Here is a 72,089-nt window from a genome sequence, read left to right on the forward strand (position 1 = left end):
GCAGCTGCTTAGCTGGATTTTCACTGTGCGGAGGTGCGCCATCTTGCGTAAAAGTGATTCCATCCGAACATCCACACCGTTGGAGAGCTGGAATGACATGGTTGCGCGAAGGACTCTCATAGCTCTTAGCAGTGACGATTCTGGTAACAGGACTGGAAGCACCTCTCTCTTCGAAAAAATATGGTGCTGTACACCCGCACTACACAGTGACCTTTGCAGGATGAAGTGGTACTGTTTGATTTGTGTCTGGATTATCCGTTGCCCATATTCGACAATTCTGTGTATTGACATATCCTGTCATATGGGCTTCGTCTGTCCACAAAATCTTCCACGGCCAATCAATGTCCACTTCTATGCGAGCAAGGAATCTTAAAGCAAAGATCTCTCTTACTGGCAGGTCAACAGGAAGCAATTCATGCACATGGGCAATTTTGAATGGATAGTAAAGACGGATGTTTCGTAGAATTTCACACATCATGTTCACGGGTATGTCCAATGTTCGGCAATTCTCTGTGCACTACACCAAGAGAACCCGTCTTTTCGAATTTCCGAATCATTTTCTCCAGACCCACATCAGGCATCGGACTAACGTCTTTTTCCAAACCCTTCAGTGTCCGGAACTTCTGCAGAGCGACGTGCGCACAGTCATAATTCTTGTAATACAGCTTTACAGGCAGAGCTCGATCCTGCATTGTGACAGTCGTGAGCGTCGCAGACACGAAAGGTGGAAAAGCGGTGCACCCGACATGTTTATACCAACTTCAATGGGTCGTGCGCATGCAGGTGTTTTCATTTACGTATTCTGACACATACTGTGCCATCTATTGATAAATTTTCACAGTATTTTTTTTCTGGTGTGTGTTTTCCCCATTCTCCGATAATATTCCGTTTCAGTTTGATGTCATTCTGACCAGTGGTGTTATTTCTACAGCGTTTTGAAAGTTTTACTTTAATTATAATCACCCTGTATATTTTACTTAAAATATCGACAGAAGTGAATTATTAGTATTAGTCTTGACGTACCTCCTTTTCTCCACCTCAGAAAGAACTTTTTTTTCCAAAAATAATTTCTGTGAAAGTTTGTTTAGTATAAGAATTTTCACATTCTGGAATCTGCTTTTGTAAAACTGAATAATGCTTGAATAACTAATATTATATCTTGTAATTGCAATTCTTAGGTTTCTAAAAATGTATTAATTTTTCAAAAACAATGTGTTAATTATAAAGTAACTTACATTACAAAGTCTGTTTTTCGAGAAAATTCTCGCAGGAAATTCGTGTCCATATATATGGACCAACCCAACCACAGACAATAAGGAAGAAGCAGGAGAGAAAGGTAAGAAAATTATATTTTGTTATTTAATTATCTCATCATAATGACAAGTAGTGCAAGAATGGTGATACCTGTACTTAAAATGCACTGTAGCTGTTTTATGTTCCACTTTGTTTCATACTGATTGTACAGGTACAGTTAAATGACAGCCTGTGGTAATCATGTACATTGCTCACGTTCCCTTAAAAAATATGTAGACAAACGATTGATTTCTCATTAAAATTAACATTTAATTTAAATGACAATCTGAAGCTGCCTGAATCAGGGAAAACGCAGCATTAGTAAATAAATAATAATTACAACCCTGAAATCAAGAGAGTTTATTTCTTGCTGTATCATCCCCTCTGTAAGTTGGAAAAAGTTCTTAAGAAAGAATAACTTTCCATAATTTAATAAAGGATGACTCACCGTCGGAGAAGGCTGCCAAATGTATTTTGACACCCGCGATATACACAGAGCACCATTCGAGAGTGGAAGGAAAAGGGTAAAAATGCTACTGGTACTTACACACTCTCCACTACACTGAAAACAGTCTTTGTAGATGTAGAGGCATTTGTGGAATGCTCCTCTATCAAATCTGAATTACGCTAATCTTAATGAAAATTTCACAGCCCAGCAAGGAGGATGAACCAGCAACTAAGAGTTTCAGATGTCAGCGAGAAATGCGATTTCATGCTTGTGTAGGTTGAAAGGTTAGTGTCATGTCAATCAAACTTAATGAAGTACTGTTAGGAGAATTGTAAATACGAAAGCTACTGTCAGGATGCCTTACCTGCGTCAGAAAAGTAATGTTTTTAAAGTAAATTGCCGTGAATTTGCATCTAACGACTGAGGGAAGTCACGGGAAACCTAAATATGGCTGGCGGGAGAGACATTTGAATGACTCGTCTCCCAAATAGTAGTTCAGTGTCTTGTCACTGCGCCAACTCACTTGTCAAAGTATGCAATATTCATACAGCTGTGAAATCTAACGTGGCCTGAATAATCTGCCTATGGCAAATGATTTGTCATACCATGACATTTCCAGTTGCATTAGGCATGGTTTTACCACAGAGATGGGCTTGTGGAATCAATGAGTCGTATGCAGCATAGGGCCTGTATGGACAATGTACTGTGACCACTGCACAAGGTCAACTATGTTTTGTTCGGCCACTATAAAAGGCTGCACAGCTTCGCCCTGCTCATAGTAGATGCTGGAGCACAGCAGCAGGTGGGTTTTAAAATAAAGATGTCAAACACATGATCCTTCCACGAAAGTAAAATTTTTTATCGAGTAAATAAAAATGTTAGGTGGTCACAGTTCGATCTTTGTATCACTAATAACATATCCTCCGTTGAAGCTACATTTGAAATGCTAACTTTCTTTATGTATTTTGACCGTTATTATAGATGTTGGGATACATTTTATCACTTTATATAAATATTGTGTCTGTATATTTCTGACATAATTTTCAAACATATTTTAGGCACAGAACTATTGTATGTTATACTGTTTATGTATTTTAATCGACATTTGAAATGTGAAAATATCCATGTTACACATAAACATTGTGTGCATTTGTGTTTGATATCTTCACCTCTAAAATGCTGTTTGCCCAGGTTTGTTTCATTTATGCCCACGATGGATTGTTAATTTTCTGCCCAGTACGTAGTTTAATGGACATTTTAAATGTGAAAATAACACTGTGATACATAATCATTGTTAGCAGGTATGCTTTGTTATCTTCTTCTCCCCTAAACTAGTGCTAGCTCAGATCTGTTTCATTTAGGCCCAGGATGGAATGTCAACTGTCTGCGTAGCATCTTATTTTAGTGGAGCATATGTGCTTTGTACAGTTACAGAAGTAAGAAGACGTTAGCTACACCCTTTGTGTGTTTTGGCATGAAAGTAACACTGACAAATCTGCATATGTGCACTGACACTATGTGAACATGTGAACTGAAATTTTACACACATAAATTGACAGAAGCTTTTTGTGAAATGATTCAGATGTGAAAAAGCTCTATCAAAATTTTTTGGAACAGGGCGCTAAAAATTCAGATGCTCTTGAACTTGGCAGTTACATTGTGATTGTGTGTTTTTAATGACTGGTATAACTCTGTGCAGTGGTCAGCTGTTTTGATTTGATGAGAGGTGAAATATTAGGCTGTGGTTGGATGTTGATAGGAGAGGAGGGGGAGTTCAAGAGGTGAGCCATATGACGACATCTGTTGGCCCCTGTCACTGTATAACCTTCAGCAGACAGTTGAAAGTCATACTAAAATAGAGTGCCTATAGTTATACGACTCGTATACACCTTCTTTTTATATATTCAGCACTTTTGTAGTTTCTCAAATAGCCTAATTACAGAACTACATTTTGCGTCTTTTTCCGTATGTAAAATCCTCCTGCTCTCTCCAAATAATAACCTGATTTAATTACATTATTGTTCATTTATCTAGTTCTAGTTTTCTCTTATAATGAGAAACCAATGGGATTTTCCCCATTGTCTCTTCTGCCAGTTATTCCCTGCATCTGTAGATAAGTCAGATTAGTCGTTATTAAAATCAGAAGATATTTCGTATGTGTCATACATCCAGCTTATAGTGTTTACAGCTTTGTCACAGTTCGTTCTCCTAATGAAATTAATAGACTGCCGTCTGCTAAACGCCTTTTATCGACCTAAGTTTTCCACAATGGTGTGTTCAAGTCTTCCCTTTATGTAGTCCTTATATATGCTCTTCTTTGCTTAATATTGGCTTGACATTTGCCCTCTTAACGCTCATACAGGTGCTTCCTTTTTTTCCAAAAGTTTCATTAATTTACCAGTTATCTGAATTTATCTGACCTACAGACATGCATGGTTCTATGGCTTATATAACGTTACACGTAGATGAGTTATTCAGTCACCTGGAACTGGTATCAGTTGAGGTGAGCATACTTGTGATGCTGAACGCTGGAGAACGACAGCCGGGCCTCCAATGTCCTGTGGCCCGTTTAGCCGCAGCGACAGTTGCTGGTGAGCCCGTTGGGTACAGATGCTTGACAGGAAATGGATAAACTAAAAAGCTGGAAATCTGGACAGCATTCGGTCGCTTAGAAAAATGCCAAATGCGCCTGCTTTGGCTGACTTTCAGACAAGCTGAAAGACGGCTTCTTGCACCCCTTAGAAATTCTAAGATAATTCGCTGTCAAATGATAAAGCAAATCTGAATACATCTGCGGCCTCAGTAAAATGAGGCACATCCACCGATAGATCAAAACCTTTACAATCAATAAAACAACAAAAGTTGAAATTTTCACAATGACCCTCTGAATTAACAACTTTCAAACGTTTCGTAAGATTTCAATTAACGATATCTGAGATTATGGGGTTGCGATATTGCCATCATCCCTGACTGCTATGTACCTTTATGTATATTATTTCTTGTTTTTTGTATGTTTGCGTCATGAAACGTTTGTCGGAACATTGTATTTTGCAGAATATCGCAGAGAATGAAAGCAGCATGAGCAACTTATAGTTTGTCGTAATTGTGTACTTACTTAGTGAACATGTTACAATTATTGTCAGATATTTAACTATTGGTTACAATTGCTAATGCAAAATCATGATAATTTAAGAAGTGCTCAGTTGCACGTGTTAGTAGGCACCACCTTCGAAAACAGAGCGAAATGATGCTCCTTCCAAGCAGACCTAAATATTTATTTATACAATATTTAACAAGAAACTGTTGTCATTTGACATGAGCTAACTTCCGCAAAAATACTGGCTTATTTATTTATAAACAAACCTTTACTTGTATTTGTTGTGTATAGTCTGAATGCGACAAAATGTTTATAATATTCCGTTATTTAAATATTGCTGAAAAACATTAGTTTAGCCCAGGAAGTAGTCAAGTTGCGTCTGTAGAACACAACGATGATGTATTTTGGTGGGGATGGCCTTTAGCCAATGGCGGAACACCAGAGGAGACAAGTGGGGACAGATATTTTTTTGCTCAAGAGATCGATGCTAGGCATTTTTCATTGAGATCTTGAGAAAGATACTTTTACATTCGTTCTTGAAGAAGGGAGACCTTCTGGTGATACAGTGCGTTTCTCGGTCTAGTGGGTCAGATTCTGGGCGGTGAATGGCCGCTTCGCTACTTTAAAATTTTAGGACACTTTAGTTAAGTTCTCGAAAAAGGCAAATCTGCAAGTGGTAACGACGTGATTCGGTCATATGGGTGACTGGTTCTGGGCCGTGAACGACCACTACGACAGCATAAGTTTTCCCGACAGCATTACAGAATTGATAATCGAGTATGAGGTTCGTTATCTCGCGTTTGTTAATTTGGAACTCGGAACCCGTTTGAGCTGGTGAATATTTCGTGCGTTGTGATCATGAAATTGAATTACTTTTCACGCTTCTTGGGTGACGACTGAGCTTGGGTACTCTGCTGTCAGTCTCGTAACGCTCTCAATACGACGTTACTGCATTTGATAAGGTTATTTTCTATTTTAACTGGATATCGCAGAACTCCTTTCCGTTTCGTTGAGATAAATATTATTCACTACACTTTTCTGTTGTCAACATCAATTACAGACGTCAGAATAGAACCTTTTTTAATTAAACTATTCATTTATCGTTTATTTAATATTTCTCTTCATTTAGTTAATTCGGAATTCGTCAGTGCATAGACTGACTGTAGCATCACAGCTACAGATTACTATGTGCCGCACGTTAGCTGCTGGGCATGACAGCTGGCGTGCGCGGCTTGACCTTGTAACTGCATCCAGCTATTCCTTTTAAACAGAGACGTTCATAGCCCTTTTACCTAAAGTAGAGCAACATCAGGCAAAGACGCGATTGGTTTGCTCGTATGGACAGCTAGTTATAGAGCTAATAGTCAAGTGATAACCGTTAGGTGACGTCGCACTTAGCTTTTCGCCTTTAGGTAATCTCAGTTTTCCACTTTTTGGCTTCTGTCAAACTCATTTCTTCTTTTAAGATTCTCTGTATATTTTTGCTTAAGCTGCTGTGTTTTGTACATTCTTCTTCAGCCATTCCAATTTCATATCTCATGCGTCATCCAATGTACCATGTCTTTTTGCTTAGTTTTTCCTCTTCTACCTTAGAGAGTTTGGTTTGTTACAACCAAAAATTAATAATGCATTGTATTTAGTTTTCCTTGTGACACTTTGTTGCTCTGCACACTCTGTATGTCTGAAAATATTGAAATCCTAACCCATCAATTCTCCACGTTTTAGCAATTTCTTAAGCTTTTATCTACATTTTACAAGCAATAAAATGTAGTCATATTGTATGTCAGCACCTACAAACGTTCTACCTTCTTTTGAATTAATGATAATTAATTAAAACGCTCAGCTGCCCACAGGTGTTGTTGATATACCTCGATGGGGACAGTTGAAAATGTGTGCTCCGACCGGGACTCGAACCCGGGATCTTACATGGCAGACGCTCTATCCATCTGAGCCACCGAGGACACAGATGAATAGCGCTACTACAGGGACTTATCGCGTGTACGCCTCCCGTGAAACCCACATTCCCAACTGCCCACAATCTACATACCTGATGTACTTAATAGATATTTGCCCATCCTCTCATTACTTCCGCACACTTTGGTGACGATTCCCGTATACGAGGTATATCAACAACACCTGTCGGCAGCTGAGGGATTCAATTAATTATCATTTATTCTAGAGAAGCTGCGCGGTCATCAATGGTATCTGTTCATTCTAGGTTACTATCTTCATATATTCTTTTGAATTATTGTACTACCATTATCTGAGACGTTACGGTGCCACCATGTCCTCTTTGCGCATTCAGTCGCCTTTCATGATAATTAAAGTACTTGAGTTACATTGTTCTCTCTTCAAAACTGGTAGAGTACGTGACTGACAGTTACATGCCTGTGAGGAATTTTACCGGAGTTTATCCTTGCTTTCATCCGTGAAGCGGTACCAACATAGTGAGGCCACATTGACTAACGTTATTAGTACCAGTGAGCCAGTTACCAGAATTTCTGTCGCTGTAACTACCAAAAAGGTGGCTGACGCTTTTCATAAAACATATAGCATTAGTGTGGCCACTCTACACGTAAACTTCGTTCCTGGTTACACCTATGATTCGTCACTCTTTATGGGTGCCTCACGTATACACGGTGTATCGCTAAATCAAAATGCTTACCTCCTGGAACACAGCTGTCCCTTTCCCTCAGACCGCCCTCATCTGCTGTGATATCTGCCAACGCCGTTACCCACGGTTAGTTCGCATAGCAGCGCCGACCTAAGGAAAACAGAACAATGAAATTAACATCCACATAAGAGTGTCGAATTACCGAGATCGTTCAACGTTTGCAAGTTTCCATGTTCAAGTAACAAAACAGGCTTCTAGACCTGGAGAGATTTGCTACTTTTATTTCAAATTCGGATATATTTCTGACCATAAACAACCGGTTTCATACTATTATTGTAAAGAATAGATGCTGTGGTCTTCAGTCCAGAGACTGGTTTGATGCAGCTCTCCGTGCTACTCCATCCTGTGCAAGCTTCTTCATCTCCCAGTACCTACTGGAACCTACATCCTTCTGAATCTGTTTAGTGTATTCATCTCTTGGCCTCCCTCTATGATTTTTACCCTCCACGCTGCCCTCCCATACTAAATTTGTGATCCCTTGATGCCTCAGAATATGTCCTACCAACCGATCCCTTCTTCTAGTCGAGTTATGCCCCAAATTTCTCTTCTCCCCAGTTCTATTCAATACCTCCTCATTAGTTATGTGATCTACCCATCTAATCCTCAGTATTATTCTATAGCACCACATTTCGAAAGCTTCTATTTTCTTGTTGTCTAAACTATTTATCGTCCACGTTTCACTTCCAGACATGACTGCACTCCATACAAATACTTTCAAAAATGACTTCCTGACACTTAAATCTATACTCGATGTTAACAAATTTCTCTTCTTCAGAAACACTTTCCTTGCCATCGCCAGTCTACATTTTATATCCTCTCTACTTTGACCATCCTCAGTTATTTTGCTCCCCAATTAGCAAAACTCCTTTACTACTTTCTCATTTCCTAATCTAATTCCCTCAGCATCACCCGATTTAATTCGACTATATTCCATTATCCTTGTTTTGCTTTTGTTGATGTTCATCTTATATCCTCCTTCCAAGACCCTGTCCATTCCGTTCAACTGCTCTTCCTGGTCCTTTGCAGTCTCTGACAGAATTACAATGTCATCGGCGAACCTCAAAGTTTTTATCTCTTATCCTTGGATTTTAATTCCTACTCCGAGTATTTCATTTGTTTACTTTATTGCTTGCTCAATATACACATTGAATAACACCGGGGAGAGGCTACAACTCTGTCTCACTCCCTTCCCAACCACTGCTTCCCTTTCATGTCCCTCGACTCTTATAACTGCCATCTGGTTTATGTACAAATTGTAAATAGCCTTTCACTCCCGTATTTTACCCCTGCCACCTTTAGAATTTGAAAGAGAGTATTCCAGTCACCATTGTCAAAAGCTTTCTCTAAGTCTACAAATGCTAGAAACGTAGGTTTGCCTTCCCTTAATCTATTTTCTAAGATACATCGTAGGGTCAGTATTCCCTCACGTGTTCGTACTTTTCTACGGAATCAAAACTGATCTTCTCCGAGGTCGACGTCTACCAGTTTTCCATTCGTCTATAATGAATTCGTGTTAGTATTTTGCATCCGTGACTTATTAAACTGATAGTTCGGTAATTTCCACATCTGTCAACACCTGCTTTCTTAGGGATTGGAATTATTATATTCTTCTTGAAGTCTGAGGGTATTTCGCCTGTCTCATACATCTCGCTCAGCAGATGGTATTGTCAGGGCTGGCTCTCCAAAGGCTATTAGTAGTTCTAAGGGAATGTTGTCTACCCCTGGGACCTTGTTTCGACTTAGGTCTTTCAGTGCTCTGTCCAACTCTTCACGCAGTATTATATCTCCCATTTCATCTTCTTCTACATCCACTTCCATTTCCAAAATATTGTCCTCCAGAACATCGCCCTTGTATAGACCATCCGTACACTCTTTCCACCTTTCTGCTTCCCCTTCTTTGCTTAGAACTAGGTTTCCATCTGAGCTCTTGATATTCATACAAGTGGTTCTTTATCTCCAAAGATCTCTTTAATTTTCCTGTAGGCAGTATCTATCTTACCCCTAGTGATACATGATTCTACAACCATACTTTTGTCCTCTAGCCAACCCTGCTTAACAATTTTGCGCTTCCTGTCGATCTCATTTTTGAGACGTTTATATTTTTTTTTGCCTGCATCATTTACTGAATTTTTGTATTTTCTCCTTTCATCAATTAAATTTAATATCTCTTCTTTTACCCAAGGATTTCTATTAGACCTCGTCTTTTTACCTACTTGATCCTCTGCTGCTTTCACTATTTCATCTCTCAAAGCTATCCATTCTTCTTCTACTGAATTTCTTTCCTCCATTCTTGTAAATCGTTCCCTAATGCTCTCCCTGAAACTCTTTAAAACCTCTGGTTCTTTCAATTTATCAAGGTCCCATCTCCTTAAAGTCCCACCTTTGTGTAGTTTCTTCAGTTTTAATCTACAGTTCATAACCAATAGATTGTGGTCAGAATCCACATCTGCCCCTGGAAATGTCTTAAAATTTTAAACCTGGTTCCTAAATATCTGTCTTATCATTATTAATCTATCTGGCACCTTCCAGAATAGATATAGCTCCCCAAAAAAGTTCCTTGTCGTAATAATAATTGCTTCGTCACTAAAAATACGTTTCACCGTGCGAAGTGGCGCACCGGTGGGCACAATGGACACACATTCGGTAGGACGACGGTTCAGATACCCGTTCTGCCATCCAGATTAATGTTTTCCTGGATCGCTCTAGGTAAAAATTGGGATAGTCCGTTTGAAAAGGGCACTTTCGAATTCCTTCCTCATCCTTTCGTCATCCAAGCTTGTGCTCCGTCTCAAAGGTCACGCTGTTGACGAGACGTTAAACTCTATCTCTCATCTTCCTGTTAGATACACATTTTCCACTCAGCTGATCAGTGTGAGTTATAGCAATGCCTGCACGTTATTTGATATTTAGTCATTGAACCGATTATGAACACAGTATTTTTCAAATGTGAACGAAATCAAAATCAGAAAATTAAATTTAAGAGTAAATCCACTGTAAAATTTTATACCAAGACGATAGCAAGCTGAAGGAATTAAAAGATTCGACATGAAAGATGTACAAGATCAACTCTGCTAATGGTTGAGGACTCTGCTACTCACTTGGGCTTTTGGCGGTGATGGTGTATAGCAACGCTGTTATCCCATGTCTGAATATACAGATTGAGCTGACATGTAAGAAAACTTCTGCATTTGCTGCGATCGCTAGTATTGGTGCAAGATGCTTGTGACAAACTATTTATTTCGTATGCTGTTACTTGGAGATCAACTCATGTTTGACGTGACGTTGTCTGTGTAGCTTTCTCATGATTATCATGCATGTCTTCAGGAAATCGTTGCATCACACTACACCTTCTTAACTGCATCTAATATAAAGATAACGTCTTGTTGAAATTGTTTAATGCCTCAATGTAGTTTTCTGTTTCCATGCTTGTATTCAAATGATTTTTAATATTAACATTGTTCAACGGAGACATATACTTACTTTCAAATATTAACTTTCAACTGCCCATGCTTTCTTCGTTATAATATAGAAAGTAAATTAAAATAGGGTTTGATTTACGTTACGTATGCCCGTTTAATTATTGAAAGCATACTTACCATGAACTTTCCGACGCTCATTGCATAGTCCCGTGATTAGTTTCTTAAACAATTACTCACGCATTACACTCAGCGTGATTATTTAATAAGTACTGCATAGCAGCACATTGAAAAAAGCATTGTGATTTAGTTTAGGTCAAAATGCAGCAAAGTGATATGTAGTTCTGCAGAGCAGAGCAAATATTCCGTTGCACAAGTTAGCAAAAATTTTTAGGCCGATAAATCATTCTTTGGTGTGTTTAGGGAACACAAAACATTTATCTATTTCTATGAAACTTCGTTGTAACATCAGTAATTGCAGATGGTTGCTCCATACGATAGTGAAATTTACCCAGTCTTACTAGTGTTATTCAGGTAACTGCTTTTCATGTTGAATCCATCAATTGTTCAAGTAAGGGAACAGACTGCAAATTACCGATTTCAATTTATAGTGATGATGTTTCACAGAAGAGACAGACAATTACTAAGTTATGCAGAGTTCGTTTCAGAGTATGAATTTCGTGTGTTACAGTAAGTTTTTGTATGAACAATTAACATCCACTAAGTTTCCATGCACAATTTCTACGTCACATTCCATATTCCATTTAGAATATTGCTTTTAACAAAAGTTCCCCGTTACTTTCACAGAGTTTCATTGTCACATAGGATTTAAGGACGTTGCAACATACATCGTTCCACAGTAGGTGCAGTCTAGATACTGCTTTAAGATCATAATTAGATCATCACACATGAACGTTTCACATTTAGAAACATTAGACTAAGAAGGTTACATATCGATCCCTATCGGCGTAAGTAATTTAACAGTGGTGGAAGAAACATAAGTGGGTACTTAAGCTCACTGTTGCTTCTGTTCAAAGGAAACATAACATTACAACTCTTAGAAAAACTAATACTGACCAAGGAGAGAGAACAATGCCCACTAAAAGTTCGTCATGTGTCCAAAAGTGGAGGGCTATGCACTACATGCAGTCACCTTCCACGATATCTGACTTGTATTTGCAAACAATTATCCAATTACTTCCACGTCTCCTCTATCATGGTAAGCATCACGGAGTAACCAGTTCCGCCAACTTATTTCCTGATCTTTTAAATAGGAACAGATTCTTAGTTCCAGGTGATTGAATTTAAACTGACGGTGTTACAAGTGCTGCACTGTGGGCTGTATACATCGCAAGGCACTGGAGCATAATAGGTACGTGCACTCACGGAGCTTGCTGACGAAATAAAATAACATTTTCTGCCACCAGGTGAAAATGTGGCGCTGTAGGCATCATAATGTTTCCCGTTTTGACGTCAGCATGCCGTTCATCACTTGGCAACAACTGTTCATTTCTTTTTTGGTGTGAGGAGTTAAGAAAGCTCAAATTTTCCGTATGAATGCAATAGCTGTTGATCAGAAAGACCGTTCACGGTTGGTAAAATTGTTTTATGAAATTGACAGCAATAGCAGCATTACTTTGCGGGAACATCGCCAACAGAAACAGTTGCAAGGAGTCCCCATGTCAGTAACTGGGCTAAAATATAAGATCAAGAAATGTGAAGAAACAAGTAATTTAGGTGTTGCAGCAAGGAGAGGGAGGCAGCCCGTTCCCACGGCCATTGCTGAGAAGCTGCTGTGGCTGTAGCCGACCATTCAGCACGTGATTCAAATCTTGCAGTCAGTGCTTGAGCTGTGTACAGGAATATTTTCGTCGTGGTTAACAGTTTAAAAGATTTTGTGGCGAATTTTATACTGATATCTGCGCAAGATTCAGAATATGCACAAAACGAAGCCCCAAGATGGGATACAAGGCTTCATTTTTCGGTAAGAGTAGGTGACATTTGGCAGAGAAATATTCTTTGGATGGACGAAACACATTTTATTCTGTACGGTACTGTGAATTCACAGAACCGTCGTATATGGGGCTCCACTCCGCCACATGTTTTGGAGCAACATCCACTGCACTCTAAACCGTGTGCTGTGGTTTCATAAGTTCCTTCACTCTCAGTTCGTTTCTCTTCAAGAATATGATACCTGATGGGCCTGTTGGGTGTACAGTGGCGTCTGCATGTCGTAAGGACCTCCTTGTGCAACAAGTGATTCCAGCTTAGCAAGTACACAACTGTGTCCACACCACTATTTTCATGCAAAATGGAGTGACACCACATGTCGGTTGACAGCTGAAGGTTTTGCTTCAAGAAACCTTCGGTAATGACCGCATTATCTCTTGACAATTTTAAGGTGTGTAGCATTCCAGACCCCCTGACGTAAATCTGTGTGACTTTTGGTTCTGAAGAAATGTGAAAGGTCCTGTCTATCTGGGACAGGGGAGAGGGGGAAGGTGGGAGAGGCTGGGAGGGGGGTGAGAGGCGGGGAACGGGGGCAGAGGGGGGAGGAGGAGTATTCACGATGCTTCTTAATTGTCTCTGTAACTAATCGTAGGGGGAGACCAAGAGATGCATACACTAAGCAGATTCAGAAGGATGTAGGTTGCAGTAGGTACTGGGAGATGAAGAAGCTTGCACAGGATAGAGTAGCATGGAGAGCTGCATCAAACCAGTCTCAGGACTGAAGACCACAACAACAACATCTGTAACTAACATCTCGACTGGCTCTTCATCTCCGACTTTAACCAAGGATGTCTGATTAGTCTAAGTGCATGACACCATCAAGATCTGACACAAGCGCGCATCGCCTTGGATGAAGATCTGAGCGCGTCGCATGCGGAGAAAATGTAATCAAGCGAGCACCGTGACTAAGAGCAAACAAATGTGGTTCATTATCTGGAGCGAGTGCGGGAAATGAGATCTTATACGGCAGCAGCTCTGTTGCATACTGAAGACGTCCACAATTAGTTCCATTCCCTCTGAGCACCCAGAGACTATCAGGCACTTACCATTACAATCGAAATGTAAGAAGCGACGTGTAGAAAATTTATGTCTAGGAATAAATAAAAACAGGCCAAGTGCAAGTACATTCGCGCCCTGAGGGTTTCGTGATTACACATTTTATCCACCTCGGGAATGGAAAATATGACAGCTTTAGCCCGTTATCGATATCGATACTGGCACGATTGTGGTCCCGGGAATTCCAATACTTTCGATAATATTTTAAATGAAACTTTTTGTGTAATTTCAGATTCGCTATTGTACTTCCTGAGAGAAGGATAACAAATGACGAATACATATTTTTTCGTGTGATATAATTACATATTGCTTGTTGGCAAATTTTACGATTCTAGGTCAACGAGAAGCACCACATACGTTCTGCTGAGTGAGTCTGCGAGTATCAAAACACGTGAGCAAAATAACTGATTTCATTCACCTAGAAGCTTAAATTTTTTGCAACGCCAAGGGACCCTAGACGTTAGCAGGTAACATAAATTTGAACTTCGTACAACTACCTGTTCCTGAGACAAAGCGGTCTTAAGAGACGAACAAACAGACCGACGTATAACAAATTAACAATTCTCGGATTTTCTCCTTTGCTTGTACTTTGAAACCTTGCTCCTTGTCAAATTTCCTGGTTCTAGGTGAACGGGAAGTATCTCATAGGTTTTGATGAGTGTGTTTATGAGTATCAAAATATGTGACATAACTGGTCGCATCTTTTGATTGCACTTAGATGCTCACGTTTTGACAGTTCCGAGGGACGGTAGAGCTTAGTATGTGGCATAAATTTCAGCTTGATGCGTCTACCCGTGTCTGAGCAGCAGGTATCTCAACACTGCGACAGACAGACAGACGGGCAGGCGGACAATAAATTGATTCTATAGGACTTCAGTTTTTACCGATTGAGGAGCAGAACCCTGAAAAGGTCGTTGGAGGGTCGGTAGAATGTATGTCAGTGCGGCAAATAAATTTCTTCCCCGGGTCAGTGATTATTTTGAATAATTCGAGAATAAAACCGTTTAGATCGCTTCGTAAATACGAGTATCTTTATTCACAACATCGTTACAGCTATTGTCATCATCAGGTCAGAAATAAAAAAAATAAAAAAAACAGTGCAAATCAATAACACATATAGTCAAGTGCGGCATCAACTGCCCTTATAACACCAAAATTGATAGATGATCAGAATTACCAGTATGTCAGTTTTGCTTTCTAAGGAGCACAGAACATGCACATAATCTGTAAGGGAAGCAATGTCTTATCAAATTGTATGGTTATGGAGTATCGTGTCCGTTGTGAAACTTGGTTCCTGAATTCCTGTTGGAAAGATTACAGTTCGTGCTGTTGATGGGAATCACCTGGTGAAAGAGGAGTAACATCTCGAGTTTAGCAAGGAAGTGCTATAGGCCCTCTGTAGTTCTTAATATACGTAATAAGTTTAGGACACAAGGTGAACAGCGTAATTACGTTTCTTACAAGTTGCTGTCGTTTACCGTCTAGTAGCGTTATGAGAAGATCAAAACGAATTATAAGATTATTTATACAAGCTACCTGTTTGGTGAGAAAATTTAGCACTAAACTAAAAAATTTGAGAGATACTACGTATGAGCACTAAAGTTTTAAATTTCTGTGCGACGAGAAAAAAAACAAAGATTGAAAGGTTGACGATTCAGCAACACAAGACTAAGATTAATGATCCATGTCCAAGTACACTTTCTAGCCCACACAGTCGTGAGAATGCATCATATTCGAAAGAGTATTCGGGTCTCCTTTTGTCGAAGAGGACAGTGATGGGATCGTAGTATATATTACTTGAGAGTGCTGGTAGGGAGTTCGCACAGTGAAGCCAACTGCAGAGAGGAACTTCAGAATCCTATAAGCAAGAGCGAAATTGGCCTTCACATCTAATAACATCGCTTATAAACTCTTTTTCGGACTGAGTGCTTTTAAATGCAATACAGAATGGATATGCATGATCCAGGCTCAACGACGATGCCATTAGTCCCAAACAAAATACCCTAGAACATGCGTGGACAAAAATCCTACATGATGGCAAATTTTCTTTATTGATTACCGATATCGGCTCATTGACGAGCCATGTTCATATCCAGCCTAAAGAAAATTGCACATAAAAACTGAACAATGAAGAATATACGTTAAATATTTTGAATTTCCATTATGCAATACATGCCAGTCACTCATTACACATTGTAGTATTCTTAGACCTAAGTGACTCTAGTTAAATTTTTAAAAACTCTTATAAATATCGAGGGAAAAATACTGAGAAGTGACACAATAAAAGCTTTCCAAAATATATGATGGATAATATGAAATAACTTAACTAAAATGAAAATTCATAGTTGGTTACGTAAATTGATCACTAATCATATATTGTTACAGTGAGCATATTATCACATCTGTGTACAAACGATCAGCAGCAATGAAGCTGCATCGCTCATGAGAGTGCAAACAAGGTATCACTTCTAATATTCCTAAGAGGAATAAGGAAGCGCCTGAGTGACAACTGTCAGCCAACTGGCTGAGATGTAGCGTCATGGTTACACGAAAACGCTGATCGTCAGAAGGCGCTGTCATTCGATTAATTTAACACAGACGTGGCTTTAATACGACAAAGGGTGTTAATATGATTAATAAGTTTATGTAAATGCGATAAATTCTATTCATGTCAGTCCGCTTCCAGCAAATAAACACTGAGCATTATGTGTTCGTTAAATAGTGAAAAATACAAGCAAGAAGTACTGAATGTCAGAGAATTACTTCCAAAGGCACGACTGGAGCAGAGCGTTATTTAAAATACAGAAAATTGTAACAGTGTGACAGATCAAAAAACAAATTCATAATATAGAACATTAGTACGAAATAATATCATAACCCGAGGTCTAAGTGCCACATGCAACCAGTTACGATGATGGCTATGGTAATCAACCAGTATACATGTAACTAACCAGTAATAGTACAATTAAGCCATGAAGTGTTGCCGAAAATAAAATGTAATGTCGAAAGACAAGAATTTTAGCAAAGTGACCTTATACTTAGCTATTTGTTATAGAATATAGCATCAACTGCTGACACATACAATATGTGTCAAAATACAAAAAGCCATTGGACAATGAAGAATATTCCAGTTTACTTTGTAATATGTTTGTGAAGTCAATCACATTCTAAGAGACCCAAATCCGGAAGCTATTAAATAATGCACATCTAGTTGACGTTCTAGGTGTTTCACATCTTGCATACCGTATAAGATGCTTCAAGAATTTACGCTTCATATGGAAGTAGTGAATAGCTAAAAGTTGCATAATGTTGTACTTGAGGACTGTGTGTTAACTAAAAACAGCACTTCTTATGTGCATTAATAAAATACTAAAAATTGAGTAGTTACGTAAATGGTACTGAGAATATTAGATATCAATTTCAGTTGTAAGTATCCTTACATCAGTGCATTAGATACAGAAAAAAATTACCAAATAGTCGTAAGGTAAAGAATAACATGTAACTAGTAACAATTGAAAGTTAAGGCAAGCTCAGGGAGACAAGAAACAATGGGTGGATAATCATCTAAATGTAACTCGTGGTCTATGTGTTACACGCTTAAACCTCTAATAATAATTCATGGCCTAGGTACTTTAAACAATGGACGCCCTGTGTGAAGACTTAAAATAAAAATAATTCCATGCTAATATACATTTACTAATGTGCTGCATGAGGTTAGGTGCTTGTGCCTGCAATTTATTGAAGAACAAAGATAAAGCTTTATGTTGTTACAGTAATTAGGAACAATAATGCTTGTAGAAATGGGCATATCAAATTTTGTCAATATGCGCTCATATAAAGGGATATATAGTAAGCAGTCCTTAAATCTAAATGATAGGTAATGCTAAACATGGTTAAATTTGAAATCGAAGTACATATTGCTTTCAACAGTTGGATGGTTTAATGTAGTCATGAGGCCACAACTCAGCCAGTTGACTGACAGGTATCACACCAACACTTCATTGTTTCTGTTACCAATATCGGAAGTGTTATCTTGTTTACATTAAATCATACGCGCTGCAGCTATCACTGCTGTCGATTGTTTGTACACATGTGTGGCAATTGTTGTCAGTTTACATAATCATCTAAGGTTTTTCATTTTAGGAAAGATATTTCATATCACTCACCAGACATTTTTACGTTATATGTTAATATACTTCGCGTTCTTCGTATATTTTTAGAGCTAGGTCTACTTGGCTCTGTCCGGCCCTCGTGGTGTCGCGGTAGCGTTCTCGCTTCCCGAGCACGGGGTCCCGGGTTCGATTCCCGGCGGGGTCAGGGATTTTTCCTGCCTCGAGATGACTGGGTGTTGTTGTGTCGTCTGCATCATCATCATTCATCCCCATAACGGTCGGAGGAAGGCAACGGCAAACCACCTCCATTAGGACCTTGCCTAGTAAGGCGGTGCGGGTCTCCCGCATCGTTCCCCTGTGCTCTGTAAAGAAGCATGGGACTTCATTTCATTTCTACTTGGCTCTAATAACATGACGATGTGTAATGATTATCAGTTCATAACTCACTGAACCACATTTTAGATCTGCATGTATTGCACAATATAGATTCAAATATTGAATCTATATTTTGTGTTTTTCACGTTTTAAAGGCAATTTTCTGTATTTTAGATCTGATGATTGCTAGTGAATGGTTCAAAACCGCTAATCGATAAAGAAAATTTTCTGTGTTGACGTAGCGTTTTTATCCACACACATTTTAAATCAACCTCCACAGTGACAATTTTACAGATTAACAGTGCTATAGGTAAAATTTAGCGTCTACTTCCTAATACTGGGTTACAAAGCAAATGTGTTATCTTGTGTGCCCTGAGAACTTCCAACATAGAGAGTTGTCTGACTACAACTATTACAATCCTAAGTAAGAAAAAACAATATTTCCTGTCGATTTCCTCTTTTATTCACTGTCTGTTTAGTCACCAAAAATATTGATACAACTTGCGGTGTCATTGTGTCTTTGGGTGGATGGTGTTGGATATTTGTTGTGGACACGGTATGGCTAATAATTTAATGATAATGTTTTTGTCTCATTTCGTTTCATGTGGTCTCGATTTCTGACGTACGTGCTTGTATTGCTTGTAAAGGGTCTCAGACACAGCCATACAAGTACTTTCTCTTACCTTAAAGGCCAATATAAGCATTCATATGACAATACCTATTCCTTATACTAATTGCTGCAAAAAATTTCAGTACTGGTATTTGGATGCGTAACAGTCTTTGATCTTGGATAAACAGCTGTTAACTCAGCGATGTTATCTTGCAAGTTCTTTCTCAGGTTAGTTCGCTGTAAGTGGAACCGGTTGTGAATGTCTGTGACTTTCGTAATTAGATTATATTTTGCCACCTTACATATTGATAGTCTGGAAAATGCAGGCAAGAGTCTGCTTCACTACGAGCTTGACGTGGAAATGCCCTGCTACATATCCTTCCTCCTTATTCTTCACAAAACATACCTGAACAGCAAAGATCGACACCCATTCCCACAAAAGGGAAAGCCTTTCCGTGTCACACCATCAGGGAAGCACTTTTTCTAGATCTGTTACGATAGCAGGAACATCGCTTTGGATATGTCTCCCATGAAATTTAAGAGAAATTAACCACATTTCTAGTTTTAATGAAAACCTCAAAACCAACAATAATTTCTGCCATTATTTTTTAACGCACTCCTAACACATTAGAACTAAGTGTCCTCCTTTCCTTAACGAGCTTTCGTATTTCCCAAAGTCCATAGATGCGACAGTCTGAACTTGGGCATTATATCTCGCTTTAGTACCCACACTCATGATTATATCTGAGACTGACAATAATAATAATAATAATAATAATAATAATAATAATAATAATAATAAAACCCGTGGAGGCCCGGGAAAAGAATAGGCCTCCGGTATGTTCTGCCAGTCGTAAAAGGCGACGAAAAGAACAAACCACTAATAGGGCTAACCCCCCTTTAGTGTGATTAGTTGGTTCAGGACAGAACTAAAGAAGCCTCGGACAAGCGCCGTCATGGTCGGGGACGACGCTTGAACCCTATGCCCGCCCACAATGGTAACGACACTGCTAGCCAACTGGAAAATGATTTAAATCCAAATAGAGGTGTTTTGCAGGATATGCTTCCTGCAACCACCCTAGAAGGAAAACAAAGACAGAGGATGAGATGGTCAGATGAAGTTAATCGACACCTCATGTTCTGTTATTACCAAGCAACAAACCTAGGAACCAACACAACTGGATACAGATCACAAGTATACACAACATTTATTACCAGATACCCAGAATTAAAATTTTTAACAGAACAACGACTAGCTGATCAGATCCGTGTAATAATCAAAAATAACAGGATACCCCAGTCAGAATTAGAAAACATCAAACAACAAGTACAACAAATACTGGAACAAAATAATGTGCAATCAGAAGAAGAAGAAAATACAGTAATGGACTCAAACATCCCAGAGCAAACAAACAAAGAACAACACGCACCAATTAAACAATCAGAGGAAAACGAAATCTTAAGACAGCCACCAGAACAAGCACAAATAGAACACGAAGTGACACAGATGCTAGATATAGAAGAAAAATTTCAGCTAACATATATAGAATACAAAGACACAAATACAGACATTAGACCATTCTTGCATAGACCACCAAATAACCCACAAGTCGAAACAACAATAAAAACTATCAACACAATCATACACAACAAAATAAATGAAAACACAACTATGGAAGAGTTACAACTACTGGTTTATATAGGAGCACTCACTACATTAAATATACACACTAGACAGAGATCAGAACCAACCAACACACAGAAGAAACCCACAAAACCAGCATGGCAACACAGGCTACAGATCAGAATAGAAAAACTGAGAAAAGACAACGGACAGCTAACACAATTTATAAGAAATGAAATCTCGGAAAAAAAACGAAAAAGGTTAGGTAAAATCTCACAACAAGAAGCGACAGAGCAATTTGACGAAAAGAAGCAGAAATTACAAGCATTAGCCAAACGACTCAGAAGATACAAAAAAAGTGAAAATAGAAGGAAACAAAACCAAACATTCAACACAAACCAAAAGAAATTTTACCAGACAATAGATAACACACACATTAAAATAAACAATCCACCAAACATAACAGACATGGAACACTTCTGGAGCAACATATGGTCAAACCCGGTACAACATAACAGGCATGCACGGTGGATACAAACAGAAACAGACACATACAAGATGATACCACAAATGCCTGAAGTGAAAATTTTGCAACATGAAGTCACCCAAGCAATTAATTCTACTCACAATTGGAAAGCCGCTGGAAATGATAAAATAGCAAATTTCTGGTTAAAGAAGTTCACCTCAACACATTCACATCTAACTAAATTATTTAACAGTTACATTGCAGACCCATACACATTCCCTGATACACTTACACATGGAATAATTTATCTGAAACCTAAAGATCAAGCAGACACAGCGAACCCAGCTAAATATCGCCCCATAACATGCCTACCAACAATATACAAAATATTAACTTCAATCATTAAACAGAAATTAATGACACATACAACACAGAACAAAATTATAAATGAAGAACAAAAAGGCTGTTGCAAAGGAGCACGAGGATGTAAAGAGCAACTGATAATAGATGCAGAGGTGACATATCAAGCTAAAACTAAACAAAGGTCGCTACACTACGCATACATTGATTACCAAAAAGCTTTTGATAGTGTACCCCACTCATGGTTACTACAAATATTGGAAATATACAAAATAGATCCTAAATTGATACAGTTCCTAAACATAGTAATGAAAAATTGGAAAACCACACTTAATATCCAAATAAATTCAAATAATATCACATCACAGCCAATACAGATTAAGCGTGGAATATACCAAGGAGACTCATTAAGTCCTTTCTGGTTCTGCCTTGCTCTGAACCCACTATCCAACATGCTAAATAATACAAATTATGGATACAATATTACTGGAACATACCCACACAAAATCACACATTTGCTATACATGGATGATCTAAAACTACTGGCAGCAACAAATCAACAACTCAACCAATTACTAAAGATAACAGAAGTATTCAGCAATGATATAAGTATGGCTTTTGGAACAGACAAATGTAAGAAAAATAGCATAGTCAAGGGAAAACACACTAAACAAGAAGATTACATGTTGGATAACCACAGCGACTGCATAGAAGCGATGGAAAAAACAGATGCCTATAAATATCTAGGATACAGACAAAAAATAGGAATAGATAATACAAATATTAAAGAAGAACTAAAAGAAAAATATAGACAAAGACTAACAAAAATACTGAAAACAGAATTGACAGCAAGAAACAAGACAAAAGCTATAAATACTTATGCCATACCAATATTGACCTACTCATTTGGAGTAGTGAAATGGAGTAACACAGACCTAGAAGCACTCAATACACTTACACGCTCACAATGCCACAAATATAGAATACATCACATACATTCAGCAACAGAAAGATTCACATTAAGCAGAAAGGAAGGAGGAAGGGGATTTATCGATATAAAAAACCTACATTATGGACAGGTAGACAATTTAAGAAAATTCTTTATAGAACGAGCAGAAACTAGCAAAATACACAAAGCAATCACTCATATAAATACATCGGCTACACCACTACAATTTCATAACCACCTCTACAACCCTTTAGACCACATAACATCAACAGATACGAAGAAAGTAAATTGGAAAAAGAAAACACTTCATGGCAAGCACCCGTATCATCTAACACAGCCACACATCGATCAAGACGCATCCAACACATGGCTAAGAAAAGGCAATATATACAGTGAGACAGAAGGATTCATGATTGCAATACAGGATCAAACAATAAACACCAGGTATTACAGCAAGCATATTATTAAAGATCCTAATACCACAACAGATAAATGCAGACTTTGTAAACAACAAATAGAAACAGTAGATCACATCACAAGCGGATGTACAATACTAGCAAATACAGAATACCCCAGAAGACATGACAATGTCGCAAAAATAATACATCAACAGCTTGCCTTACAACATAAACTTATAAAACAACACGTTCCTACATACAAGTATGCACCACAAAATGTACTGGAGAATGATGAATACAAATTATACTGGAACAGAACCATTATAACAGATAAAACAACGCCACATAACAAACCTGACATCATACTCACCAATAAAAAGAAGAAATTAACACAATTAATCGAAATATCCATACCCAATACAACAAATATACAAAAGAAAACAGGAGAAAAAATTGAAAAATACATCCAACTGGCTGAGGAAGTCAAAGACATGTGGCATCAGGATAAAGTTGACATCATACCAATTATACTATCAACTACAGGAGTCATACCACACAATATCCACCAGTACATCAATGCAATAGAGCTACATCCAAACGTATATATACAACTACAGAAATCAGTAATTATTGATACATGTTCAATTACCCGAAAGTTCCTAAATGCAATATAACACATACCATACAGTTAAAAGGAAGTGACGCCTGATCAAGGTCCGCGTCACTTTTCATTTTTAACCAGACTTAACGTCTGAGAAAGTAAAGAATAATAATAATAATAACTGTATTACTAAAATTAGCAGCAGCAGCAGCAGTAGCATTGGTATTGCAGTTAACTCCTAGTCAGTGCTCTTATTCCAGTTACCCTTAGATAAATGCAAATTTGGTTTCACATATATCATTAACTGCTATTGTCCCCGTTCTTGTAATTACTTACAGCATACTAGCAACTGATGAGGAATTCTACCGTGTGCAAGACACCGTTTTGTAGTTTTCACCCAGAAATGTTTCACCACTTTTTGTGCTATCTTTAGTGGATTTATTCATTTACTTTCTTTCTGCAAAGTAGTTGTTATATGTTAACTCCTAAAGAAACTTTTGATGCAAAATGGTAACCTGTGTAAAATGAGCGATTATTGTGAAATATTTTACATTAGCTTGTATACAGTACAGGGCTGAAATGCATCATTGAGTTGAGGCATTGGTTGTTGTTCGTCTATGCTATGTCTAAGAGTTTTAGTTTTGTAGTAAATATGGAAATAAAGTGGATGTTTGCTTTTATTTACATAGCTCACTTCAGGTTACTAATTACTTATGCTGGTAGTATTAGATCTACTAAACAGTCTACAGCTTGTTATCCGAAAACAGCTAAAAGTTTTTTTTTATTTCTGTTTATTGCCCATTTCCGACTGAGAATCTGTACGTATCGGATTATTTAGCGTGTTACTTACAGTTTCTGTGATGTTTTATCTTTTGTTTGTGTCGAGTTAAGACGCTTATTATTTAACTACGTTGCAGTGCTACAAGTGTAGATTGACTAAAACCCTGGTCCGATGTAGGAGACAGTCTCAAGGCCCTAATGTGATCAAATCGTACACAAATAAACAAACAGTAAAAATATCTGACTTATTCTCATTCCCTAACAAGCTCATCTCTTTAATGAAAAGGAGTAGTTGTCTGGCAGCGTGCCAGCGAGCAGACAACTATTCTCCATCTTTCAGGAAGAAAGAAAACATATTTCGCCTTAATGTACTGTTATCAAATTTTCCCCAGGGAATTAACGTTCTCAGCAGCAATAGCAGAATCCACACAATATGACGTATACTGCAACTTTTGCTGCACAGTACGGGATTGTCCATAAGTACTGTACTCTATCTCCTGAGGTGGTCATGAACTTGAAGTGTGTAAATGTCATGTATCGATAACTATTGTATGAATAGCTGGCCAAGCACGCCGTCGAGTAAACAAATTCATTAAATAGCAATTCCATGCACATTCGTGATTCTGTGTCTGAATTCTCTATTCTTTTGTCGTCTTCTTCCGTTATTTTACTTGAAGAGGAAAGAACGACTGTCTGTATTTCATCTTGCTGTAATAGTCTATGTAATCTGAAAACGAAGATAAAATATAATAGTTCATAACTTAAAATTTGTGTACGGTATTCAGTAATGTACATTCTTCAACCTTACCTCTCTTGAGTAGACGTGGCCTTAACGGAATATTGACCGTTGTTAAGCGCCATACTAGAAAATAATTAGTTATTTTCCTTCAGCTCATCTACGAGACGTGCCGCCGGCTAGGACACTAAACTTTCTTTCAGATTCGACGAGCTATGTGGCCTTTAGAAATAATTTAATATATTTCACTTTCAGATTTCCTCGAGGTTGCGAGATAATATCCCAGGAGAAAGGCCTAGTCACAGGATTCCACTTCTAATATAAGATGTCATCTGTAAAAGCTTATGCTTGCTATATTGTCATTCGAGACGAAACCACGATAACGAGTTACGGGTTTTATTACTGTAAATTGAACTGGCATACGAAATATTGTCTGGTGCTATAAGCAGATAAGTTTTAACTCTGTGATGATTCAGGAGAGAGAAAATTAATTATTTATGGTCCCGTAACCACCCTGAGTACTGAGCTAGTTTGCTGATTGTTGATTGCTGATCCGCGTCGGGCTAAATTAAATTACATTACACTGTTCATAGTTTCTCTTTTGTTTTGACGTCACTTTATTAAAAGCTATCAAAGCAGATATAATAAATTTAAAATTTTCTTAAATTACATTACAGTACCTCTGGGATTTCAGGAAACAACTGGACATTAAATAAACGACATGGAAAAAATAGACACGTATCAGCGGATAGAGCATCTCTGCAAATTGTTAACTCGCTTCACAGGTGTTCATTATGGGTGCCATAATGTCAATACCTGAAGTTCATTCAGATAGAAAATTGATTCCAGACGTGCCCTTCGACTTAAGCAGTGTATGTTGCAGTATTATATATCTATATAGTCTCTATACTCTTAGTTCAATTCCATCAAAAACATTAGCAATTGACAGCGGAATAATGCGAGTGACTTCAAAAACTTTATTATTTATACCACCAATTTATTTACGTGCCCTATGTCACACATTTAGCACAATGCGCTTCTAGATGTAAAATGCAATGGAATCTGTCTACTGATCACTGAAAATTTTTGTTCCTTTACTGTCAATTACATCTTTAACTTTTTGCGTGGTACCGGTACTGTAACGTCGTCCAAACCAAATTTGCAGTGCCCATCGATCATGCGAGTGGACAATAGGTATTCAGGATTCTCCTCGTTCTTTTCTGTCATTTTCATTCAGATTTGAAGGCTTCTGACGATGGATGGCTAGACTTACTGTTTTTGAGCAAATAACCACTAGACCAGCGAACATCGTCCATACCGTGAGCAAATGATAATCTGCGCTGACAGCACAATTTTGCCGAACTGAAAAGAGTTGTGCCGACAGAAAAATACCACACCATCTTGCTGAATGACATGTCGAGCTGTACCGAGTAATTCCGAGAAGGACCAGGCAAACCCGAGTCTCATCATTCACGCAGCCCGCACAGTCGGTGCGCGAGACATTTGGCTGGTTTACGTATACTGACATGCCTGCTTGTTACAGTTGTAGTCTGCCTACTGATACATGCCATTTCACTGTACGCCTTTCGCGCATTTGTCTCCTGAAACCCCGGACTTAATGTGATCAAAAGTATCCGAACACCCCCAAAAACATACGTTTTTCATATTAGGTGCATTGTGCTGCCATCTACTGCCAGTTACTCCATATCAGCGACCTCAGTAGTCATTAGACATCGTGAGAGAGCAGAATGGGGCACTCTGCGGAACTCACGGACTACGAACGTCGTCAGGTGATTAGATGACACTTGGGTCATACGTCTGTACGCGAGATTTCCATACACCTAAACATCCCTAAGTCCACTGTTTCTGATGTGATTTCGAAACGTGAAGGTACACGTACAGCACAGAAGCGTACAGGCCAACCTCGTCTGTTGACAGACAGAGACCGCCGACAGTTGCAATGTGTAATAGGCAGACGTCTAACCACACCATCATACAGGAATTCCGAACTGCAGCAGGATGCACTGCAAGTACAATGACAGTCAGGGGGAGAGGTGAGAAAACTTGGATTTCATGGTAGAGCGGCTGCTCATAAGCTCCACATCACGCCGATAAATGCCAAACTAAGCCTCGCTTGGTGTAAGGAGCCTAAACATTGGACTGTTGAACTGTGGAAAATCGTTGCGTGGAGTGACGAATCAAGGCACACCTAGTGGCGATCCAATGCACAGTGTGGCTATGACGACTGCCCGGTGAACGTCATCTGCTAGCGTGTGTTGTACCAACAGTAAAATTCGGGGGCGTTGGTGTTAAGGTGTGGCCGTGTTTTTCATGAAAGAGGCTTGCACCCCTTGTCGTTTTGCGTGGCGCTATCACAGCACAGGCCTACATTGATGTTTTAAGCACCTTCTTGCTTCCCACTGTTGAAGAGCGATTCGGGGATGACGATTGCATCTCTCAACACAATGGAGCACCTGTTCATAATGCACGGCCTGTGGTGGAGTGGTTACGCGACAATACCATCCCTGTAATGGACTAGCCTGCACACAGTCCTGACCTTAATCCTATAGAACAACTTCGGAATGTTTTGGAACGCTGACTTCGTACCAGGCCTCATCGGCCGACATCGATACCTCTCCTCAGTGCAGCACTCCGTGAAGAATAGGCTGCCATTCCCCAAGAAACCTTCCAGCACCTGATTGAACATATGCCTGCGAGAGTGGAAGCTGTCATCAAGGCTAAGGGTGGGCTAACACCATACTGAATTCCAGCATTACCGATGGAGGGCGCCATGAACTTGTAAGTAATTTTTAGTCAGATATCCGGATACTTTCGTTTACATAGTTTACTTGTAAATAACGCTGTATATCTGCACCACGTGTCTCGTCTTGGTATCTGCTGTTTCCTGCAGCGAAGCAAATACGCGTACTGGAATTTCCTACAACCTGCAGTAACAGAAGCGCCGGTCAGGTTTTTGCCTCTTCCAGCAACAGCAGCGGCTAAAGAGAGTCGCGGAACAAGGTGAAGAGGGGTCGATGATAGCAAGATATGGTGACATCGGGAAAGTTTGTTTGCTGGCACTCTGGCCAGTATCCATTTACATGACATTAGCATCGCTAAACAGAGGCCTCCCTGACCGGCAGGAAGCCTTCCGCCTGCTCCGGTAGAGGAGACCTGTTTCCCTTTGCTTCCGCCGACTGGCATTAGCATCCGACGCTCCGGTGGCAAGAACGTACTATATCCCCTGTGGTTTCACAAACACCGTGTTTGTTTTGTTCCGTGCAGGCAGAATGACCGAGCCTAACTGTTTTTTTACCTTACCGCACACCTGCTGGAACAAGTAATCCTCACATGTCGGCATACTAAACTGAGGAAAGGTACCACAGCAGTGCTTCCCTGGTGCTCGGTTCCGGGTCGTGAATTCTAAAGTACAATTTTTAGCGCCATTAAACAAAGTGGAAAGTTAGAGGGCGACTCTCGAAATACTGAAAACCTGATTCATGCAAAAACAGTCCGGTGAAGTGCAAAAGCTGTACCAGAAGCACTGTAAAATTAAGGCTATAATAACACTATTAGGGAGTTCTACTTTTATGATCCCCCCTGAAAAGAAATCGAATTTTTGATGCAAAGGTAATTCCAAAATGTTGAACACCTTTTCAGTAATTAGAAATGAAATTTTGAACCAATCCAGGATCTAAACCCAAATATTTTGCGTGCCCGAAAGCAGTCGCCTATACCTATGTGCTTTTTAAAAATTATTATTACTTTTAACTTTTCTAAGGACTCATTGCCCTTTATCCCTTCCCCTAGTCATATTTTTCCTTTTCGACTGGCACTCTCCAGCATTTATTACCGTTAAAATAAAATCTTTTGTTTGTAAACATAAAATTTGGTACGTAAGACATTTCAGACTGGAATAAAATTTAATGATTTTTTTGTTTTTGCCTTAAAATTCGGTTCTTGATGGAATTAAAACTGTTGAATGTTTATAAAAAGCGAATTCTCGTTACTTTAGAATTTATCCAGATTCAGATCTTGTTTGTATGTGAAAGGAAAGCAGGAGTACAAGATCACGTAGTGTCCTTTATTTGATTGTTTCGCTAAGTAATCTTCTCGATGATATTGAGCATAAAAATTCGAATCTTCATTCCTCCGGCAGTTTGCGCGGATCTATTACACAGAGAATGTGAAACAGTGGATCTCCTGAGTTTTTTTCCTCTGTTTGTTATAGCTTAAGCGTTACCTTCCAATACTGTTGCGAAAGGCAGTCCTCACTGTTCTTGTTCTACAGAGTTAAGAGTCCTGGCAATGTAAGGAGCGAGCGGACCAGTGATCGAGCTGTAATTATTTTGCTTAAGCGTTGAAACTAGCTTCCAGCCTTCCAATCCGGCTGTGTGTAATATATATATATATATATATATATATATATATATATATATATATATATATATATATATATATATATATAGTTTTTTGTAACCCGATATTTTGCATTATTCAGACATCAAAGAAAGCAGAGTTCACACTGCAGTCAACATTAAGTCTTTCTTACTATCGCTCTTCTTTTCTTAGACAAGGGACGACTGCGAATCTGGAATGGACGCAGAAAGAGATGGCAACAATAGAAACAACACCACCTTATATATATGGAAGGTAGGAGACGAGGTACTGGCAGAAGTAAAGTTGTGAGGACGGGGCGTGAGTCGTTCTTGGGTACCTCAGTTGGTAGAGCATTTGGCCGCGAAAGGCAAAGGTCCAGAGTTCGAGTCTCGAGTTTTAATCTGCCAGGAATTTTCATATCAGCGCACACTCCGCTGCAGAATGAAAAACTCATTCTGGATCCACTGTTTATATCTGAGGGCTTCATGTACTTAATCCCATAATTTTGTCTGTAAGAGCCTGAACATAGTCTCGAAATGGACTAGAAAGAAGATGGAATGGCTGATACCTACACGACCATCTAAGAGATACTCCACTCCTACAGGTTTGCATTTATAGTCTGCAAACGTAATGTCTATTCACCTCTGACAGTTCGTTTTGCGTACTATGCACACAAATACGAACTTCCTACACAATGACTATCAAGATTATTCGAGAGCATTGCTTTCATAATAAATGGCATCCTAAACAGGCAGAAGATTATCAAAATTTCCTACTCATGGTTGTATCACAATTTGAATTTGAGAGATTGCAATCCAGTGTACCCAGTGAATGTACGAATATACGTATGTACAGACGGACTTTAACGGCTATGACACAAGAAGCATTATTTCAGCTGTCAAATGAGAATACAAGTTTAGCAAGTAGTTTTAGAAATTGCGGATCCCATTCTGGAAGGCCGAATTTTAGTTTAAGAAATAAGTTATTGCATTTTAGTTTAATAAACAAATGAAGTGAGGTAATATTACTTCCTGTCGACTTACGTTTCTTGTCAGTTTTCAGGACGAGGATTTCGTAGTTCATTTTTGGTTTTCAATTATAAAATGCAATAAAATAAAATAACTTAAGAGATCATAGTTGAGGAAAAATCATCCACGTAATTGCGAACATAGCAAGAACAAATACGTATGCTAGTTATCGCATAATCAGCTTAAAATATCATGCATCCAAGTTACTGACAAGTTTAGTATAAATAAGAATGGAAAAGAAAACACGGGATCTCTTAGATAAGGTTCAACTTGATTTTAAGAGAGGTGATTCTGACGTAGCGCTTGGTATTGGAAATAAAAATTAAGAAAAATCAAAACACCTAGATATAAAATGTGTAAAAAGTGCTCGTCAACTTAAAACGGTAGAAGATATTCGAAATTCTCAGTAAAATAGGCGTAAAGTGTAGGAAAATATGGGAAATATGCAGTATGTGTAAGATACAATAAGGTACAATAAGAATGGAGGACCACCGACGTTGAGCTCGAAATACAAAAGGTCTAAGACAAGAATGTAGACCATCTGCTCTACTTTCAATCCACACATCGATGAATCAATGACAATTAGGATTAAAATTCACAATTAAAGTATATCAATGATAAGATTTGCTGATAACCTTACTATCATGAGTGAACTGAAAGGAATGAACAGTCTATCGGACACAAAATATGAACTGAGAGTAACCCGAGGAAAGACAAAATTAACGTGAAGTAGCAGAAATCTGAATAGTGATAAAATCATCATCATCATTGAGGATTATGAAGTAGACGAAGTGAAGGAATTCTGGTACCTTAGAAGCAAAATAATGTATGATGGACGAAACATGGAGAGCTTAAAAAGCAGACTCGCTCAGGCAAAGAGTTCCTTCCTCACCAAAAGAAGCTTGATAGTATTAAACATTGGCCTAAGTCTGAGAAATAATTTTGTAAGAATACACGTCTAAAGCACAACTCTACACGGAATGATTCATGGAAAGCTGAAAGGAAGAGAATACAAACGTTTCTGATGTGATGCTACAGAAGGACGTCGAAAATTATATGGACTGATGAAAGAAATGTGGCTACACTCCGATTAATCGATGAGGAAATAAATATCTTGAAAACAGTGACAACAAGAAGACACATACGTAATACATCAGGAGATAACTTCCTTAGTACTAGAGGCAGCTGGAGAGGATGGACACTTTATTGAAAGGCAAATATTGCAGTATAGCCAACAGATAATTTAGGACGATTGTGTGTAAGTCCTACTCTGACATGAAGCGATTGTCAGAGGGCGCATCAGACAAGTCGGAAGTCTGATGAACCTAAATAAATTAAAAATAAATGACCAAGGGAGAGCAGGGCTAGCGCAGTTAATGCAATCTTTGGGAGCTATGCAAAATGAGATTGTTAGTTTGAGACAAAACTATGAAACCATACCCAAAGCGGTGCAAGAGCTGAACAAAAGGGTAGATAATATTCAGGTGGCTAACGCCAGTATCGTGGGTAAAATCAGTGTACTGGCTAACAGGATGGAAAAATTAGAAATTGACACATGTCAAGCAATAGAGCAGAACGCCAGTATCGTGGGTAAAATCAGTGTACTGGCTAACAGGATGGAAAAATTAGAAATTGACACATGTCAAGCAATAGAGCAGAAAAAGTCCGAACAGGCGAACAAAATTGAAAACGAATTTACTGAAAAGACGAGAAGGTGCACGCCGCGATTGAGGCCAAGGACTTGGGCTCCAGTGAGGAGGAGCAGGGCCTGACAAGGGCGGTGCGTCCGCTGTGGCAGCGGAATGTCAACTGTCGTCTTGCGGAGCTGGAAAACAGATAGTTGCACGGCGACGCCCAAGCCTGTCACGTCAGACAGGTCCAACAATGATAGGCATATAAATACAGCAGTGAAAAATTGCGACTGCGAGACAGAACAGACAACCAATGTTAGCGAAACAAACAAATGTCACTCCAAAATAGTAATTGAAGAAAGCCTGATTAAAAACCGACAGTTTCAAATCTTTACAACGGAGAAAAAATCTGTTCACCCTGTAGTATTTATCAAGGGATTTAGAAACATTTTGCCTAGCGTTTGGAGTCACACACAGAAAATACAGTTCGTTATGTCTTACATACAAGGAGATGCTGGGCAACCGAAGCAGCTGACAGTTGCGACACATATGAGCAATTTGAAAAGGCATTCTTGGACAAATATTGGTCAGCATGTATTCAGGAGAGATTACGGAAATAGGTATAGAATCCGGAGCCGTATTCTCCACGATTAGGCAATTTGCGAAAATATTTTGAGAAATACATTAATAAGACCCGTTACTGGGACGAGCGGATTTCATCCCGGGATTTGATCAGACTTTTGAAATCACACTTGGCGATACACGTAAAGGAAAAACTTATACACATAACGGAGAACGACATGGAACATTTCTTGTCTGTTCTGGACTCAATTGACCTGATTCAGTTAAGGCAGCCTCTGAACAGGCTAGAAGTAACGGAAGGGAAATGGTCGAAATAACACGCCTCCACCAAATAATGGAAACGGCGGAGGTAACAATAGGAGACAAGATTATGTACAAAACGGGAATAGAGGTAGAGACCGGAACGGCAATAGTCCGCCGGTGAATGATGACCGGAAAAGGAGGTTCGATGACCGATATGAAACAGGCCCACCAAGCAATAGTAGATGGAAAAATGCCAGGGGCCGTGAAACACCAATACCTATAACGATGCAAACCGAACTTGGCCACAGAAACAGAGGCCCAGTCCGGACCGGCAAAACAGTGAAAGATATGACAATAACCGACCGCCACCACAAAATGCGCCAATTGCGCAACCGTGACGGCCGACGCTACACAATTTACACATAGTGGCGGTCAGCGACACAGAGCAGCCACACACATCCACCAGTAATAATCCAACATACTCGATTCAGCCGAGATACGCTCTCCATCGTCGGCTGAGGTTTGGAGTGAGAGCAGCCCGACACAGAACAAAACATCGGAAATCTGTATCCTCAGGTATAATGACGGGGTACAGATGGGACATGAATTAATAACTGAACCACCCACGTGCATAAAGGAGCACAAAGACAAAGTACAGGCGATAATAGAGATCAAAATTAACAATATTGATGTGCAAGCAATCGTAGATACAGGTGCTACTGTCAGTGTCATGAGTATGGACTTATTCAGAGTACTGGGGAAAGAAAAGCGTATGCTGACTTTTCCTGTGAACAATTGCCAAGTCACTGGAGCCATCAGTGCACAGCGACAAATAATTAAACTCCAAGTGCGGGTAGAGATGTATATAGGGGGAGAAGCCATAGCATGCTCGTTCCTGGTAGTAAAGGGTTTAAAGGTAGCCTGCATTTTGGGGGTAGATTTTTTGAAAGAAAGGGACGCAGTAATCGACCTTTCTCGGGGAAAATTAAGTTTGATGAACACGGGTAGGAGGATAGAATTGTCCATGCTCAGATCTGAAGAGGTACCTGTGCCTAATAGTACTGCTATTAACATAAGATGTAGGAATCAGTGGATATTACATTTAGACAATCATTCTCTAGGACAAAATCTCTATTATCCAGACGTACGAAGTGATCAATTAAAAGCAAATGTGGACGCACTTGTGAACAAAGTATCACAGTCCGAAAATATGAACTCAGTGCAACAGCAGGAATTGGTACAGCTATTATCTAACTATGCAGATGTATTTTCAGAACGACCAGGAATTGTTAAGGGATATCAATACAATATCGAGGTGAAGCCTCACAAAACGTACTGTCGAGCCTCATACTCCATTCCTTGGGCCAAGAAGGAAATAGTAGCTATCTCTTAGCAGATCCCCACTCAGGAAGAGTACGGGGACTGTATCCGCGTAAGGATGTGAAAATATTCCTACAGTAAATGACTAATAGTCCTATGTGTTATGTGTAAAAAGGTACACCATTCTTTTGGAAATGAATGAACATTAACGATGTGTGATCTGTAGAGATAATGTACTAGTGTAGAAGTATTTAGTTATAAGAATATGATTGACTTTCTCTTTTGTTTATGATTATTTATGTTATGACTTCTTTTTAATTAGTGCTAGCTTAAACATTCTCTAAATGTCTGCACGGAAAACCTGATTAGTGCAATTATTTGTAGTGTTAAAATGTGACAGATCAGTCAGGAGGAACATTTCAGTAGTGATTAGTTTGGGTGCTGCATGATATTCTATATGTGTGTCACACTTGAAATATTTTGAAATATTTCTTGGTACAGTCTTTTCTATATATATATATATATATATATATATATAAAATGTGTGTGTGTGGGTGGGTGGGAGTGGGTGTGGGTGTGTAGCTGTCAGATTGACAGATTCGAACCCAGAATAATATTAACAATATGAGACCCTGAGAACATTATTTTCAAACCAGAATTATCAAAGAGAGTAATGCACCCAGTAGTGACCCGAGGGCACCATGGGAGGCAAACTTATTGCAAATTTAAGTAACGCAATGTTACGCACAAAGAAGCTTCAATTGAAGCATGTGCAGATCGAATCAGTAAAAAGACTAGCCTGATACAGTCCAAGTCAATTTTAGCCTACAGAGACTACACTGTAGTTACGTAGGACCTTGCAAGTAATCTGAGACATAATTTCAAAGGAGTTATTGAACAATATGCCTGAATCCGGCTGGAATGCACAAATAAAATCTACTCGAACATAAATATAGATGATTTTTGGGCAAACTAATACGAAATTTTAATATTTGTTACCATGTACGCAATTATCACATACCTTGGTAAAGACCGAAGAAAGAAGTTACGAATGTGCTGTTACACAAAAATTGCACAACGGACATTGTAACTGAAAAAACTTAAACAAAAGTGCAGTATTGTGTGGCAGAGACAGACAATGACTGTTAAAACTGCAGCAATACGTCACGAGGTTGTTTTGAACAAGCAATAAGAAACTGTATCATTGCCGTGTGTGCTAGTGGACAATGAACTAGCACGACACGAACAGTGAGCCGATAACAGACGGTGGACCAAGTTAGTGTCAAACTATAACTCTTTGTGTGTCAAGGGACGCCAGGAAAGCGCATTGACTACAGAGATACATTTTGTCCTAAGGTGAAAACTTGCGTGTGACTAATGACAAGTCATGACATGTTGAAAAAATATTGTGTGCCCATAAAACGTGTTACTGTGACAACGAAACATTGTGCAAACCAGACTAGTGAAGGCCTACTGAATAATAACTGCCAATGACTGTGTGCGTTCTTTCCCACAGCAGGAAAAATGCCCATAAGGATAGTACACTGTCTGTGAACTTGTTGCATGTTTGCTGGAGCACTGCAGGAAGATTTTTTTTTCTTTATTGTATTTCAATTCCCCATCGGGGCGGGCTGGCAGCAGCATATGCGCTGCTCTTCAGCCGAAAGACATAGAACAAGCAATAGAAGACAGTTAAAAATAACAAAGGAGAGAATATGGTGAACATAGATATAGAAAAAGTGGGAACATCATGGAAGGCAATAGACAAAAAACGGGGTGACTGTAAAATGGACATAAAAAACAGTTTAAAAGCAGCACACACAAAAAGCCACACAATGCGACAGTTAAAAGAACATAAGGCACATTATGACTGGAGCATAAAAGGTATCGTCGGATGGCGTGGCACATAACAAACACTGACGGGGAACCTCAAGGCAGTACACAATTAAAATCACACCTCTTGACGCACAGGAGAAACAGCACTAAACACAACACTGATGTGGCACACTGAGGATGATCAAAACAGAGGATCTGCCAGGCGCAAGGAGATGAGGGAGACCGGAAGAAGGGAGGGAGGGGAAGAGATGAGGGAGAAGAGTGGGGGGGGGGCACGCTGAAGAGGGCCAGGGAGGGAGGGATGTGGGAAGGAAAGAGGCAAGTATTGGGTGCAGGGTCTCAGGGGAGGGGGGGAAAGGAGGAAAATCCGCTCTGGGAGAAGGAGGGAAGAGGAAAAAGGGGGCCCTGGAGAGAGGGGGGGGAACAAGGCCAGGCTATAGTTGGAAGGAAGGGTAGATGTCACGGCGAAGTTCGTCATCTGGGAGGGGGAGGCGTTGGAAATTTCCCTGATGAAGGAGATGGAGGGTGTGGAGGGGGAGAGAGGGAGGGATACAGCTATAGAGGCGCGGCAATGGGCGGGGGGTGGAGGGGAAGGAGGAAACCAGAGGGTGGGGGGGATCAAGCCTGCAGACAATGTAAAGGATGCGGAGATGTTGGAGGAACAGGAGGAGGAGGGGGAAGGGGATCAGTTCATACAGGAGCTGTGTGGGGGAAGGAAGGCGGATACGGAAGGCAACGCGGAGTGCATGGCATTCAAGGATTTGGAGGGCCTTGTAAAAGCAGGTGGGGGCAGAGATCCAGGCAACGCTAGCATAGCAGAGGATAGGACGGATGAGGGATTTGTAGGTGTGGAGGATGGTAGAAGGATGCAATCCCCATGTCCGGCCAGACAGGAGTTTCAGAAGGCGGAGGCGGGAATGGGCTTTCTGCTGGAGATGATGGGTCCAGGTGAGGTGTCGGTCGAGGGTGAGGCCAAGGTATTTCAGGGTGGGGGTGAGCTGGATGGGATGACCATAAAGGGTGAGGTAGAAATCATGGAGGCGAAAGGAGCGAGTGGTGTGGCCTATGATGATTGCCTGGATTTCGGAGGGGTTGAGACGGAGGAACCACTGGTTACACCAAGTGGTGAACTGGTTAAGGTGGGTTTGAGCGTACGTTGAGACCGTTGAAGGGTAGGATAGAGAGCCAGGAAGGCGGTGTCATCAGCATACTGGAGAAGGTGGACTGGTGGGGGTGGCTTGGGCATATCACCTGTATACAAGAGATCAAGGAGAGGGGAGAGGACAGAACCCTGGGGAACACCAGCCACGGGATAAAAGATACGGGAGTTGGTGTTGTGGAGGGTGACATAGGAAGGACGGTGCGAGAGGAAGGAAGCGACCAGATGGACAAAATTGATAGGCAGGGTGTAGGTTTGGAGTTTAAAGAGGAGACCGGGATGCCATACACGGTCATAGGCATTTTGGAGGTCAAGGGAAACAAAAATGGTGGAGCGACAGGAGTTGAGCTGGAGGGACAGAAGGTGAGCAAGGTTGAAGAGTTGGTCCTCAGCAGAGAAGGAGGGCCGGAAGCCACACTGGGTAAGGGGGAGGAGGTGGTGTTGAGCAAGGTGCTGATGGATACGGCGGGAGAGGATGGATTCAAAGACCTTACTGAAGACGGAGGTGAGGCAGATGGGGCGATAGGAAGAGGCGGTAGAAGGGGGTTTGTTGGGTTTGAGGAATAAGAGGATGCTGGAGGTCTTCCACAGGTCAGGGTAGAAGCCAGTAGAGAGCATGACATTATAGAGATGGGCGAGGACAGTCAGGAAGGAATAGGGGCTTTCGCGAAGGTGATGGTACGTGACACAGTCGTGACCAGGGGCCGTGTTGCGTTTGGACCGGAGGATAAGTTTAATGTCTTGTGCTGTGATGGGGGTGTTTATGTCGGAGGGGGGCAACTGCCCCAAGTACTGAAGGCTAGGAGCAAGTGGAGCGACCGAGGTATCGGCACGTTCCATGACGGTGGGGAAAAGAGAATAATCAAAGTGGGGATCATCGGGGATAGAGAAGAGCTCGGAAATGTGGGAAGCGAAGTGGTTGGCCTTACTGAGGTTGTCAGGAAGGGGGCGATCGTTATGGAGGAGGTGCAAGAAGATGTCACACGGGCGAGCTGATATACAACGCGCATCCGGCTATTTCAGCCATGCAGCGGCCGCAGCAGCCCGTAGCAGACCAGACACCCACACGCCTCTCTGCGCCGTAGCTGTCAACACCGGGGGCGGTGACCTACACGGAGCCGACGCGCCGCGCCGAGCGCCGCTCAACAATCACTCCGCACCGCTCACCAACTACAGCATTATTGACATATTCCAAAATATTTACACAAACTGCATAACATGTCAATGAACTCGATTTTTGACAAACATTGAACACTTATTATGTGTACCCGTAAACTGACGAGAGAAAATGAACACTAACAAGTGTAGGAGATGGATTTGTAACACGTAGGTAGTGAGAAAATTATGAAAAGTGACGTTGTACTAAATGATTAAAAAAAACTGATATATCCTAGGAGAAGTGACCTTGCAGTATATCGCAAAAATGATAATTACGAGTTGTTAAACACACACAAAAAACTTTCGTTGAACTGTATGTGACTGTGATATTATGTAACCGTTGATGACAAACTGCTAAATCATTTCAAAAGAATGACTGTTAAAGAGACAAGATTAATCATGAACCAACTGGGATGGCTGGGCTCCGGCACAGTTTTGCCCAGGTTTCCTGTCTGCCTTCGCCCAAATGGGGGAGCCATGAACATATAGAACCCTGGGACTAATTAAAAGAGCCATTCCATAAAAAAAAAACAGAATTGCAAAGAACGTTACTGGCACCATTGTGTCAAAGTATAGAAACTCTTTGCCAAATGCTGCTAGGGGGCAATGTAACGTTCCCTGGCAGCACACACCCACTATTAATAAAATGAAGTGACATTTACTTGTACTATGTACGCCTATGAAGCAATTCGTATGTACTGTAATTGCTTAACAAAAAAAAATATTATTTAATTTTGTATAAAGGACATTCGTTATTATTGTAATATCTTCTGTAATAATATTCTCGATGTATTTATGATTATAATATTTCAATACTCATAATGTAATTACGAAATATGTTAACATCTGCGATAAAAAAATGTAAAATACAGCCACAGAGGAAAATAATGTTGTAAGATTACAAAGAGACATTAACAATCAGCAATAGTATAAATAGAGATACATAATGTGCATTCTTTGTCGTCTTCCTCGAGAGCTGAGAGAGAGAAAGGAACCTGTGACGTAGCATTTTATGAATGAGTAGACTTCTTTTGTCTGTATCTATCTTTAGCCGCCATTAGGGGAGAAATTACAAAGTAATGTAAGTTTAATTATTGTTGTGGTCTAAATACATTATAATTTATCAAAATTGTGTATTACTAATGTAAATTAGCTTGCCCATGTCATCTATAATATTTCTTTAAAGAATTTTCTGCATTTTTAGCGATTATCGTTGTTGTTGCTGGGCTGTGCCGCGACCGAACGATTTGCAGCGGCGGCACATTTAAAAAATTGTTCCGCTAAAAAGATTAACCAAACCCGTAAATCGGGAGCAGATAAAATTAGCAGTGAATTACGAAATATTTTTCTTTTACAGCGATCCTGAGGCTGACGGAATTTATTACTGGTTTTACATTTGTGCATTCATAGGCGGATAATTAACGTTGAAGTTGTTAATCTGCTGGTTCTTTCAATTTCTAAAGCAAATAACTTAAACGTATAGTGAAGTGTGTTTTATCAATGATAATTAAACGTTCAGGTCGGCTTGGCAATATTTAACCATTTTATGTTAACAGAGACAGTCTTGTGTTCCATAGCTAACGCCGGGAAAGAAAAACAGTAACTATTTAAAAAACCACTGCATTTAGAAAATGTGGGCCAAGGCCGAAATACGTAAAAATTTTAATTTATACAATTTTCAACTAAATGTTCTTAATGAGTTAATATGAATTTATCAGCATGAGAGGGTTGCTAAGTTTCACGTAATTTTAAATGTGCTTAATTCTGTCTAAATGAATTTTTATTACCACACCTAAATAAGGGGCTCTACAACAAAGTTCGTACTGAAAGAGCAAATAACAAAAATATTTAAAGCAACATTTCCCCACATTTTCAAATCCATTCATTCATTTTATTCATTTTTACATAATAAATAAATAAATATTTTTTTTATTTCATTAAAACCCGTGACGGGATTCAAACCTCGTTCTTCCCTTTACATGGCAGATGCGCTATTTGCTACACCACGCTTGCACTACAGATACCATAGATGCACTGACTACACTAATATGTCTCCCTCACCGATAAAAATTCATATTTACACCTCAGGCCGTTGCTACCTACCTAAAGTTGCATCGGTATTTATAAGACTCTCCAATATTGGAATAGCACCTTAGCAGTGATCGAAATGGGGTTAATCTTTCCTGTACCCCAGACAGGTGACATATTAATTAAATATAATTGATAAAAATGGTTCAAATGGCTCTGAGCACTAAGAGATTTAAAATCTGAGGTCATCAGTCCCTAGAACTTACAACTACTTAAACCTAACCTAAGGACGTCACACACATCCATGCCCGAAGCAGGATTCGAACCTGCAACCGTAGCAGTCGCGCGGTTCCGGACAGAAGCGCCCGGCCACCGCAGCCGTCTATAGTTGATATTCCTCAAACATACTGACGCTTACCGTTGTCTGTGCTAATGGTGCAGACCCAAGCAATGAATCAAAATTTGTACCAGCATTGTCTTTTGAACCTGAGTCTCCTGCTTCCTAGACATATGCCCTAGCTGTTACGCCACACTGTCACAAGATCTTCAGGGGCTGCAATAGTACATCCGCATCATGGGAGCAAATTCAAACAAACTCACGATTCAGCCCATTGCTCTTCCCCTTCTAAACTCTTGACAATGGTACGAATAATGTTTATTGCTTTGGCCTACATCATTGTATTAGATCAAGACGAGACTCAATATGTTTCAGGAATATCAACTGTATTTGACTTCAGTTTATATTTGTAGGAAGAGGAGATTTAATAAAATGCTTTTTTATTTACTCACTACAATATGACAACAACTTAAGTTTTATGTTCACATGCAGTAATAATTTTACATTATTCTTTTGACGGATGATGAATCGGATGTAAGTTGTAATAGTAATAGGAATTTTTATACGATATAATTACTATTTCACAATTTTCGGACTTTTTCCCTCTATTTGTACTGTGAGACCTTGCTTCCTGCCAAATTTCGTGGTTCTTGATCAACAGGAAGTATACTTTTAATGAGTTGATTTGCGAGTATGAAAACGTGATATAAATGGCAGCGTCTTTGCATTGCATTGGCGTAGAAGTTTACATTTTTAACACCAGGAAGGGAACTTAGTGTGTCACATATTTCTGCTGTTTATATACCTACCCTTAGAAGAAAGGGTCTTAACAGACTAACAGACGGATTAACAAAAACTGACAAAAATATTTTTTCGTAGTATATAATTTCAAATTGACAGATTTCAGATTTTTCCTTTTACTTGTATTGTTAAACGTTGCTTCATAGTTCTAGGACAAGAAATTATAGACAGCACGCCATATAAGTTTTAACTTGATATCCTCAGAATGTAAATGCCGTGTGGCTAGGGCCCCCGTCGGGCAGACCGGTCGCCTGGTGAAAGTCTTTCGAGTTGACGCCACTTCAACGACTTGCGTGTCGATGGGGAGGAAATGATGATGATAAGGACAACACAACACCCAGTCCCTGAGCGGAGAAAATCTCCGACCCAGCCGGGAATCGAACCCGGGCCGTTAGGTATGACATTCCGTCGCGCTGACCACTTCGCGCTGACCACTCAGCTACCAGGGGCGGACTTTCTTGAGACTAAGGAGTCTTAATAGTCGGACAGAGAGACGGGCAACAAAGCGATTGTATAAGCGTTCCCTTTTTACAGACTGAGGTACGGAAACCTAAAAACAAGAAAAATAGTTAAGCCAACTGCTCGAGACTAACAGGAAATCGGAGTTCGATTGTATGTGGCATTAAATGTCGCTACATATTTATTGTATGGCAATTTGAGCGCATCTGAATTTTTTGCCTTGATATTATGCCTCGTCTTTGCACGTAATTTGATGCCTAAATAGACGGAAAGATGCAAAATCGTCTGAACATGCGGTCCGAGACCTGTCACTAGAATCAGTCAAGAGGGAACGACCACATGAAATTTGCTATGGGTACAGCAGATGCCAAATTAAGATTTATCAGAAGAATCAGAGGGAACTGAATTTCACAAACAATAGCAGTTAGTTGTTGATCGTTAGTCTGTCTTGAAGTAATCCTTGTGCTTCCAGGACTGATGTATATCGATACCATACGGTTATGGAGATGAATATAGGTCGGTATCACGGTGCGTACAAGCAAATATTTTCACTGCTTCATTATTATTATTCTCGGTTTTACAATGTATTTACAGTTACATTTAGAGTCCATTCCCTATTTGCGCCTATCTACTATAAATTTTCCTAAATATTTCTTCTTCTAATTGATGGCTGAATTCCTTGCATCATCGTAGCAGGCGTTTCTCCTGTTTTCTTCCTTCCCGGTGATTCCCATTGGATGATGACAAGATCTCCTCCGCCATCCTTTTCGTAGGTCCGTAATATATGAATTATTTTTCTTATACAATCAATAATCGATCTTGTGACACCCATTTTCTTCCTGATAACTTCATTTCTAGCTCTTTCCCATCTCGATTTACCCACTGACATCTCCAAAAGTTCATCTCACTTGCCACCAGTCTTTCATTAATTGGGATTTAACTCCACGTTTCTGATCTATAGTCCTAATAGTTCCAGTAATATTTTCGAAGATTTTTTCTTTTATTTCCTTTCTGATCAGTTGTCCCCACGTAAAAATCATTTAATGTTCCAGTAGTGAACTTTCCAGCATTTATTTTAAATTAGTTTCATTACCTTACTTACTGTGTTGTGTGATTTGCACTTCTACATATTTGAACTCTTCTGTATGTCTAAACATTTCCATCGCGTCTTCCAACGTTAATTTTTGATTGTATTCCTGCTATTTGCGTGTGTTCTATTTCATTTATGTTAACCTCTGGGCCCTTGTTTTCTATATTTCTCTACTAATTTCTTGGTGATATATTCAATGGCTGCCTCATCTTGTACCAAAATTAGCTGTTTATCAGAAATTTGAAGTGAATGTGTAGCACTGTCATTTATTGGGACTGCCATGTTCTGACGTTTACATTTTTTCCCTACAATTTTGGAACAGTTTTTCTGCAAGTATTTTATAAAGTGTAGGTGATAGGCTGCATTCCTGACGTAGTGACTCTGTAACTTTAAATCCAGGTGGCAGGAGGTTTTGTATTTTATTCGCGCTACAGAATGGTGATATAGGTTCTGAGCTGCTTTAATGATGACTAGATTAACATAAATTCATTTCAAACCTTTCAATAACCTGCCTTAAGGTATATACCATATGCCTTTTCAATGTCTACAAATACTAAGTGAAGGAGCTGATTTCGAATATTTTTCTTTCCACGTATTTGTTGCTAACAAACTATATGGTCTCTAGCTGATCTTCCTGTTCTGAAGCCAACTTTGTTCTTCGGCCTCTGTTCTGCCACTAAAAACGTTTTTAGATCCTTTCACAAAGGCTGCTAAATATACTAATTACTGTTATTTTTCTATAATTCTTAGACTATTCCTTTTTCGTTTCTGATAAATTGTTGATATAAATCCTGCCTTCCAATCTTTCTCTAATTAGTTTCCTCCAGTACATTCGCAGATGATGTGTTTACTCTTCCTTGTTTAAGTTCATGAATCCTGAACTGAACTACAGATTTTTTAATTCGTTTGCTACTTTCGTTCGGAATATACTGTTATAGCGTTGCATTTCTATTATGTTTCTTTTGTTCAGACAAGACCTCTAAATTGTGGACTGATAAACAAAACGCATTACATTTGGCATATTGTAGGACATATTAGGAACCAACCGTAGCTGTTGGATCAGTCAGCGTGGCTGGATGCAAACCGAAACGGATACTGGTTCGGTTACCGGCAGGGTGGGGATTTTCTCCGCTCGGGGTCTCGGTGTAGTCATCATCAGTTCATAGTCACTGACGCGCGAAGTACGTCAATGGTGTCAACTAAAAAGTATTGCACCCGATGGCAAGCAGCCACACAAGAGAGAGAGAGAGAGAGAGAGAGAGAGAGAGAGAGAGAGAGAGAGAGAGAGAGAGAGAGAGAGATCAAGACAGTCACTTTCCGTAGGTACAAAATTCGTAAGTGAAAAAATATTGCAACGAAACTGGCAGAAATACCATGATCGCCTATTTGTTGGTTCTGCTATTACCTATAGCTTTACTGTAATACTTACTCATGTTTTTGTCCAGTAGATATCTGAAAAACGTGTAAAACGTATTTTGACATCGAAGTATGTAAATCTCGCCGCAGGACAATAGACCTACGTGAAAATTTAATTTTGAAGGCAAATATGTGGAGCTCACGCTGCACGATGCGAAATCGAGACTAGCTGGTAAATCAAACGCTCGTGAATGGCCTAATATTGTATGCTGAAGAAGAGGATGCTCCATGTACGTAGCCCGATTACAGCACGCTGTTTGTCATACACCGATACAGCTACGTTACACACCGACTTGTTACACAATACACTTCTAAGCCCTCTAGCGGCATAGGGTTGCAAATCTACCTCTAGATCCACATCCATATCCACATCTATATTCTGCAAACCACCGTGGGGTGCACGGGAGCGTGTAAGTCCCATTGTACCAGTTATTACGATTTCTTCCCGTTCCCTTCACGTACGGAGCGCTGGGACAGTTAGTGTTTGAATACCTCTGTGCGTACAGTAGTTATTATAATCTTATCCTCACGATCCCTATATGAGTGATACGGAGGGGTAGTAATATATTCCTAGGGTCATCATTTAAGCAATTACTTGAAACTTTGTTAACAAACTTTCTCGTTTAGGTCTATCTTCAGGAGTCTGCCAGGTCAGTTCCTTCAGTATCTCGGTGACACTCTCACACGGATTAAACAAACACAATAGTGTGCGGATGCCCTTCCTGTCGCCACGTTTCGCAATATCGCGACGTGCACATCTTCCTGTGTAAGGTCAAGAAAATGAAAGTCCTGCTCGCTAAGTGACTTTTCTTCAGTCGTAGGTCGCTTGACTGGTTTGATGCGGTTCACCACGAATTCGTCTCCAGTGCTATCCTTTTACTCAGAGTAGCACTTTGCCATCTACGTCCTCAATTATTTGTTGTATGTATTCCAATTTTCTTCCCTCCCTTCGCCCCCCCCCCCCCCCTCATGAACGATGGACCTCGCCGTTGGTGGGGAGGCTTGCATGCTTCAGCGATACAGATATCCATACCGTAGGTGCAACCACAACGGAGGTGTATCTGTTGTGAGGCCAGACGAACGCGTGGTTCCTGAAGAGAGGCTACAGCCGTAATGTTTCCCGAGGGCATACAGGTCTACTGTATGTTGTATATTCCAGAGGTAAAATAGTCATCCATTCATATATGCGGGGTGTGGGCATTCAGGAGGAAGTTTTATCAGGAGAAACGAAACTGCCTTCTTATGAGAGGAGCGTGGAATGGAAGGTAGGTTGGAAAATTTAAAAAGGGAAATGGATAGTTTGATGTTATATAGTAGGAGTTATGGAAGTTCGTTGGCTGGAGCAAAAGGACTTCTGGCCACGTGAATATAGGGTTATAAATACAGTCCAACAGGGATAATTCATGAATAGGTTTAATAATGAGTAAAAAATGGAACGCGGATAAGCTACTATGAACATGATAGTGAACGCATTATTGTAGCCAAGACAGACACGAAACTCACAGCTTCCACAGTAGTGCAAGTTTATATGCCACCTAGCGTCGCAGGTGAGCAGGAGACAGGAAATGTATGATGAGATAAAAGAAATTATTCAGATTGTTAAGTGAGCTGAAAATTTAATAATAATTAGGATTTGAATTCGGTAGTAGGAAAACGAAGAGAAGGAAAAGTATTAGGTGAATATCGACTGGGGGAAAAGAATGAAAGAGGAAGTCACCTGGTAGAATTTTGTACAGAGCAAAATTTAATCATAGCTAACACTTGGTTTAGGAATCATGAGAGAAGGTTGTATACGTCTAATAGACCTGGAGCCAACGGAAGGTTTCAGATTGATTATATAATGGTCAGAGGTTTAGGAACCAGATTTTAAATTGTAAGACATTACCAGAGGCCGATGTGAACTCTGACCACGATTTACTGGTTATGAACTGTGGATTAAAACTGAAGAAAATGCAAAAAGGTTGTAATTTAAGGAGATGGGACCTGGATAAACTGAAAGAAACAGAGTTAGTGTAGAGTTTCAGAGAGAGCATTAGGGAACGATTGACGAATACGGGGCAAAGAAATACAGTGGAAGAAGAATGGGTAGCTTTGACAGATGAAATAATGAAGACAACAGAGGATCAAGTAGGGAAACAGACGAGGGCTAGTAGAAATAATTGCGTAACAGATGAGATACTGAACCTAACCGATGAAAGGAGAAAATATAAAAATGCAATAAATGAAGCCGGCGAAAGGGAATACAAACGTCTAAAAAATGTTATCAACATGAAGTGCAAAATGGCTAAGCTGTAATGGCTAGAGGACAAATGTAAAGATGTAGAAACGTATACCACTAGGGCTAAGATAGATACTGCCTACAGGAAAATTTAAGAGATCTGTGGAGAAAACAGAACCACATGTACGAGTATCAAGAACTCAGGTGGGGGATCAGTTCTAAGCAAAGAAGAAAAAAATAGAAGGGTGGAATGAGTATATAGAGGGTCTACACAAGGCAGATGTACTTGAGGAAAATATTATGGAAATGGAAGAGGACATAGAGGAAGATGAAAAGGGAGATATAATACGTGAAGAATTTGACAAAGCATTGAAAGACTTCACTCGAAACAATGCCCTGGGAGTAGACGGCATTCCGTTAGAGTTACTGAAAGCCTTGGCAGAGCCAGCCATGACAAAATTCTTCCATCTGATGAACAAGATCTATGAGAGAGGTGAAATACCCTCGGACTTCACAAAGAATATAATAATCCCAATTCCAAAGAAAGCAGATGATGAGAGGAGTGAAAATTATCGAACTAAGAAGTTTAATAAGTCACGGCTGTAAAATACTAACACGGATCCTTTATAGAAGAACGGAAAAACTGGTAGAAACTTACCTCTGGGATGATCAGTTTGGATTCCGGAAAAATATAGGAATATGCGAGGCAATAGTGGCCCTTTCCACAGAAAAAAGCTTAAGGAAGGGCAAGCCTACATTTATAGCATTTGTACTATTAGAGAAAACTTTTGACAATGTTGACAGGAACACTTTCTTTCAAATTCTAAAGGTAGCAGGGGTAAAATACAGGCCGTGAAAGGCTATTTACAATTTGTACAGAAACCAGATTGCAGTTATAAGATTCGAGGGGCACGAAAGGGGAGCAGTGGTTGAGTAGGGAGAGACAGAGTTGCTGCCTATATGCGATTCTGCGAAGAACATCGTCATTCCTTACTTTATCAGTCCATCTAATTTTTCAATGTTCTCCTCTAGCATTACGTGCCAGACCCTTCGATTGCCCTCTCTTTCGGTTTCCCCATAGTCTATAATTCCCACACATTCAATGCTGAGCGTCAAATGTACATTCTCAGAAATATCTTCCTCAAATTAAGGCCTACTTTTGATCATACTAGTCTGCTTTTAGGATTACATTCCTCAGTCGGTAAAAAACGGGTCTGTTATAGGATCACTTTGTTGTCCTATTGCCTGACTGTGTACTGAAACCTATTTTCCACACTAGCAGGTAGACGTATCAAGTTAAAATTTATCTCACGCGCTACGATATACAGTCTTTTGTTCGTGTAAGGAATGTAAGCTTTTAAGTCAGTGTAATTAAAAGACACCGCCATTTATGTTACATATTTTAATACTCGCAGGCTCATCAGAACCTACTGCTTATTGCCCGTTGACTTGGAAACATGTAATTTGGGAAGCTGCAAGGTTTCCCAACCGAGCAATGGAAAAATCCGAAAATAGTTAATATCTAGCTAATTAAAGGAAAACGATATTTTTATCATTTATTAGCAATTTGTCTGTATGTCTATCCATCTGTCAACATCGCGTTTTCTCAGGTATTATAAAAGTAAATGACAAAGTACACAAAATGCTGAAATTTGAAATTAAAACATTCTCAAAAGACTTGAAATTCCCGAGACTTACAATTTGCTAGTATCGATACCAATAACACGCCAAAATCGTCAAGATTCTCGATTCTCTGGATGGGTGACCTGTTAACATACATATTATGTTTGTATGGAACCCAGAGAGCGCGAGTTATACAGGCACTTGGCCAACGTCTTTTACGTCCTCCTTGTTTCGTCCGTCATTGATTATTTTACTACCGTAGGTTGTTTTGCTTCCATCGTGGGTTATTTTTTTTCCAAATGATGGTACAGTTGAGAAATTACTGCGCCAACAGAAGTCTGTTACGAGTTGTATCTTGGTTTATTACGAGTATCGGTGTAGCGAGAATCCCTTTGTCTCTGTTCGATTGTGAACGCACATATTGTTTATTACAGCGGTATACAGCTACCACTGCTGCATCGGTCGATTCTGACGCAACTCCTCTCACCCCTTATGTCTATATCACGTGTCGGTCTTCCGTTTCCACGCCATTTTTTCACAAAGGTGCCATTTCTCATGTCGCGCGGCGGTTTCATCACCAAAACACGCGAGAAGTTCACGCTTTGTGTTTTTCACAATAGCTGCGTCCACTGTAACATAAGCTTACCTTGCCAATTGCTGCTGGTCGTAAAAATCGACTATTCTGCCGACGATGACGACATGAGTCGTTTGAACACAGCACCTGACTCAAGATAAGTACAGACAGCACGTCATGCTACGACGTTTCATGCACTGCATGTAATCGTGCTGCCAGCATCAGACCTTCGTCATAGTGAAACGACTCCATTGCGTACTAGTCACTTCTTACGGCACAGTAAAAGGATACATATCCACTTAAAATGATTAAGTTTGTGATACTGATGCATGTTTAAGTCCGTGACTGAAACACACAGGAAAATGGTCAGTGATCTTTCCACTGACGTTGGTAAGGTACTTGTTATTCATGCAACAGTTTTCAAACCTCATTTCTTAACTTTTGCATTAATAAAATTCCATATGATGAAAAGAACTGCATATACTCCTCTAAGAAGTATCCAGAAGTATACCACCATAGTATGATTGCTTGTAGGACTTGCTACGTTAGAGTCAATACAAAGTTGTCCCTTTTTTTCATTTCATCGTTTAGTACTTCTACCGAACCATCACCATCTCTCTACCAGTAACTAGAATAAAATAATGAAGAATGGCAAAAAATTAAAACAAATGATTTTTCACTTACATACACACACACACACTATATATATATATATATATATATATATATATATATATATATATATATATATATATATATAAAAAGAGTCAATGTCAGGCCTTTTAATGGGGCATGCCCATCAGTCTATAAATAAAACGGTACTGATGTAGCACATGGTACATAAGAACCAATAACAGATTACGGTGTTATAATACAAATAGAAATCATAGTTTGCCTACACCATGTCAGTACAGTTATTTCACAATATATTGTGTTCTATACGTTGGAAACTCCAAGTGCTATGAAAAGGAGAAGGGGCCAGTTATATAACTTAATGTGAAATGGAAGCAGCAGTTACAGTTTTGAGGAAAATGGTCTCATTTAGAGCTCATTCTGATAGGTCTTACAGTACTAGCTGATTCATTGGTCATGCATCATGCATCATGTGTCATGTTGCATGTACACATACAACATTCATTGTTATGTTGACACCTTTAGAAAATATCTGAGACTTCCTCATATGGCCTGTTAGTCGTAAGAAAAACTAACATCTCCATTTGTGAATTATTAACAGGGGCAAAAGAACAACTTCCACTATTTCCCAGTCTCATTTTCTCAATAGTCTTCAAAGGAAAATGATTTCCCCGTGTAACAATGTTACTTCTGTAAGCTCATAATTTTATTTTCGTAGTTCAACTTAGTCATGTAATTTCACTTCGAATTATAACACAGCCTGTCCTCAAGAATTTATCTAGTTTATAGATATTATGAAATTGTGAATTAGTTGTATAATACTTCATAATCTTAATCAGCTGAGTTAATCCCAACTGGAGTTACACCACCAGCGTTCATCAATACTGTGAATTTGACAGAGCAACAATTTTCGAATGAAACCTGAATTAAATGTTGACAATTTCAGTTTTGTTATAAATACTGTTTATTCGTAAGGTACAGTCGGAAGGATGACTATGTAGAACAAAAATGTTCTGTAAGATACCCAGCCCTTTATATGTCCTCACTCACTTTCTATACAGTTAACTACTTCTGGTATTTAGGGGAATCTAGTAAGATATTGGTTACTTGCGCAGAGAAATTGATTAATATGACGTAATGCCCAACAGATATGCAACACACCTAACAGATAACGAGGGTATGACCTTAACTGACTAAAGCTACTAGGAGATTTACTGCAGTCTATTCTTACTTACGTCAGTCTACCATAGTACACGGAAGTTTTACACGTCTAGGCCTGACAGATATCACAACTGAACGACTAAATTATAAGCCACCGAACTGGATTGTTTTAAAAGACATTCGGAAATGGTATTTAAATTTCCATTGATGAGAATCATTCTAGGAAATAAATTTATAAGGCGTTGAGAGAAGCTAGAACAAACACTAGTTGGTAAACAAAGTATACCTGTGGTTACAGTGTTGTTTTCAGTTTCCATTTGCAGCGAGGCCAAGATACAGAGTGGAGATACTGAACCTGTTGGAGGCTGCTGGTAAGACTGAATGTAGCACACTCCAAAACACAATTAGTAAATATGAGTCGGAGCAGAACGTATCAGCCACGTCCTGTTTAAACAAAGCTTACATATAACAACGGGCTGTGTTTGTTCAAGTCAAACGTAGCTGAAAGAACGCCACACGTCAATGATTTACGGCATCACTGGGGTACGTATGTACACGGACAGTGTGGAAACAAACTGGCCGCCATAAAGCGATACAACGCTGCTGTTTCATATGTCAAGACTGACATTCCAGGGAAAACACATGTTTACGTTTTCTGTATCAGAAATTCTGATATTATACACATTTTGCTGCAGTGACAGTTCGAGAGAAGAAGAATAAAAATTCATTGACTTATGTTCGCGAGCCACAGTAAACCTAGTGCACTACAAATGCAAAGGCATAAGATATGTAAGAGATACTGAACACCTATGCGTTCGAAAGGAGTTTGGAGTGGACAAAATGCGTTGGTGTTTGTATCGACGGTGGTCGTTTCAAATCTGGATGTTAATAAGAACTGCAGCTCATTATTTGAAAAATAAACGAAATTTGCTACGTACTAACTGTTTCATTCACACAGAAACTTTCCATTAATTTGACAATATCAGTGCTTCATACGTGCAGTTAGTTTGGTTACGGCCAATAAGTTAATGATTATTAGACGTCAGAAATGATGTCCGTATACTCGCTTTAAACCTGCCAGTGAATCATGTGACATCATTTCAAAACTTACCGTTCCGTGTACCCGCCATAGCCCTATCGTCACCTGAGTCTGTTGTTGGATAGAAGTGGACTCGACTCGCTCAGAAAGGAGAGCGGGACTCTCGAGTTCGCAATTAGAATAGGGGCCTCAACGCATTCCCGCGCCACACGCAACCGTTTTGAAAGAAATTTCCGCCATTAAATTGTAAATTTCTGTTCATTTATCTCACCGAATCACAGTTTCGTCCTGCATAGCCATTCTCAAGAACAAGTTGAAATGTCACAAAATGGTAGACATGCCCAAATGAGAGAAGCAACCATTGGGCATGACTTTTATTATACACCAATATAATGACCGATCGGTTAGCAATGAATATTTTTCTGTGTATACATTTATATAGGTAAAACTTTTTTAAGACTATTGTAAATTAATTGTAACATTTAGTACCTATTAGAAAATGTGTAAGAATTACAGTGACGTGTACACACTTTCGGGGCGTTATTGAGTCTGTAACGAAAAAGTGACATGAAAATGAAGAGCAATCTCGAAATGGTGATTAATTACGAAAATAAATTACAGAAATCTATGATAAGCTACACAACTCGCTTTTAGTCCACAAACACAAGTTACAATGACCAAATGAACACAGAAATAGCGCACTTTCTTGTCGCAACGATGTAGCAGGCGCATTGCTCTGAGCCCAGTTTCCGTTTGACGTAGCACATACGTTTTCTCGTGGTGGAGGTGGAATAAACAGTAATACGACCATTTTGTTTGCACTGGACGAAACTTGTGTGTTTTCGTCTGAAGTATGGTCTATAGCATGAAACACTTCAGATATCACTCCTTCTCTAATGGAACACGTCTGTAATTCTGTTCTTTGCATGAGTTAAATTTCGCCTCACAAAACAAAGCTTCGTTATAGGCCATCTGATGTCGGTCATCGGTTACTTCGCTTTGTCAGTGCCATTTTATCAATCAGCAAGATTGTGTACTCATCTCCCGGTAGACAGTAAGTCCCGACTAGGCTTACAGTCATGCATGCTTCAGGAAGCCAACCAGTCAATGCTGTCAGCATTCTCGAAAATAATAGAAGCAATTATGAAAGACAGATTAATGAATTACCTGAATAAATACAAGTGGCAAAAATACGGAGTCAGCCATAGTAGAATTCACAAAAGTTGTACTTGATGCTACTGAGAAAGATGAGTGTGTCGCAGTCATATTTTTGGATCTCTCTAAGGCGTTTGATACAGTCGACCACAAGATTCTATTAAATAAATTAGAAGCATTAGGAATAAGAGGAGTAGCTAATGACTGGTTTCGATCATTCTCTACGCTGATGACACTGAGAAAACAAGAGAACTCCTTGTCGAGAAAACAAATGAAACTCTCAAGGAAGTTTATGATCGGTCAATAAGCAATAAAGTGACATTGAACATAAAGAAAACTAATGCCATGAATTTCAATTTGAAGAGGAAAAATGAGAATGTTAAATTAAATGTAGATGGCACCTCTATAGATTGTGTAACAAATGAAAAATTTCTAGGAATGAATATTGATTCTCAGTTGAAGTGGCGTGAACACACAAAGGTACTTGCAAACAGAATGTCATTAGCATGTTATGCCCTTAGAATCCTATCATCAGTATGTAACATTCAGCGTCTTTTAGCTGCATATTATACATATGTACATACAATTCTTACCTATGGCATTCTTTTTGGGGGGACAAAAGCACAAAATATGAACACAATTTTCAAACTCCAGAAAAAAGGCATAAGAATAATAACCAAAAATACTAGTCGAGCTCCTTGTAAAGATCTGTTCAAAACACTGGGGATTTTAACTGCTACATGTGAAAACTTTTACCCGCCAGTTGTACACATCAAAAATAACATTGGTAGCTACTGCAGAAACAGCTCTGTCTATGACTATGCAGCAACAGACATATTCAACGTACATGTACCAAGAAGAACTAAACATAAAACTCAAAAATAGCATTTTCTACCAAGGAATAAAACTGTACAATAAATTACGAAAAAAGATTAAATAAATTCCAAAAATACACTTATTAAAAGGGCACCTAAAAGTACCTGTTTCGCAATGCATTTTATACATTGAAGGATTACTTAGATATAACAGAGTAGGAGTTTGATTAAAAATGTTATACAAATAAATAATAATAATAATAATGATGATTATGAAACATGCAACATTTCACATAACATCTTCACTTTATGTTTTCTTCCTTCTTTTTTCCTTTCTACAAATACTCACCCCCAAGCTATGCATAGCATAATACTAACAACCCATCCTCTTTCTGAGCTCGACACCTCACTCTTTATGGAGGGATGATGACTCAGCTTTTTAGGATAGCAAATGGGAAGTTGCGGTACAGAAAATGGGCCCAGAGATCACCAGTATGTGTATGTGTGTGTGTGTAGTGAGTGAAGTGTTATGAAACAATATGTGTATGGTGTGTGCAGTGATTGATAGTGAGATATGAGTGAAAATTGTGGAATTCATTATTTAATAAGTTATTTGGAAAAAAGTATTATATACCAGGACTAAATCTAATGATTGTCTCTTACTACAAGTCTGTAAATATATGTGTAAACGAATTAACTTATTTTAAATTGATCAAACTTGTTAATACTCTGACATGTCCTATATCCTTGTAAAAAGAGATCTACGGATGAATAAATCTACTACTACTACTACTACTACTACTACTACTACTACTACTACTACCACCACTAGTATGAAGTGACCGCAGCACCACAGTTTAAGACTCATCACACTCGCAGAACTATAGCAGGAACGAAGGAAGCTCATTAGCGCTGATGTAACAGCTGCACCTCTGTTTGTAAAGTATGCAGCCCGCAACATTTGACTCATACTCGCTCTGTTTCTGCTCTGTAGTGACTACCACACACTATTTTTGTTTCATCGGCTCCACAGTGCACATACATCCAAGTGCATTGCATTAGAGATTAAGTATGTATCATCTCTTAATAATCGAAACACAAAATCTCACTTAAGTCCCTTAGTTGTGCACATCAATAAAACAAGAAACCTTCGCCAACTCCGTCTCTGTTGCTGTTGTCTGCCTGTGGAACAAGTTACCCTGCACTCTGCACACAAAACGTAACGTATATGGACAGATCTTCCTCTGCCATACTGCATAGTGCACGATCCCAGGTTCTCCCAGTTAAGCTTCTTCCTGTTTCCGTTTTTCAGTCGGTCACTTCATTATGTTTCTCCTATTTTTATCATTTGTGTTTCCATCACATTGCTTTATTCTAGTGGTTGGAAAACTCTTAAATCAAAAGCCTTTTATTAAAAATCGAACAATGGAAATTTCTTATGAGAGCCGATTTTTTAATCTTACACTAGAGAGGCAAATTTATAGTTATAAACTTAATTAAGATACTCATAAGCTTGATTTTGCAAAAATCTCCTCAGTCTGAATGAAGTACAATCGCTCAGCCGACCCTTTCCCAAATTCCCATCCACACTTCACACCAGTCTTGTATACTTTTTTGTCCGCCTCCTTTCGTTCTTCCTTTCTGTCTGTCCTAACAGTCTCATCATACCTTCCTAAATATTCGACACTATCTTCTTTCATTCTTCAACGATCCATAAAATTAAGTTAAGAAACTTACCTAAAGTTTTCAGTCTTAGTTAGACTCTAAGTGAAATGAATAAAACTTGCTCCCATACTTAATCAAGATATTATTTATTGATAAAATTATATACTATGGAATCCACAAATTAAATCCAGGCAGTGACTGGTAAATACTAATGTGGAAATGATCTGGCACCTCCTTGGAAAGTTCCGGTAATTTTAGGTAAGATTCCTGGTTCTCAGCAAAAAGAACAGTTTTCAGTTTATCTTCACAAGGTTCATGCTTGAAAATGACTATTTGCGTGAATACTTAGACCCGAATAGAGAAGAACAGCGTACGCTACTTTTTTCATTTGACTTGAGTAAGGAATACTATTCTAGGTGTTAAAAATCATCTTCGCTTCAGAACACTCGCCGTAAGATAAAGACACAAAAACCAACCAAGCAATGGAATTAAGGAAACCAGTCATGTCTACAAGTATATTTATTCATTATTGCACAAGCTTATAATTATTTGTCCCTACTATCGCCTGTTGAACTTATTTCCGCTTCGTAGTTACGAATAAATCGCTTCCAAATGATTGATTATTAATATAATTATCTTCGTTCTTCCGATCGCATCTATCTTTCCACATTTCATGAGAAACAGTTCTACAGTCTTCATCAGAATACGTATTTATTCGACTGCTTTGCAGTGCATGACGTGAAGCTCGTTAAAAGTTATCTCACGCGCCGGTATTAGATGCATTATTTATCCCCCACTTTCGAAGACACTGACACAAGCAGAAAAAGCGATGCGGGTAGCAGCAAGTGGTCTGAATCGCGTACACCACCGCGTACCACCACTTCTTGCAAATAGACTCTCCCAAGCCGAAAACCTACTTCTGTGCGTAGTCCACGAAATTTCATTTGCTCTGTGTATGCGCGCTCGCACAAGCTATTCCGTGCAAGAGCCATACTCGAAGAGATAAAGGGTCACTTGTGCTCAGAGCCATTTGAACCATTTGAAGTGCCGTGTCTTTCCGGGACTGGCTTTTTACATGAAGGTGTTTTTATGCCCATTATACTACTCGTCGCTGTTATCGTCAAATGCTGAAGTCCGGTGTGAATCCCCTTGATTCTGTTCTCTGTACTTACGCTCTACGAATAAAATGCTTAATACAGTTGGTAAGGAACGTGAATCTATTTGACGCCATGATATTTACATTTACAAAATATATCGACTTTTGCCAAATACAGTTAACCGAATTCTAAACAAAGGATGGTATGAATTCCACGAAGTACGACTAATTAGCAGATACAATCGCGTCCTTTACGTCATTTACTGCCGTTGTCTTCGTACAGCTCAGGGCGTGTCCCGAGAGTCTATTACATAAAAATCTGATAATGTTAAACCTCATCCACCGACATGGATTTCGAGAGCTGATACTAATTCAGATTACGTGAAATAGATGTTACCAATTATTTGCATACCCAGAAACCGACGCTGAAACAACCAATTACAGTAGGGCCCACTGCCAGCATGCAAATCCCTATAATACTGCTTCGACTTGGTGCTACTGCTGATTCATATCAGCGCCTGCAGCACTGAAGCATAGCTCAGTGCAGTAGCTGGTCGTTTGCATTGCAAACGGGGTGCCGTTACAGGGGGGAGGGGGGGTTGTGATTACCTTCCTTCTCGTGAGTGTGTTGCAGTCGCCTACGTATGGTGTGCTGCTATTGCGCGTTTCAAGGCTGTGTATGATGATGACGGCAACGACGTCCACAATGGGAGGAAGCTCAAGCATTAGAAGACAACTCTGGTAGGATATGTTAATTCGCTTGATAAGGGAAGGGCAGAAAGAGCTGATTTGTTGTTACGTGCGTCCTCTACCTCGGAAAGCTTGTAAATTGTGCGAAATAAATGTAATTTCCATTTGTATAACGAGAAAGTTGTACCTAGAGGATAGTGTACCAAGGAACACATAGTGTTTTTTCGGCCGTCACTTCAGTCTAGTGACTGATTTTAGAGCCACATGAATGAAGGCGCGCTAAAGACTGCCATGAGAAGCTATTGATATTTTCCGCACTTAAGGGGAGATGGAAGACAATTTCGATCCCTATTCTGCCAATGCTATTTTACCCTTTTAATACTTACACTTTTCAAAAGAACTATAAGTGATAAAACAATGAAATTTTTACTGCATATATACAACAGAATATGTCTCAATTCACAAGTAAAATGAACATAATACGTCTTATGGTTTTGAAGACAAAAAATTATTCCTTCACTAGTAAAATTTAACTTTTTCTTGTACATTCTATTATAAAACAGTTTCTGATTGTTTGTTGGTTTTCAATTTACTTCTAATAACTTATAACCATCTGCAGTACAAATTGACAAAATTTCATGTTTCTAACCACATTAGTTCATCAAATAATAGTATCTGAAAGTAAAACACTGTATTTTTGAGAAAAATCAATTTATAGTTTAATATTGCAATTCTAGTATAGTTATTGATGAGAATTACTGACCACTAATATTTTCCTGCACCACACTGAGCATCATCTGAATCATACTGATCATCTTTTCTTCTCTCGGTCCCTATTCTCTTCTGTCTTGCTTCTTTTGTGCATTTTAAATTAGCAATATCTGCTTTCCAGATTCTCTCTTTATCTATTAGCATCAAGGATTTTGCAGTATTTCCAATAGATTCTATGCCCAATAATTCTAAAACATCCAGTTTTCTAATTACACCATCATAGAAGCATAAAATAGCGTCATAAATACCAAATTTGAGGGTTGTAAGCTGAACAAATACAGTTTTCGGTAACCGGTTCCAAGTGACAGAATTCACACATTCACTTAATTTTGGGTTTCCCCATGAAGACATTTCTTCAACAAGGTATCTTTACAAAGGTCTCTAAATATGGGTTTAATTTCATTCATTACTGATGGAGGTAAGGAATGTTTGTGGTCATATCTGGCATTTCTCCTGTACTTGAACCAAGTGTGAGGATCATATGGGCAAAGACTGTGCACTGGATATTCATTTGTGGAAAGCTTATGGAAAAAGATAGCCCATACAGATTTTTTTCATGTTTTATAAATTTCCTTCATTTCTTCTTATGGCCAAGCCATAATAATTCTGTATTTCAACATTTGTCAGGCGACCTTTACCGCCTATCTTCTTACCACCTTCCAATTCTATTCTGACTTTTCTTTCAATACTCTTCTCAACCTGGACCCCATTCTCCTTTGGACATGCCCAAAGCTCTCTAATTTAGAAATTGTGACATTAGGACCAGAGCCTGTTCTGCACATACCCGGTCGTAACCATTGCTGTCACTGTCCCCAGATTGCACAGAGTGTCAGGAAAACCATCATATCTCACAAAAAAATTGTCGTATTTATATAACTGTTTCACGCAGAAAAGACCAGGCATTTCAAATATGCTAAAATCTAAAAATCGCATTTTTGAAGCCCACTTGCCTTCCGTCTCCCCTGTAATTTCCATTTGTAGGACAAGAAAGTTGTACCTAGAGGACAGTGTGCCAAGGAACACATTATGTTTTTTCGGCCATTACTTCAGTCTAGTGACTAATTTTAGAGCCACATGAATGAAGGCGGGCTAGAGACCGCCATGAGCAATTTTTGACATCTTCCGCACTTAAAACGAAAGGTAAAATATTTAATATGTCATTTACTGGCCTAATGCATGCTGCAGACCCATATGAAAGAAGCCTTTGGAATTACTGCCAAGAACATACTTGAAAATGGCAAACCGCTGAAACGAAATCCGTCGTTTCTGTAAATAAGCTGAGGCTATCACTGTGCAGCAGAAAATGGGAACTGATTGGCGACTCCATGGAGTGTTCTGTGCACCACGACCAGGTAATGGATATAAATGGAAGGAGAAACAGCATTGGTCGTATTTTTTATTATTATTATTATTATTCGCAAAATCGATTTTCGGTCACTTTGGGACCATCCTCAGTCCTGTAAGATACAATTAAAATTGTTAGGCACTGGTATTAAGAAGCTTAGAGCGATCACATAAACATTTGTAGGACAAGAAAGTTGTACCTAGAGGACAGTGTGCCAAGGAACACATTATGTTTTTTCGGCCATTGCTTCAGTTTAGTGACTAAGTTTAGAGCCACTGAGACTTGTCTCAGTTTATGTGATCGCTCTAAGCTTGTTAATACCAGTGCCTAACAATTTTAATTGTATCTTACAGCACTGAGGATGGTCACTAAGTGACCGAAAATCGATTTTGCGGATAATAAAACAAAAACAAAAAAAATATACGATCAATGCTGTTTATCCTTCCATTTATAGAAAATGCGAAAATATTTAATTTGTCTCTCATTGACCTGATGTATGCTGGGAGCCCATCCGAAAAGAAGGTTTTCCAATTGTTATCAAGAACAAACTTCAAAATGGCAAACTGACGAAACCCGACTCGTCGTTCGTATAACGAGCTAGTAAAATCAGTGTGCAGCAGGAAACAGGAAATTATCTAATATGTCACTCACTGACCATATGCACTCTGCGGACCTACCTGAAAAGAAGCTTTTAAAATTTAATATATTTTCTTCTGTCGTCCACCATCTTGTACCTTGAAACAGGAGGTATTTTATCGTGGAACATGTGATATTTGTGATTTAACTGAGTTTTGTTAAGGGCTTAACAATTTTACCTGGCTTGAAAATGAAAAATTTTGCTATTTTCTAATAACTTCAGTTTCAAAATGAAGGGTTGAGGAGAAAATCACGATAAGCACAAATTACAAATTTCCCGTTTTCTACATAATTTAATAATTCAGCTAGTGAAAATTTAGCTGCATTTGCAGAAGTGGTCAACAGTCTAACGAGTCGCGAAATATCTTGTAAACGCGTGCACGGGAAAAGTCGGTCAAGTCAATGCGAAAAAGAGGAATAATCTGACAAGTCCAGGGAATTTGATGTGAAAATTTAACGATGTAATGATTCCTAGCCTCTGCACTTTTGTTACCGCTGATATTATCTTAGTTGTGTTTAATATGACCGTTTCAGTTTGTCGCGGCAAAGTAATATGAATAAAAGAGAAAGTGACTCATTTATTGATGAAAAAATGTATAGTGCGTCTTCAGTGAAGCTGATTATAAAAGGAAGAAGTTCGGTCGCATTAGTGACGTTTAAAAAAGTTTAAGACTGCAATCACATGAAACAGAAGAACCTTGTAAGTGTAAAATTAATTGTTTTGCTATTGCCAATGACAGAAATAAAAAGAATCTTATTAAGACGATGAACCAATTTGAAAATCATGATGAATGAAACCTCTAAGTGGTTTAACAAAGAGTGGTCGCCGCGCAGGAGGAGGCACAATTTCGATATACACCTTAGAAATTAAATGTCTCCATTACACTTAACAGAACTGTTTAAGAAATACGTGTCTGCAACCATGCATTTATGCTATTACACGGAATAAAGAAAGGGAGATAGATTATTTATTCAAGAAATCTATATATGGAAACCATAATTTGCTATATGGCCAAGGAAAACACAGAACCCGCCCTCAGGTTTTAATGCTTGTAACTCGGGGAACAATAAGATGACACAATAGTTCAATTAAAGTGCGTAACAGCCATTACAGCTGGACGAAGTAGAAAACAGTCTACCTTTATGAGTCCTTGAATATAGAAGGTATGTTGATTATGTTCAGGGAGTAATTTAAAGACAAGAATGTATCATATGAAACAGACCACCCGATATTCAATTCAGATTTTAATATTTTTGGATATCCAGGGTTTGATATTTGTGGTTCATGTATTGAGTATCAATCTAAAAAGAAAATTTTTGAGAAGGAACTGACTAAACATCTTTTGCTGAAAAGAAAGTACGGCTTCATTGTGAACTTCGACCAATGAAACCAACATGAATTATATCTTAGAAAATAAAAGTGTTCTACGACATGGAGGAAAAAGCGTAGAGGGAATGTCAAAAGAATCCCGCTAATGTTGAATTAACCATGGATTACAGTAAAAATTTCCCATGTCCAAATATAAAGAGAAATAGTTTATAATAAACGACAGTTGTCTGTTTTCAACGTTCATATTTTGTTAACAAAGGATAGTTACTTCCTTATGTATCCAGGCAACGCAGGCAGAAAAGGAGCAAACGAAGTCTCACAGTTCCTTCATCATTTTCTACACACTTTTCTTCATCCAGAAGTCAGACATCAGACGATTTCTGTGACTCCTGCGAATGGCAAAACAAAAGTAGGACTGTGTTAGGAAGTCTTCACGATCTAGTACTCTAATCCATACAGATAAACTATGGGCTTCGTAAAGATGACATCCCCCATAGTGGGTCATTTGTAGCTCAGGTTGATTGATCAAACTCAAGAATGCCGAAATAATAGTGTCAAGTTTCCAGGAATTCACGCATACACACTTCGCCATTTGTTCTAATTGATGTTGACGAGAAACCCGAAATAATCAAATAATGGGAAGCGCATCTGGATAAAACAATATACCAGAAGAAACTACCTTTCCAGTCAAGGCCAAGAAGACATCTGGAAGTCACACGATATAATACAGCAGTGCTTCGGTTTAGAAGCAGCTAAAACAGGGCATATGAACAAGCGTCGCCATTCCTTCCTGGAAAGAAAAAATAATTACCAACTGGACAGATGGCAGGTTCAGTCAGTCCTCTGCTCGATATGAAAGCATTTTGTCGTCGTGGCGAGATCTTTTCACGAAATGTCAGTCACCAACATTCTCCTCTGAATGTGAAAAGATTTTGTTGTCGCCCACTCATGTAGGGAGAAATGATCATTGCAATAAAAGAGGAGAAATCAGAGCTCGTACAGAAAGATTTAGGGGTTCACTTTCCTCACACGCTGTCAGAGTGGAACGGTAGAGAAAGTGTCTAAGGGTAGTTCAAAGAACTCTCTGCCAGACATAGGTGTGAATTGCAGGGTAGCCACGTAGTTGTAGATAAAAATATGCTGTATTTCCTTTGCAGTAACAAGCTATGAAGTGGTGTTGTGTCATGAAGTGAATTTCTCTCTTTTTAAGTGTTATAACTACTTTAATTAGATTATTCTGATCATTTCGCAGACGATCTTAAAATACCTATTTAGAAATACAGAGATATGCAGGAGTTTAAAGGATTTTGCCGTTGGGAAGTGCTATCTTCCTCACTCGTAGGAACCATTGATAAAGAAAACAGTATTTCATGACGTATTATTATAAGATCACGTTAGATGGTTTATTGTAATGAGAAATTAAATAAACGGTAAGTGTTTGAAAGCCAGTAGCTACTTGCAAGACGTTTCGGAATTGTCATTTCTTCCATGTACAAGTTGCAATCACGATATAAATATATCTTATTGCTGTTACATTAATCATGTTTATATGTGGGTAACTTAAATTCAGCAGTAATGCTTGCCTGGAATATATATTATTACTTTAAACAAAAGTCAAGAAAATAACATTATAAAGTGAATAACATTATAAACTGAAATACTATGTGTCTCCCAACTTAAAATTTTTATCCAGAAAAAGAGTGAGTTATCGGGTTTACTCCCTGTACTCTTCAAATGTCTTTAACTTTTAACTTTTTGCTTATATAACTTATGATTATTTGATCCACTTACTGAATACTCGTGCGTAGTATTGTAATGTAACAGACAGACGATCAAATGCAATACTGAAACGCTTTGAAATTTCAATTGCACATTTGTTCCTCTATACTAAAGATACTTAACCATGTTGTACCTTGGAGAAGGTTATCACATTCGTAAAATCTTTAATTTACCGGTGTAATTTTCGTAGGTAAAACGACTTTTGCTTCAAAATGGTAAAAATTATTCCAATTTCGACAATACGTAATAGTTACTAACATTATCAACGTGTTACGTGTACTTATGTCAACGAAAGCAACACTAGGACTGTTAAGTTGATTAACCTGAGGCTAATTCACTAACGTCTATACAGGATGGTCAGAAACAGTCCGAAAAACTTGTAAGGTTGTTGCAGAGGAGGTTTTGTTGAGAAATAATTCTTAAGAAAAAATTCGAGACATCGCGCCATTTCCGACTTAATTAGGGTTGTGCGTGAACGTTAACCTTTCCAGTTTGAGGGCTTCTGCTGTTGAAAACCAGTAATGTGACACCATTTGCTCAGAATCGCAGAAATTCGACAAAGAGATATAAGAAAGTGAGAACTGGCAGCACCTCTTAGGAAAAGAGGAGTAAGAATTGGACACACATGCTTTGTTGACACCGTCGTAATAAATCAGTACCCAATTAAGCGGCACAGGAATTATAACGATTAAGTCCATTAGCGACCGTTGACTCACAAACGGGTTTCATTTATGAAAGAAAGGTACAGAGGATTTAGCAGAAAGAAAACGAAGGGGAAATGTTAGAATTTGGTAATAACCTCACTTGTTCAGCGTCGCTGAGCATTAGAGGTGAGAATATTTGTAGAAGTACCAGGGGAACGACGGAACCACGGAACACTTCAGATTTCGTCTCTAGCCACCCAGGAAGTTTAACAGACTTTTTAATTCCGTTTCTAAATTATGGCATTCACTTTTTAAGTGCTGTGTATTCTATTACTATGGTCATATCACACACTTTCACACGTTTGCTGCCTCTAACAAGATCTTGTTTACTCTTTTTAAAGGTGTTAATTTTATTAAAAACATTAAATTTTTTTAGCTAGCTATGCTTTTTAATTGATGCATCAGTGCTCCCCTTTCAGCCCCTCCCTTTTAGCAGCTATTAGCGATGTACATAAGACGTTACCGACCACAGAGAATAAAATAACTGTCGTTTTTATATACTGCATATTTTATTGTCATGTGTTATAACCTGTTACTTATTTTGCTGTAGCAAACTATCTCTGTTCATATTTTAAATATTGACAACCATATATTTTAGGTTGTTTATATTATTTACTATGTGCGTCATTTGCCATATTACCTGCTGGTTGCCCCTTTTACTTATGATGATCTTAGGACCATGTGATAAATTATAAACTGATGATTTTTCTATGGAAGTTTCCATTTGTTTATCTACATCAAACGACTCTTGTGACTTTCTATCAGTACACGTATATCATTACTTTCGCATTTTCTCACGTAAAGGAATGTTTGTGTCATCTGCCTAACCATGCATTACAATAACAGTTCTGACTCTGAATATAAGCTTTTGTCAGTCGTTAATGTTCTTTACTAACTAGAGTAAATGTTATTAGTCACAAACATGTAGCTATATAATCACATGTTATATTTGATAATGTGTCGCCTAGGATAGTGTATTTCTAATTATTTAACGTTCAAAATGTAATACAGACTTCCTTCTCCCATTGTCTTTATTTCAGTAGAGTCTGCTGGCGCATGTGTTACTTCAGCACAATGTTCGTTTTGGATTTTTTTTTCTTACAATTTCGACCGTGTAGTTTATTTGGTTCGGTGTTTGGTTGTTTGGTGGAGGAAACCAGACAGCGAGGTCATCGGTCTCATTGAATTATGGAAGGAAGTCGGCCGGGCCTGGAGCGATTTAGGGAAATCACTGAAAACCTAAATCAGGATGGCCGGACACAGGATTGAACCGTCGTCCTCCCGAATGCGAGTCCAATGTGCTAGCAACTGCGTTACCTCGCTCGGTTCTTGTAGTATATGATTATAATACCATACAGTATTTTGTATCTCTGACTCTCGTACCGTTGTATGGGAACACTATTCATATAGACAGAAGTGAACAGAAGTGACAGTTGGTGGTCAACAGCGAAAGCGAACACATACACTGAGGTGAAAAAAGACATGAGGCAGCGATATGCACATGCAGAGATGCAGGTAGTATCGAATACAAAAGGTATAAAAGCGCAGTTCAGTGGCGGAACTGTCATTTTTACTTATGCGATTCACGTGAAAGGGTTTCCGACATGTTTATGGCCTCACGACGAGAATTAACTGACTTTGAACGCGGAATAGTAATTGGAGCTAGATACAAGTGATGTTCCATTCCGGAAATCGTTAGGGAATTCAGTATTCCGAGGTCCATAGTGCCAAGACTGTTCCGAGAATACCAAATTTGAGGCCTTACATCTCACCACGGACGAGGCACCGCGTGATGGCCTTTGCTTAACGACCAAGAGCAGTGGCGTTTGCGGAGAATTGTCAGCTGTAACAGACAAGCAACACTGCGTTAAATAACAGTATAAATCAATTTGGGACGTACCAGTGACGTATTCTTTAGGACAGTGCGGCCGAATTTGGCGTTAATAGGCTATGACAGCAGACCACCGATTCGGAGTGCCGTTGCTAAAAGCACGACGTTACCTACAGCGCCTCTTATGGCCTTGTGACCTTATCGGATGGACCATAGGTGGCTGGAAAACAGTGGCTGGTGGTGGCTCCGTAACGGTGTGAGCTATGTTCACATGGTCCACCTGAACCAATCATTGACTGGAAATGGCTATTTTCGGCTGCTTGGAGACCGTTTTCAAACATTCATGAACTTCGTGTTACAAGTCAACGTTTATAGATGACAATGCGCCTGTCACCAGGGCACAGTTGTTCGCGATTGGTCTGAAGAAGGTGGTGGACAAGTCGAACGAATGAAACGAATTATTTGTTCATCCATATTGTCGATATGAACCCCGTTGTTTTTGATGTGGTCTTCAGTCCTGAGACTGGTTTGATGCAGCTCTCCATGCTACTCTATCCTGTGCAAGCTTCTTCATCTCCCAGTACCTACTGCAACCTACATCCTTCTGAATCCGCTTAGTGTATTGATCTCTTGGTCTCCCTCTACGATTTTTACCCTCGACGCTGCCCTCCAATGCTAAATTTGTGATCCCTTGATGCCTCAAAACATGTCCTACCAACCGATCCCTTCTTCTAGTCAAGTTGTGCCACAAACTTCTCTTCTCCCCAATCCTATTCAATACCTCCTCATTAGTTACGTGATCTACCCACCTTATCTTCAGCATTCTTCTGTAGCACCACATTTCGAAAGCTTCTATTCTCTTCTTGTCCAAACTGGTTATCGTCCATGTTTCACTTCCATACATGGCTACACTCCATACAAATACTTTCAGAAACGACTTCCTGACACTTAAATCTACTCGATGTTAAGAAATTTCTCTTCTTCAGAAACGCTTTCCTTGCCATTGCTAGTCTACATTTTATATCCTCCCTACTTCGACCATCATCAATTATTTTGCTCCCTAAATAGCAAAACTCCTTTACTACTTTAAGTGTCTCATTTCCTAATCTAATACCCTCAGCATCACCCGATTTAATCTGACTACATTCCATTATCCTCGTTTTGCTTTTGTTGATGTTCATCTTATATCCTCCTTTCAAGACACTGTCCATTCCGTTCAACTGCTCTTCCAAGTCCTTTGCTGTCTCTGACAGAATTACAATGTCATCGGCGAACCTCAAAGTTTTTACTTCTTCTCCATGAATTTTAATACCTACTCCGAATTTTTCTTTTGTTTCCTTTACTGCTTGCTCAATATACAGATTGAATAACATCGGGGAGAGGCTACAACCCTGTCTCACTCCTTTCCCAACCACTGCTTCCCTTTCATGCCCCTCGACTCTTATAACTGCCATCTGGTTTTTGTACAAATTGTAAATAGCCTTTCGCTCCCTGTATTTTACCCCTGCCACCTTCAGAATTTGAAAGAGACTATTCCAGTTAACGTTGTCAAAAGCTTTCTCTAAGTCTACAAATGCTAGAAACGTAGGTTTGCCTTTTCTTAATCTTTCTTCTAAGATAAGTCGTAAGGTTAGTATTGCCTCACGTGTTCCAACATTTCTACGGAATCCAAACTGATCTTCCCCGAGGTCCGCTTCTACCAGTTTTTCCATTCGTCTGTAAAGAATTCGCGTTAGTATTTTGCAGCTGTGGCTTATTAAACTGATATTTCGGTAATTTTCACATCTGTCAACACCTGCTTTCTTTGGGATTGGAATTATTATATTCTTCTTGAAGTCTGTGGGTATTTCGCCTGTCTCATACATCTTGCTCACCAGATGGTAGAGTTTTGTCATGACTGGCTCTCCCAAGGCCATCAGTAGTTCTAGTGGAATGTTGTCTACTCCCGGGGCCTTGTTTCAACTCAGGTCTTTCAGTGCTCTATCAAACTCTTCACGCAGTATCTTATCTCCCATTTCATCTTCATCTACATTCTCTTCCCTTTCCATAATATTGTCCTCAAGTACATCGCCCTTGTATAAACCCTCTATATACTCCTTCCACCTTTCTGCCTTCCATTCTTTGCTTAGAACTGGTTTTCCATCTGAGCTCTTGATATTCATACAAGTGGTTCTCTTCTCTCCAAAGGTCTCTTTAATTTTCCTGTAGGCAGTATCTATGTTACCCCTAGTGAGACAAGCCTCTACATCCTTACATTTGTCCTCTAGCCATCCTTGCTTAGCCATTTTGCACTTACTGTCGATCTCATTTTTGAGAAGTTTGTATTCCTTTTTGCCTGCTTCATTTACTGCATTTTTATATTTTCTCCTTTCATCAATTAAATTCAATATTTCTTCTGTTACCCAAGGATTTCTATTAGTCCTCGTCTTTTTACTTACTTGATCTTCTGCTGCCTTCACTACTTCATCCCTCAGAGCTACCCATTCTTCTTCTACTGTATTTCTTTCCCCCATTCCTGTCAATTGTTCCCTTATGCTCTACCTGAAACTCTCTACAACCTCTGGTTCTTTCAGTTTATCCAGGTCCCATCTCCTTAAATTCCCACCTTTTTGCAGTTTCTTCAGTTTCAATCTGCAGTTCATAACCAACAGATTGTGGTCAGAATCCACATCTGCCCCTGGAAATGTCTTACAATTTAAAACCTGGTTCCTAAATCTCTGTCTTACCATTATATAATCTATCTGATACCTTTTAGTATCTCCAGGATTCTTCCAGGTATACAACCTTCTTTTATGATTCTTGAACCCCATCGAACGATTATAGCACAGAATTGAGAGATCTGTTCGTGCACATAATCCTGAAACGGCAGTGCTTTCGCAATTATGAAGAACTATAGGGGCACCCTGGCTCAGTTTTTCTACAGGGGACTTCCAACGACTTGTTGAGTCCATGTCGCGTCGATTTGCTGTACTACGCCGGGCAAAAAGAGACGCGACACGATGTGTAGCAGGTATGTCACAACTTTTGTCACTTCTGTGTATGTCCTACAATGTGGCATTAGTTATAAAGATGATTATTATATTACACATTAAGATCCCTTGTTTTAATTCTGACGCTAGTACACTGTGTGCTCGCATTCATATAATCTAGATCGGTCTTTTAGTAAAAGGATAATTGCACAACACATAGACACCTGTAGGGAAAATTTTCGGCTGTCAGTTTTGGATGTCAGTAAGTCAAAAATCTGCTTCGTTAGAGGAAAAGCAACAGTGGCAGTCAGTAGTGGCGGATTCTGACACTTTCACCAGTACGAACAATTTCTAGATGGTCTGACGTCGTCAGAGGAAATGCTGGCTACTTTTATGACTCCAAACCCCGTCTGGATGAATGAGTGGGGCATTGTCGGGGGCTCCTTTCACACACAAATAGACTGGTCAACACACCTCCTGATGGGAGCTGTGAACCGGTCAGAGGCCGATCGTATATTTGGGCGGACATGATGGAGGGACTGTTTTATGGCCCGGCGGGCCACAGGGCATAAAGACGCGTGGCGTAAACCAGGCAATTCACGGCAGCCGCGCCCATCGCCGTGCGATGTCCGATGCGTGTGGACCACAGCAGCCGTCTTCTGGGCTTCCCGCGAACTTCGCAGATGTCTTAGTACGCGGTGTGGAGCAAACGATTCATAGTGAAATACGAGGAGTTCGTTGAAAGTTGTAGAGAAATTAGCAGTTTGAATTTTATGGTCGTCGTGTTCTTCACGCAGCTGTTGGCTATCCACGATCACAATTACAGCGACTTCTGATGCCGTGAACATTTATTTATACGTCTTTAAAATGGCTCAACAGATTGAAAACACCGCTGAAAGTGAAATACGCGTTGTTATTTGTGTCCAGTGCTACATTCAGATGTAAGGACCGTTGACGCACGATAACGCGCGATCCAATTACAAAGTTGTTCTGTTTGCCAGCGGTAGAGACTCTCTCGCAGTCTATTTCGGTTTCTGATGCTCCCTACGCTTCTTGCCTTAACCGTGGTCTACGAGCAACGTCTTTCATTAATAACCAAACCGTCCTCCTCCGACTTCGAACGTGCACCGCTTAAATTCTGATTAATAATCAGCATTGTCAGCCGATGGCTTCCGGCACGAGAAGTCAACCTCATTCTGCCAACGGTCTCGTCAAACAGGGCGGAGGAGCGGACAGAGGTACATCTACATTTATACTCCGCAAGCCACCCAACGGTGTGTGACGGAGGGCACCCTACGTGCCACTGTCATTGCCTCCCTTTTCTGTTCCAGTCGCGTATGGTTCGCGGGACGAACGACTGTCTGAAAGCCTCCGTGCGCGCTCGAATCTCTCTAATTTTACATTCGTGATCTCCTCGGGAGGTATTAGTAGGGGGAAGCAATATATTCGATACCTCATCCAGAAACGCACCCTCTCGAAACCTGGCGAGCAAGCTACACCGCGATGCAGAGCGCCTCTCTTGCAGAGTCTGCCACTTGAGTTTGTTAAACATCTCCGTAACGCTATCACGGTTACCAAATAATCCTGTGACGAAACGAGCCGCTCTTCTTTGGATCTTCACTATCTCCTCCGTCAACCCGATCTGGTACGGATCCCACACTGATGAGCAATACTCAAGTATAGGTCGAACGAGTGTTTTGTAAGCCACCTCCTTTGTTGCTGGACTACATTTTCTAAGGACTCTCCCAATGAATCTCAACCTGGTACCCGCCTTACCAACAATTTATTTTATATGATCATTCCACTTCAAATCGTTCCGCACGCATACTCCCAGATATTTTACAGAAGTAACTGCTACCAGTGGTTGTTCCGCTATCATATAATCATTCAATAAAGGATCCTTCTTTCTATGTATTCGCACTCTCCTGTTCTTGGAGTGGTAAACTGCCCCTAAAGGCGGAAGAATCACCAACGATCAATAGCATGGGGATGCAGAATGCAATGGAAATCATTGCGCTAAAGACAAGTATGGTGTCTCCATAGGACTCGTGGCCTATAACACAAAACGTGTCATGCTGATGTCTCTGTTGGCAAAAGATTTCGGAATGCCCCCCCCCCCCCCATTCCGATTTCCAGGAGTGGACTACCAGCGGATGGTGACCATGAGGAAAAGATTGAATAATTCACGAGAAAGGAAAGGATAACGTTCTACGAATCGGGGCATGGAATGTCAGAGGCTTGAACGTGATGGGGAAGCTAGAAAAACTGAAAAGGGAAACGCAATTGCTCAATCTAGATGTAGTGTTGGTCAGTGAAGTGAAATGGAAAGAAGAGAAGGATTTCTGGTCAGATTTCTGGTATGAACGCCAGCAGGAAATGGTATAACGGGAGTAGAATAGGATGGTAGGGCAGAGAGTGTGTTACTGCGAACAGTTCAGTGATAGAGTTCTTCTTATCAGAGCCGGCCGCTGTGGCCGAGAGGTTCTAGGCGCTTCAGTCCGGAACCTCGCGACCGCTACGGTCGCAGGTTCGAATCCTGCCTCGGGCATGAATGTGTGTGATATTCTTAGGTTATTTAGTGGTAAGTAGTTCTAAGTTCTAGGGGACTGATGATCTCAGATGTTAAGTCCCATAGTGCTCAGAGCCATTTGAAACATATTTTTTCTTATCAGAATGGACTCCGACAATGATGGTTCAGGTGTACATGCTGACATCGCGAATTCGAAGATGAAGAGATATGCATATGAGAATACAGAGAGAGTAATACTGTACGTAAAGGAAGATGAAAATGAAATAAATATGGGTTACTGGAATGTATTGTAGGGGAAGCAGTGGAAAAAACGTTAAAGGAGAATATGGGCTTGGGACAAGAAATTAGAGACAGGAGAAAGAGCAATAGAGTTCTGTAATAAATTTCAGCTATTAATAGCTAATACTCTGTTCGAGAAAAACAAGAGAAGGAGGTATACTTATAAAAGGCCGGGTGATACGGGAGAAGTTCACTTAGATTACATCATGGTCAGCGATTCCGAAATCAGATACTGGACTGTAAGGAGTATACAGGAGCAGATATAGACTCAGATCGCAATCGTAGTAGCGCTAAAGAGTAGACTGAAGTTTAAGACATTAGTCAGGAAGTGTCTATACGCAAAGAAGTGGGATACGGAAGTACTAAGGAATCACGATATACGCTTGAAGTTCCCTAAGGCTATAGATACAGGAGTAAAGAACAGCTCAGTAGGCAGTACAGTTAAAGACGAATGGACATCTCTAAATAGCCCAATCACGCAAGTTGGAAAGAGAGACATAGGTACTAAGCACGTAGCTGCGAAGAAACATAGGGTAACAGAAGAAATACTTCAGTTGATAGATATAAGAAGAAAGCACAAAAACTGACAAAAAGTCAACACGGGTTAGAAAAAATTGTTCTTGTGAAACACAACTAGCTCTTTACTCGCATGAAAATTTGAGTGCTACTGACAAGGGATTTCAAATGGATTCCGTATTTCTGGATTTTCGGAAGACTTTCGACACTCTGCCATAGAAGCGGCTTGTAGAGAAATTGCGTGGTTTTGGAATATC

This window comes from Schistocerca nitens, chromosome 9 (assembly GCF_023898315.1).
Source record: "Schistocerca nitens isolate TAMUIC-IGC-003100 chromosome 9, iqSchNite1.1, whole genome shotgun sequence".
In the NCBI taxonomy this organism is placed as follows: Eukaryota; Metazoa; Arthropoda; class Insecta; order Orthoptera; family Acrididae; genus Schistocerca; species Schistocerca nitens.